Genomic DNA, 72,089 nt, shown 5'->3' on the forward strand with positions numbered 1-72,089 from the left:
TATCTCTCTGTATAGCTATCATTTATTTGCTTATTATCAAGGTGTTGTGATATGTTCCCACACATAGACTACATTCACATACATCAAAATACCCACATGAAGAAAGGAATACTGATCTACAGGAAAATTCTGAAGCAAGAAGGGTTATAAATAGATTTAAATTATTTCTCTAAGAAAATTTTGATAAAGTATTCATTTTTGCTATGTTCCTAGGAGTTATTGGTTGTTTTTACAAACAAATTTTAAGATAACTTAGTTGCCTTGAAAATGATTTGTACTCATTGTTCTATTATCTCAGTTTCTAACTATTTTTGTAGCTTTATTTGTTTTGAGTTTTAGTTCCATTAAACAGGTAAAGAATTAATTAGAGTAAAGAAAAATATTTTTATAAATTATGGAGAAAATTTTCATTAAGAATTGCATTAATTCCTAAAGCTTCTAAAATTCTTATTTAAGTTTTGGTTTTACTTTGTGTCTTTCAAAAATGAAAAAAAGTATCTTATGTTAGAACTAAGGTACATTGTTTCTCACACAAGAATCCCCTTAAAATAGCTTTTAAATATAAACCCTATGCAAATACTGAAATCTATGCCTACTAAATAGTAGGCAATAAAAATATTTGATTCGTATATGGGTGACCCAAAAAATAGACTCCAGGAGTTTTCAGATCAATTAAGAATTAATCATTACATACCTGTCAGGGATTTAATGTGAGTAAGCAAGTTGCTAATTTTTTTTTTTCTGGTCATCTTGCAAGGATTTTTACATTTTTCTCTTATATAAAACTTATACTTTCAAGGAAAACTCATTTAATCAATTTCAGTCTATTCAGTTTTCTTGTGTGACAAGATAATTCAAGACCCTTCCTAGTGTGGCCCAAACTACTTTTGTAAATTTCTCCCACTGTTGCTAGCATTAAAAAATATGGACAGGTTAGTTTTTAAGTGAATAATCTAGCTCTCCCTCAAACATATCTAATTTGCTCTAAGCCTTGCATATTTATTGATATTGAAACCATTATGCTCTGTCTCTTATACAAATCATGCTCACTGTAAGTCTCATATCAAACTTTGAACCTCTAGGAATCTTTCCTGACTACTGTGTTTTCTCATGTTGCTCAGATTAGGCACTCTGAAACGATTCTACCATTCCTTCTTTTGCAGTTGTGGTGAATGTAGAGAAAAAACCCTACATTTTTGTATAGCCCCTAATGTGGTATATGTACAAACATGTACAATATGTTGTAATGAGCAAAACAATATCAGCTTTGCGGGGTAATTAGTTCACCACCATTACTTCTCTATTCCCTGGAACAGTGAGTGGCTGGCTAGTGTGCAGCACTTGCAGAAACACAATGAAGATTTTGTCCTGACAAAATCTAAAGCTGAGTAATATTTCCCATTGTATGAAATCTTTCTAGTCTCATTTCTCTGATAGTAAAGATTCTTTTGCTGTCTTTTGGGGTCTTCAAAATTTCAGATAGCTGAAACCTACCATGTCACAATTAATCTAATATGTGTAAATGTACTACATTACATTCATATCAAACTGTATCCTGCTACAATAGAAGATTTAATGCTTGTATACATGCACACACACACACACACATACCTGGACACATTTCTTTTTGCTGAAATATGAACTGCAATCTCCTTTTTCCTTTTCAGTTTTTATTTTTGTTTTTGAAAAGAAAATATCAATAATAAAACAAATGTTTTTCCAATCTTTGTTTTGGTACAAAAAAATAAAGATTGCTTTATAACAATCTTAGGGTTTATCTTATTTTGAAAACTGGCAATCTTAATTTTTTACAAGGATTTCAAGAAATCAATCATCTATTTTTATATTCTGGAGTTCAACTGTACACAGAGGACCTCATTGCTTGAACTTTCCTTCTCTTTATACATAGACATTTTTATAAAATATTCATAAGAAATTGTTGACTGTAGAACTATGGCAATTCTCTTGAGTGATCCTGGGAGTTTTTCAGTCAATGAGCTCCATGCGGCTCTGGCAGCATGAGCTACGCTCCATAAATCAGACTAAAACCATTTTATGCTGCTTTTAAAATTACTGCTATCAACAAAACCCATGAGCCTGAATTACTTAATCTATGCAGATGTTGTTAACTGCATTAATTATTTAATTCTGACAATAAAACAGCAGTTGCATTTGCCTTAATACAGCCAACCATTCACGCTAATTTTCAAAAGGGTATTGTTTAATGATATGACCACTAGATGGGAGTAGACAACTTTTTAAGATATGCATGGCATGAACATGGTAGCTGCTAAACTTAGATGTAAGGTAATTCTAGGTTACTGTATTACATTTCTAACCAAAGCTCATGAAATATCTTTTGTTAACGAGTGCAGGTTACATTAAGATTGAATTGCTTTCCTCAAGAACTGAATTGATTTGAAGAAGCTTTCTTCATTGTCAGTATAGTCATCTCTATGATTTTGTGATGAGCAAACTGAATATGAACTTTTTCTACCCCTTTGTAAAATGAAAACCAACTTTAGGAAGTAGTAAATAACTACTACTTCAATGAACGAAGTGGTTCTTTTTGAATATGATTGTGTATTTAAAATAATCACTTTCACTAGAAATTAACAAAAGGCTTTGCACAGGTTATTATCATCTTTAGATTGCTAGCTAAGGGATTACTTCATGCACATGTGTAGAATATTAAGCTTCTCCAATCAGACATATGCATAAAGCAAGATGATTTTTTTTTACCAGGTGAGCTGTGGCAGTGAGGCTTGACAGGTCAATGAAATTATAATTGGTTCTAATTAGTGCTCTTCAAGCTGTTAATTTTTTTTTAACTTGCATCTAAATCACACATGAAGAAAGGTAAAAAAATATCTCAGGAAATGACAGAAATGAACAAAATGTATGATTTTCATCTTAGTGAATGTCTCTAAATCTCAATTTCTTTTGGTGGGGAGAATGATGGTTGCTGAAATAAAAGTTCACTTTAAATTGCAATATTCTTTCCAGGAAGAAGCTTGTCATTGTGATAGCATGTTCTTTTTGTTATCGTTATCTCATTTATAGCTACACAGGGAGTGAGGTCATTAACTTGAGGCAAATGTCACATTTTCTGCAAAAGCTTTGAGCTTTCTTACCTTGCTTTGTTTCAAGAGTGACTGGACATGTCTCTGATTCTAACTGCCGTTATCCTCAGTGGGGCCTGCCATACCTGTGAGCTGAGAATGAAACTAATTTTCTTTGTGCAATGTAAATTGAAATTAAAAAATTAGATATCCATTTCTCCTACATAAATCAAATATTTAATAGTTCTTTCAAATGCATAGCCACACTGTCTAATATATGAAATTTCCATTATTATTTTTCTGCACACTGTTTCACTTCTATTTTTTAAAAAGTGAATTTTTCAATGACAAAAATTTGTGAAATGCCTAAATAAATAAAACAATTGGAGCTGTTCTTATAGGTATGTTTTCTCTATAATGCCAATAGCTATCATTAGCAATCACATTTAAGTCATGGTTTATTTTTATAATAGCATGTTCTATTTTATTTCCAACAGTCTCATACAGATTTCATCACAACTATATTTTCTAATAATGTCTTCTTGGTTGGAGACATTTTTCATAAATTTAACCTTTTACTCTGTTTCTTCTATTTGATCCTTTAACCACAATTTCTCCCTTTCAGTCTTAAATTATTTTTCATTTTGATTAGTGAACAGTAAATCTGCAAAACAACTATATTGCACAAATATTAAATTTTACTCCAATTTTAATATTTTTTCTCAAATTAAATATTATCATTTTAGTCTGAGGAGAAATGCCAAAGAAAAATGTAAAATCTTGTTTTATGACAATTGTGGGAATTTAAAAAATACTTACAGTAACTATTAAATATGTCTCTTATCCTATTAACTTGTAATAATATGCCTGCCAAATGATGAGCAAGACAAAGTTGCCTTTGTAATTTTAGATAAGAAATGCAATTTCAAAAGAATTCTAACTGGATTTAAATGTCTCCAGGATTCCACGTAAGAAAGTTGAATTAAATAGCAACATTTTACAGTGAAATTAACCCTACAATTCTTCAATATATTTTTAAAGGAAACATTTTGATAAAGAATATAAATTGCATATTAAATCAACGTAGACTAGGAAATACAGTTCATTCATAGAACCTCATTTTATATGGCTTAGGAGCTTTAAAAGATTGGTAAACATTTCAGAAAAACAAATGTAATAGTGAGACAAGCTAAAACGAAAATTAATTGAAAATCAGATTTGATTTAATTTTTGTTTAAGTAAACCTAAGGACACATTTGCTATGGAGAATACCTATTACTTATCTATACCTGTAAAAAAAAAGCAGAAAGTGAAAGAGTGCTATTAAGTGGTGATTGCTGCTTCTTAGTCATTATTTTAGCTAAAATGCAAATTATGTTTGCTGATGTATTTACATGTATGTAAATTTTCAAATTTTACCATTTTAAATAATTTAAAATGCTAAATTTTTTAATAGTACCAATTATTGAATTCTTTTATATTTTGCTAATTGAATATTTAATTTGAAAGCCACCAAAGATCTGTATAATTGGACATCATTAATTGTATTTCAGAATACTGTCTCTTTTATTATAATACACTAATGTATAGGATCTGAAAGTGTTAAAATCTTCATCTGTTAATAGGAGCATTTTTTACATATATTCGGTGTCCTTTATTTTCTAATTAACTGGTTTTGTTATTATTTCTTTGTTGCGAATACCAGTGGGGCAAATTATATATATATATATATATATATATGTAATATTTTATATTGTATAAATATAATGTATATTTTAATTGCTGTAATGTCTTCCACCCTTTTGTATTTACACAAAATTGAGACATCTTAATTCAAACAGTCTACCCACTTCTGTTTTAATTTGATGCCTTATAGCCAATAGCAAAACCCATAGAAAATACCCAATTGACTCTGCTGGGGATAATTGAGTCAGAACACACATGATTTTCTCCACTTTTTGTTGTTTTCAAAGTGTCCAGTTTGAAAAAGTAATGTGCTAAACCTGGAGAGAGCAAATCATCTGCAGTTTAAATAAGAAAAATGCAAATGAAACCAAGCAGAATGTATATGTTCAAAACTAAGTGTAATGGAAATTAGGTATGAGAGCTTGCTAATTTTTGCTTTAATTTTACTTACATTCTGTTTTCTCAACTTTAACTTGTTAATGCTTGGGAGCAGAGCAAACACTTAAGCAACAGGAAAGTGATTTGGTCCCACCCTATTCTTGCTGTGACATCATCAGCAAACCTTTTAATCTTTTGAGTACCTCAGTTTCTCTCTCAAAGGTGGAGATCATCATCTGCCATTTCTCTGCTACTTTTTTTTTCTTTTTAAATCACAGAAATTTTACCAATTAATTAAATCAGTTTTAAAAGCATATTCAGTACTGGGGGAGAAAATGCTCTCAGGAAATATAACATGGAACCAAAGAAAATGTCTTTCTAACAAAGATACTATAAGAATGGTGTGATGTTAACATAACATCCAGTGTGCATGCAAAGAGAGAAGTATTTTAGGTATCTGACTTTTCTGTATCCAAACCCAAAGCCCTGGGGGAATCCCCATGTGATTGTCCATTAATTCTGCCTGAGGGCTACACAACTTCTATAACTAAAATAGCTTTATTTGCCACACACACACACAACTATATATATATATATATATATATATATATTTGCCATATATATAGCAATTAATAGATATATATAAAAAGAGAATTTACATATATATGACTTTGTCTTCTGCTATCAGTAGTGGTCGAAGATGTTCTATTTTATCTTTTCTGCTTAATTGTTCAATAGAAAGTATGTGTGTATATATATTTAAGAATTTGCATATTTGCATATTTCTAAACTGACGTACTTGCTTTCCTATCTATACATTTTCAACCTTAGGAAATTTATATAAGATTTAATTTTCAGGGTGGAGAAAATGAAATGAAATATTGGGCAGTTGTAATATTGAAATCAACAAACTAAAAAATGTACAAACAAATATAGATATCTATGAAAAAGTATTTCATAACAAAAAATGTGTCATTAGTCACTTCAGTTTACCCAGTCAAGATTTCGTCTGAAGTCATAGTCTACTAAACAAATATTAAGTACTGAGATGATCCCTTGCTTTCAAAATGGAATATACAGCTCATTTTTTGAAGCTCTACAATTTAAATATCTAAACACATATTGTGTACTGCATTGTATTTTTTTAGTCACATTTAGCATATGTCGCAGAAATATCTTACTCAGATTACACAGAGTTCCTGTGAATTAAGACATGGAGTACTTTTCAAAAGTCAAAGAGACCAAGATAGAATAAAACTGGGCCTTCAGCATTTCCAGAGAGAAGATAAGCCTTTCTAAACAAACTTATTTGATTTGGGAATTTTCCAAACTTGCTTAACATAAACTATATTTTAATTCCAGAATAGTCAGCCAGAAGGAATGGTTTTATAATCAACATATAAGGTTTGAAATACTTGGACTTTCTGCAAATACAGGTTCAAATCCCAGTAGTACTACATTCTTTGGTGGTGGTTGAGTTAAGTACCACACACGTGTATATACATGTCGAGGGGAATTTTTACAGCTGAAGCGTACAAATGAGAGCATTGGTTGCACTGTGTGAAGACCCCAATGCAATTTTCCTAAGAACAGAGTGTGCGGCTCGTGAATGACTGCAGATTCTGGGAACCTTGCCAAAAACCTAGGGCAACTGAGAGTATGGCTTTGCTCTAAAGGAGATTAAACTCCCTATTTAAAAGCTCCCTATACTTCACCATTGTGAGGGTTACACTCATTGCTTTTTCCATGTTAGATGGTGAGTTAATATACATGCCTAAATGCAATATCTTAATTTTCTTCTCCTTCTCTGTCTGAGTTGGTAGACTGGCCATTACATGCAGGATTCAAGGTTATTGATTTAATACATGACACACACAATGCCATTTTAAGGGAAATATTGTGTGCAGTGTGTGGACAATCACATAAAAAGCACAGATGCTATCTCATTAAGAAAAATAGAATAAATATTTCTAAAAATCTGATGTAATAAGATTAATTTTCCCATGAATCATTTAGTTACATTTTTTTTGATATGGCCTGAGATCTATTATTATCACTATTTGCATCAAGGATAAGTAAGAGAATATGAAGAAATTATAGTTGATACCTTTTGTGTGCTTATATCCTATTACTTCTATTGTGTACTAATCATTATATATGTGTTTATATATGAGTAATAAGTCCATATACCTCATATATATGTGTTTTTATGTGAGGAATACATCCATATGTGTTTATGCATGAATAATAAATCCAAAGAATATCGACTAGATTAACCAAAATACTTCTAACTTATCTCCAATTAACAATCAATCAGTTGGCAATTATATATATTTAGGAGACAAATTATTTTGCTTAACAAATGGACAATTAAATTGAATAAATCCAAAATATTTGATAATATTTGTCATTTGGTATTTCTGAAATTTAATGAAGAATGTGAAATGGAGCAAAATGAGAAACAATGTTTCTGCTACTGTTTCTGTTTTCCTAGTAGCATCTTTATTTCTTTAAAAAGTCACTGTTATAATTTAATCACTGTGATATTAATATGTTTACCATGGAATAAATACGACATTCATTGTTCCTATTTTTAATGCAACTCAAATTATTCTAAGAAATAATGCAATGACACCCAAATTCACAAAATCTTTACAGTGGTCAATGGATATAATACACATTAATGTCCTCTGAAAAACAGAAAACATCACATAAAATACTGTTTCACTAATTATGGAATTTGTTTTAAAATTAGTCATTTTTGAAGAAGCCAAGAGAAAAAATAAAATTTTCTTTCTACAATTATTCCAAATGAATAATTATATTGCAAAATAAGTCACAGTAAATAATTTTAGATTACAAATGGCAACAGAGTTATAGCTAAAACTTAGTGTTGTGATTTCTGTCTGTAGAATGCTCATTTTGTGGTTATTAAAAATTCATCTTGGACATAGAATATTAGAAGATAGATATTGTTTGCTCTCACTTTAAAGAGAATATTAGTTTGATAAATGATCAAAGTACTCTGAATCAGACAGGGTTTCAGTTTTTGTATTGCTGTTTCATTTCTATGCAAAAAATTTACAGGTATAATTATTCACAGATGGCATAATTATCTAATTAGAGAAAATAAAAATAAACTGATTTCTAATAACAAATATTAATGACTTGCTGGTATCAACATTTAAGTTTAAAACTCAGTCATATTTTCATACACTAGTAATAATAGTTAAGAAAACACATCAGACAATGTAATTTTGAAGGATGTTATTTATAGTTAGCAAACAAAAAGGTATCTACATAACAAATAGCATGCTATTACTGAAGAAAATGAAAATTTTTTCTCAGAAAAAACTTAAGAAGACCAAAATAAATGAAGACATGTACTAGGTTCATAGATGGGAAGATTATATTTCTTGTAAATGTCAATGTTTCCCAAACTGATTTACAGATTTGATACATGAAAATCCCTGAAGTATATTTCTTGAATCTTGTCAAAATGATTTGAAAGTTTCTATCAAAAACACCAGAAATTTCAAAGATAATCTTGCAAGTAATAAGAAAAGCTTATTGGCTTATCAGATATCAAAAATTTTTTTAAACTTACAGTAAATAAGTCAATTATATTAATATATAAACTAAAAAAAAGTAGAATTTCTAATCCAGAAAATTCTACACATACATGGATCTTTGATTTAGTATAAAGCTGGGTTTATGGTTCTGTTTGAACTTATAAACTGTTATATAAATGATGCTGATAGATTAGTTACCTATGTAGATATAAGTGAAATCAGACACTTAACTTTAGTATACAAAAAAATCATTCCAGGTAGATTAAAAACTTTACTATGAAAAAAAATGTTAAACTTTTAGGAGTCCATAGATTTGATTATCTTTGTGATTGAAATAGAAAATAATTTCTTATGAACCAAATAGCAAAAGAAAATAGGAATCAATTTGACAACGTTGACATTTAAAACTTGAGTTTAAAACTCATGTAAAAATAAAAAAAGAATTTAGAAACAAGTGCATGAGATAAATAACTGACAAAGTAAAACAAATATAAATAAACAAAAAATGGTGGTGAAGAGGGCTGGTAGCGATGAATCAATGCAGGTTGTAATACACTTGTGCATGGAAGCAATGCTAGGAATCTCTTTGTATAGCTATCCTTACCTCAAACAAGAAAAATGCTTCGTCTTTCTTATTATTGCTTATGTCTACTCTTCAATAAAATTGGAGAAGAGGGCAGAACAGGTTCTGCCTGGAAGCAAGGCCGGTGGGGGTAGAGGAAGGAGGCGGGGGGGGGGGCAAGGGAGAGAAATGACACAATCAATGTTTCCACATTTGAATAAATGAATATAACGAAACAAAACAAACAAAAAAATCCCACCAGTACTGACCCACTAATAAATAAAAATTAAAAATATAGCTTCATCATAGAACACTTAAAAGTACAAAAAAATGGTGGCGAATGAAAGGAAAAATGACTAATCAAAAGGAATAGTGAAAAGCCCTCAATAAGCACATGAAAAGTGAACTCTCAACTTTCAGATATTCTAAAACTACAAACAATGAGGGAAATAAAGTTAAGAATCATGTGTAAATGGTTTCCATTAAGAAGTAAAGATGGAGCTATGGAGAAACTGTAATATTGTTATATTACTGTCTTAACACTGGTAAAACAACTGTAGAAAAATATTATGCCATTATCTGGCAAACATGAAGAGAGGCACATTGAAATTGTGGACAGTATTTTCTTGACATTAACCCTAGAAAAAATTTGTACTTAGAGATATGGATCAGAATGACCCTGGCAGCACTGTATGTTTTAGCCAAAAACAGGAAATAAAATCAATTTTATATCTGCAGTAGGATGTAAAAATAAATTATGATATAAAACAAATTATGTATGTCAGTATAAATGAAAAACAAAGGAAAAAACAATATCATAACTAAATGTCACTGATACCACTGATAAAACAAGTTGTAGAGAAGTGTATGTAGTTGATTCAACATGGAGTAATAGCAATGTTTTATTAAGGGTAAAAATAATTTTAGTGCAATTGTAAATATAAGTAAGAAAAGAGTAAACGTGAAATTTAGAGAAGAAATTACATCACAATAAAAAACAGAATGGTACTGGGGATGTAGCCCAGTTTACCTAGCATCTGTGAGGTCCCTGGATTCAAACATCCCAGTATGACAAAAATTAATAAATAAATAAAAAGAAAGAAAAGAAAGTGTGTAGGGAGAAGTCATTTCAAAGTAATGGGATATTTTATTTAACTAGGAGTTTTGGTAAAGGGTCATTGTTAATCCTACTAGGCTTACTTGTTTACATATAATATAGACATTATTTTTTATCTTTTAATATTTTACAAACATTTCTTACGGCACAGGGAAAAGCCTTATGAAAAAGCCACACATTAGTTTTCACTGAAAACATTTTGAACAGACTTTCATAAATCTAGAGACAAGATCATTCATACTTTTACAATAACTTAGGCATCTTCTAGGCTTATTTTTCTGACATGTGAACTGAAACTATGACAGTGACATTTATGAACACAGAGTATGCTGTCCTAAAATACTCACGGTATTCATATTGGGATGTTCTTGAAGCCAGCTTGGTCTATAAAATGTCCTCATCAGAGCCAAGAAAATTTTCCTTAGCACTTAGTTTAAAAAGAGGGGAAATTCAAACAAACTCCTGAATAACAGTCTCCATGAATTTATGGTATGGACCTGGGGATCTCTTCTGATAATAGTTTGACTTAGCTTTTCAATCTTTTCCTTTATTCCAGCTTTACATCCTTACAGAGGCTATGACATGATTCATCTTTAGCCATTGAAAAATAAGTTATAGAAAGAATTTTACACTTTTACCCTTGATTTAACTTTGTTTTTTTGCATTTATTTTATTTCCAAAACTTCATACATTTTATTTGTGTTCCATACTGAAAATGAACTCTATAATCTGTTGACAATCACATTGTAAAAAACTGTTTCTAGTTTAGAATAGAATGGTGGTTACCCAGGCCATGGAAAAAGGGGGTGGAGATATGGAAATGTTAATTAATGAGAACTAAGTTAGTTACATACATTGCGAAGTTCTGGTATGCTACTTCACAGTTTAGTGACCATGGATAACAAATTTTTATTTGCATATATTAATTGTAAAAAGAAGTAGATTTAATTCTGACATTTTCATACGTTCTTATAACATACTTTGATCATATTCACCCCCTCTATGACCCTCTCTTGCCACCTCACTTACCTTTTTCCATATTCCTAATAGCCTTCCTTTCACTTTCATGTCTTTTCTCTTTCATATAAATTCCACATATGAGAAAAAAACATGCAACACTTGTTTTTCTAAGTCTGGCTTATTTCACCTAACATGACAATCTCCAGTTCCATACATTTGTCTGCAAATCTTTTCTTCCTTCTCCTCCTGCTTCTCCTCCTCCTTCCTCTCTCTTCCCCTGCCCTTCCCTTTTCTCTTTTTCCTCCTCCTGCTCCTCCTTTCTTCTTGTTCATAGCTCAAGTGCCAGTACCACTAAAAAATAAATAAATAAATAAAGGACACTCAAGGGAAAATTGTTCCCTAAATTTGTTAAACACTATTTTAGTACCACCAAAAACAAAAATAAAAATATGTATTTCATGTAGGTTAAAGCATCAAATATAAATGTTTAGAAGATTTGAGCCATACCTCTAGCCCTTTTTGCTTTAACTTGTTTTTTAGGTAAGGTCTCATGCTTTTGCTCTGGCAGTCTCAGACCACAACCGTCCTACACAGCCTTCCAAGTAGCTGGGTTTACAGGCATGCACCACCATACCTAGCCCTCTGAAGTACATTTTTTGTATTTGATATATAGAAAAAACCCCAATAATTGTATTCAGAAAAATAAGCAATTTGGTCACTACCACTAACTATGAGATAAACATCCTTTCCCCATAAGTTAAAATATTACTCCTATGATATCCTGATATGTCATATAAATTTGTAAATGGTACAAATATCATTTGTATGTACAAGCACAAATACTTCTAGAGACCCTTTATTTTGTTTATTTGATTTCTCTATGCCAATGTCAGTAGGACCCAAAATAAATTATAATAATTTTTAATATTTGGACAGGCATTTGTTTTGTTTACTGTTATTGCTAAACTATTCTAAGGCATTTTTCCCTATCAGGAACCTTTTTTTTTTTTTTACTTTGTTTTTTATTTTTTTTTTTTCATTTTTCTTTTATTATTCATATGTGCATACAATGCTTGGTTCATTTCTCCCCCCTGCCCCCACCCCCTCCCTTACCACCCACTCCGCCCCCTCCCGCTCCCCCCCTCAATACCCAGCAGAAACTATTTTGCCCTTATTTCTAATTTTGTTGTAGAGAGAGTATAAGCAATAATAGGGAGGAACAAGAGTTTTTGCTGGTTGAGATAAGGATAGCTATACAGGGCATTTACTCACATTGATTTCCTGTGCGTGGGTGTTACCTTCTAGGTTAATTCTTTTTGATCTAACCTTTTCTCTAGTACCTGTTCCCCTTTTCCTATTAGCCTCAGTTGCTTTAAGGTATCTGTTTTAGTTTCTCTGCATTAAGGGCAACAAATGCTAGCTAGTTTTTTAGGTGTCTTACCTATCCTCACCCCTTCCTTGTGTGCTCTCGCTTTTATCATGTGCTCAAAGTCCAATCCCCTTGTTGTGTTTGCCCTTGATCTAATGTCCACATATGAGGGAGAACATGCAATTTTTGGTCTTTTGGGCCAGGCTAACCTCACTCAGAATGATGTTCTCCAATTCCATCCATTTACCAGCGAATGATAACATTTCGTTCTTCTTCATGGCTGCATAAAATTCCATTGTGTATAGATACCACATTTTCTTAATCCATTCGTCAGTGCTGGGGCATCTTGGCTGTTTCCATAATTTGGCTATTGTGAATAGTGCCGCAATAAACATGGATGTGCAGGTGCCTCTGGAGTAACAGTCTTTTGGGTATATCCCCAAGAGTGGTATTGCTGGATCAAATGGTAGATCGATGTCCAACTTTTTAAGTAGCCTCCAAATTTTTTAAAAGAATATTTCCCAGTAGCTGTATAAAACAAAAACTAAAATCTAATTGTAAACAATTCAAGTTAATATAGAAACTTGGGAAGGATGTTTTAGTATAATACTGAAATCTCACTAAGAAATACAATGCTTACATATATTCAATACTAATTTTTAATAAAAAGTTACCATTTTCTGCATAGGTACTTTAAGTTCCATATGTTTTTCATAAATATTTTCCAAATTAACCCTAAATAGGAATTTTTACCCATATCTATGCAATTTGGATTTTATTAGTATAGCAAAAACTGATCATTTTGATAAATGAGAATGTTGTATTCACCCACCAAATTTGGCTATACCCAGCCAAACAAATTTATTAATTCTACTAACCTCTGTGCTTTACCATATATATAAGCACATCATATACAAATATGATTTCTTTCTTATTTTCTAAACTGTGGCAATATTTATTATTCATACATTTAACTTGAAATTCCAATATAATTTTTAACATTTTGGTGTTTTTATTACATGTATGCTTCAAATTTTAATGTGATTGTGTTCAGCAAATAGCCCAGTCCTGCTGTATAATTATTTTTATTAGAAATGGCTGATAATTTTATTAAGTTACTTTTTTAGGCACTTGTTAATATGATTCCAACTTTTCCTCTAATGTGTTGGAAATAATTAACTAATAATAAATAATTATCTTGGAAATTGTCAACAAAACCCAGTATTTTAAATACTGGGAGTGAATTTTTTTACTAAAAAATTGAAATTTGGAGTTTTTCAGAATGTTCCCTTCCACAGATTACATAAATTTTAATATTGAACTTTCAGGTTATGAGAAAATTTATAAGTTGTTTATACAAATCAAGTGTTATAAAGTACTCTCTAAAATACATTATATATATGTATATGTATATACATATATTTGCTTTGTTCAGTTTTTCAATTTGCTTTAACAGTTCTTAAGGAGACATATAATAAGAAGATATATTTGAAATAAAATGAATTTTAACATAAAACAGTCATGATCAGTATGGGAAATCACAGAGAATGAAATTAAAATACTTAGAGCGATTCAGATAAATTTTTTTTAAAAAAATCTGTATTTCTTCATAGCTAAGGGAAAAAAACAGAATTGGGAGATAACTCTTGAACTGGTTCAAAATTTAGACTGGAGAATCAAATTACATTTTTGAAAGTAAAAAAATTTCTCACATACACTTTGAAAATAACTCCGTGTCTCAGTCTTAAGCAATACACATGCATCACCAAGTTTCTGCAGGGAGGCATAGTCAATTTTGTGGTGTTTGGCATCATGAAGAAAGTAACAAAAATGTGGGTGACATATAGTTGACCAAAACCAAAGAAAATTGATATTATATGAAAGAAAAATGATTATTCCAAAAAGAAATATTCAAAAACCTTTAATAAACATGAAAAGTGACCCATCAATATGTAGATATTCTAAAACTATGATAATAATCAGTGAAATAAAATTTAAGCCAAATGAGGTACAATTTCTCACTCAGTAGTTTTACAAATTGAAATAATATCTTGCCTCAACAGGTGCTTTTGCTTTTCTTTAGCTCTGATCATGTGAGTATAACCAAATTTCTGGCTGACTTCTGAAATGATCTATCCAAAAAAAAGGACCTCAACACCCATTATTTTGTTAAAGGAAATCCACTCTCAATTCTACACACACGTGCATAACATAACAGACCATCTCCATTCCACTATTAATAAGGCAGAACAAAGGCACACCTCCTTTCTGAATTGAATTGATATGGTAGTTTCCTGTGAGTTTCATAATGCACCGGAGAAACAACTTTGTTGTAGTGTTTGTACTTACATGTCTATCTCCCCTTATCAGTCCCCTTTTTGCATTTATTTAAATTTTTTCTTACCTTTCTTCAATTAACTCTAACGTCTTTTCTACAATTGGTGCACAGCCTTATAATTTACTGTATTCATAATCATCATTTACTATCTTATAATAAAAACTGTTTTTAGTAATAAATGTATCCTAATGAGTGTGACAACTAATGATGGGTATGGTCTAGCTATCTTTTTCAGGTTTGGAGATTTTCAATTCCAGTCACATCGTTTTAATCTTTGCCCATGTACTTAATATCATGTTCCAGATAATTTATAAAATATGTTCATTTTAATTAAGACATTTGGATATATTTCATTAGATTCAATACTGAATCAATACACAATCAGATGGCCCTAACTTTCAGAAATATGAATGGTGCTTTATGGCTGGGGGTGTGGTTCAGGTAGTAGAGTGCCTGCCTCTCAAACTTCAGTTAGAGTTTAAACCCCATACCACCAAAAAAATCATAACTTTGACATACTTCTAAATTTCATGAATGTATGCATGAGATAAGATCTGAACCTATTTAATATACATTTTGATGGAGAGAAAATTATGTTCCATGTGCCAGCCCCTAAGTATTTTACAAGCCATAACTTTTAATTCTCAAATCAAACCTGGATATCATTTATTATTATTTCTCATTTATTTATCTAATAACTTTTGCTTACCATTTATAGAATTCACAAAGTTAATTGTCCTTATTTTTCTTATAGTCAGTAATATATTAAATAAAAATTATGCAAATAAATGTAGAATGTTTGTAGTATTTCACTTAAGCAGGAAGATTTTCCTGAAGAAGTTATACTGGAGATGAAAGCTGAATGAATTGTAAGAGTTAAGCAGACAAAAAAGGTTGAATACTCCAGGAGGAGGAAATTAGTATATGTGAAGGTTGTATTCCTCAAATATTCATTCATGTTTCTTTGGCACAGGGCTTTGAATTTATGCCTTTGTGCTTGCTCAGCAGGTGCTCTAGTGTTTGAACCACACCTCTATCCCTCTAGTCCTCAAAAATTGACTCCAAAGTAATGAATATGATTTCATGCTCAGCAAGTATTTCTTTTTGTTTTCAAAGCAAGCAGAATAAAAGTGTGGGGTATTATCATGTCTCATTTAATATGAAGTCTTATTTCATTAACTAAAAGATTCAGAGCACAGAGAACTTGGAAGCATATTCACTGTTACAAGAAAATATTTGGTTTGGGCACATGTGAAAAACCTAAGCATTTGTTTCAGCTAAAAACATTTGTTTCAGCAGAAAATTTGGCTTTCATATTTATATGTGAGTTTCCAAATTGGTTTCCAATTGTAGCAAAGTAAGCATTTGGTTGGTGGCAGTTAGGATAGCCAAATGCAAGTGCTTACAAAGTCCTGAGGACTCTCCTGAGGTCCAGGAAGTCTTGCTACGTTATTACTGGTTGGTTAACAACACATCACGTAGCTGTGAGTTAGAATCACCCATACTTTCATCTAAATGAAAATAAAAGTTTATAGAAATTCATCAAAAGCCAAAAAGGTCTTCCTAGATTTAATAACAGACACTTATGGTTTCAAAGATTGTTAAGCTTTTAAGAAAGAATTCATAGGGCAGATAATAGCTATGTTAAGTCCTTAAAATAAAATAAGTAATATAATAAACCTTGTTTTTAACTAAAATGAAGGTAACATTGTCAAAGAAAATCATACCTACCATGAGATACCATCAGTTTTTCCCACAATATTAAAGTAAAATAAGATACTTAAAATTAATCAAGGAAATGCATGAAAAACAAGATTAGTAAAAAGTTCAAAGTTTTGTTTCTTGAGTTTCTAGAACCTGGATTTCTCAAGGATAAGTTAATTCCCACAAGTAAAAATACACAGCAAATTGCAATATTTTATGTAAGAAATCTCACAAATTGTAGAAGATGCCAAGTAAGGTCAATTACAAATAACCACTCACTGTAAACTGAAAGCTAAGTGTCTGATAAAGTACATTTTAAAATAGTTCCCTATCACATACTGTATCAGAATTCAGTTCCTATAAATTTCTATTTTTTTATTCATACATGCAAAAAAGTTACTGTTAACCTTATAAATGAATATGGAAATAACAAAGACTAGACCACACAATATCTACATTAATAGTTATACCTATAAATGAGCAAAAAAAGACACTAGAAATTACTATCTTACTTTATTTGTTTTAAAAATTTTTTATTATGGTACTGGTATTTGAACTCAGGACCTCATGCTTGCTAGGCAGGCACTCAACCACTTGAGCCACTCCACCAGCCTACTGTCTTACTTTAAAAGTAAATGTTTATTTAGAGCAGTAATTATCATAACAAAGATAATACCAGTCTACTTGCTTTTATCCTTATTAGTTAATTTTATGTTACCATACTGTACTTTTATAATAATATCGATAATACAATAATATTATACTTTTTAATATTATTTTTGGTAATTTATTTGATCCTAATAATACAAATTGTCCCTTGGTCATATTTGTTAAGCAAAAGAACAAGCATTCAACAATATTTTCCAAATATCAAAAACAAACTTATGAATTCTGTTGCTAGGAGAAATGGCTTAGATTCACTTTCCCTATTTTCCTACTCTAGATATGAATGAATACCATAAAAGAACCATAAAAGAGATCTAAAAGAATCATAAAAAGGGATCTAAAAGAGGAAAGAAGCAAATAGAATAGTTATGGACCTGAGGACTTGAGGAATAATACTTAGGGAATTATTTGACTTTTCTTTGTAATCTCCCATATATCATGGATAAGCACCAGAGAGAACTCCTATTAAAAATATCCATAGTTATAGAAAACAAAACAACAACAGGTAATAAAACAAAGCGCACACACACACACACACATGAAAGCCCCAATATCAAAACACAAGAAAAACCTGGTCTTTCTGGCCAAGAAATTTTAAAAAGGGAAGACTAGCAGAGACCTAATTGAAAGATGAATACCAAGCAGCTGTAGTAGCCAGCTGCCCACTGTCCCTGGTCTCATACTTTCAGCAGTGGAGCTCATCACAACAGAGGAAGCAGTAAAAGCATCAATGATGGTAGCTGCAGCATCTGGGAAGGACTTCCCCATCCTTCCTTATGAGCTCTAACACCAGTAGTCCAATGAGACTATCAAGTCCACCTAACCCAAGGCCTTCATCTAATTCTTTATTAGCATATCCCTCTCCTCTCCCTATACCTCAACTGGCAGTGCCAACACACCTTGTATATTTTCTTAAGCTGTCCAACAATGGTGTACCATGCTCATGGTCCTCTACCCCATTGTCAGTAATAGACTAGGACAGTTACCTCTTTTCCATTTATCCAGTGGAAAATGTTGAACCAGTCAGCACTTTCTCCCCTTACAATACTACCAGAGATGTAAGAAGGGGTTCAATGACACTGGGTTAAGTATGCATCCTGTGGGTTTGGTACCCAAATCCACAAGATTTGGGAGCTTAAGGAAGCAACTTCTTCCTCTGGGATCTGCACTTTCAGGTAACCAACCATAGATCAACAAAACCAGAAGAAAGAAATCCAGAAAAGCATTGTGAGGACTCAGAAATCTAAATTATCATTAGTCTACAAATGTAGACTAGTGCCTGAATAATAAAACTAAGTAGGTTAGTTTCCTGCCAAAACAGAGGATTTAAGTAAGATCAAGAGGGCAAACACAACAAGGAGATTGAACTTTGATCACATGATAAAGTGAGAACACATAAGGAAGGTATGAGGATAGGTAAAATACCAAAAAAACTAGATAGCATTTGTTGCCCTCAATGCAGAGAAACTAAAGCAGATATGTTAAAGCAACTGAGGTCAATAGGAGACGGGGACCAGAAACTAGAGAAAAGGTTAGATCAAGAAGAATTAACCTAGAACGTAACACACACGCACAGGAAATCAATGCGAGTCAACTGCCTGTATAGCTATCCTTATCTCAACTAGCAAAAGCCCGTGGTCCTTCCTATTATTGCTTATACTCTCTCTTCAACAAAACTAGAGATAAGGGCAAAATAGTTTCTGCCTGATAGTGAGGGGTTGGGGGGGTAAGTGAGAGAGTTGGGGGGGAAGAGAGAGGGCAGGGGGGAAGGGGGGAGAAATGACCCAAACATTGTATGCACATATGAATATAATAAGAAAAAGAAAAAAAAAGAGTTTCCTACGATGAGACTCAAAATGCTCAGTAGGTAATCAACAAACACTCATATTAAGAGCCAGGGAAACCAAAACTTAAATGAAAAGAAGGCAATCACTGTTTTGAACATGAACATACATAAGATATTAGAAATCTTCTATCATAGATTTCAAAACTGTCATCAGAAAAATGTTTAAGCAATTAATTGCACAGTATCTAGAACTGAATGAATAGAGATGTTATCAAAGAACAAAGTTTATCAAATAGAACCAAATGAGAATTATAGAAATGAAAAACATAAGTATCAAAATAATATCTTGCTAGAGGTGTTGAAAAGCACAATGGAGGTGACAGAGGACAGGATCTGTAAACTTAGGAAAACCAATAGACTTAAATATTTACAACCAAATCTAGACTGGTAACAAATACTGAGAATAGTACTGGGAATGTGTGGGATAAGACAAAATATTAAACATTTGCATGACTAGATACCCAGATAAAAAGGAGAATGTGTGTTGAAAAATACTCACATAAATAACCTCTCAAAATTTCCAAATTTGATAGAAGACATAAATTTGAAGGTTCTAGAAACAGAGTGAACTCCATATAGGATCAGTTCGAAGAAATCCAAAAATAACACATACTAAACAAACTTCATAAAATGAAAACAGGAAAAATATCTTAAGGGTAGCCACCATCCATCAGTTACAAATTCTGTATGCTATAGACACAGCCCCAAGAAATGAAGGGGAAGTGAAGACATCCTCAGAAAATTTAACAGTAAGAGAATTTGTTACTAAAATCTTATCCTTAAAAGTGTTTAATGAAGTTATCAAATTAGTAATGAATTGCTAATAAAATTTGGAATCTTGTAAATGAAAAGGAGAATAATTAAAAATAGAAATATAATAGTTTTTCTTCATGAGTTTTAATAATTAGATAATAAAATAAAAAATTATGTAATGCTCAATGTAGTCACAGAAAATATTTGAAACAAATTGTGAAAATGTGGAAGAGATAAATCCTAAATAGATCTAATGTTGGTGGGTGGTAAGGGAGGGGGTGGGGGCAGGGGGGAGAAATGAACCAAGCCTTGTATGCACATATAAATAATAAAAGAAAAATGAAAAAAAAAAAAGTTCACAAAACGAAAAAAAAAAAAAGATCTAATGTTGCCACGCTTCACTTTAAATGTTAAAATGTAAATAACTATTGATTGTGATCTTATGTATTTATATTATCCTATACAGAATAATCCCCAAAATGAATATACAGAATAATATATTATAAATCACATAAATCAAAAATGGTGGAATTCTGTCAAATGAACATATGATCCAAAGGAAGAGAAGAAAAAGTGAGAAATGATAAAGAAAACAGACAGAAATGAAGAAAGATCACAGAATGAACACTATCATGTCAATAAATACATATAAGTGATAAAAAATGCAGTTTAGAATATGTGGATTGCTAGAACAGATTTGTTTTAAATTCATGATATAACTATATGAACTCATCTAGAAATCATGGAACCTATAAAAAGCAGTATTTTTTTATAAATTATTTTTCTAGTGATATAAAGCTAATACAGAAAACCAATATACTTTATTCTTTAAAACAAAGGAGATTACTAGAGATGAAAATATTAAATAATGATAAAAGATTGAATCAACTAAGAAGTTGTTATGGACTGAAATATGTCCCCCCAGATTTAGGTCTTCAAGTCCATAAAGATCAATATGACTATATTTGAAGAGTATAACAGTAATTCAGGTTAAATGAGATCACAAGAGTGAGGCCATAACCCAACATTATTGATGTCCTTAAAAGGAAAAGAAGAGATATCAAGGAGGTACTTGTACACAGGAAAAGTAACAGGAGAGCACAGCAACTTGGTTGGAAGCTACATGACAAGACAAGCCTTAAAAGCAGCTGAAGTTGCCAATATGTTGGACTTCCATCCTGCAGAATTATGGGAAAATAAAATTTTATTGCTTAATCAACCTGGCCTAAAGTATGTTGGCATGACAATGCTAGAAAACTAATGTAGAAATCACAGTGACCACTAACGTGCATAAATCACACAACAGAACTTAAAAACACGTAAAGCAAAAATAGGTAGTATTTAAAGAAGTAGTCAAACCTAAAATAATAGTTGAGAACTTCATCACCCAACTCTTGTAATTGGTAGAATTAAAAGAGAAAATTAGGAAAGACTAAACACTCTTAATCAACTGTATCTGTCATATATAATTCACTTTAATCAATAAAAGAAGAATATGACTTTATTTCAAATTGCCATAGAATGCTCACAAATATAAATCATATTTTGGGTAATAATAAATAAATTGAAATAATGAAGAATACATATTTAAGCCAAAATGGAATCAAACTAGAAACTGGAGACAAAAAAATAAGAACATCTTAAAATATTTAGAAATTAGTCAAGAAATTTTTAACCATTTTGGGTAACAGATAAGGACTATGGGAGGCAAGAAATACATGGGTTTAAATTAAATGATCCTTAAAAAGTTTCAGAGCCTTGGAAAAAAAAATAAATTAAATGATCTTCCAAAACCATCAAAATACATGATACACTTAAATCTGTGCCAAGAGAAAAATACATTAGATAAAGAAAAATCTCAAGCTATATGTTAAAATTCAAACAAGAAGACTAAAATGAAGATAAAGTAAACTGAAGGAAGATAATGAAGAAACTAAAAGTAGTACCAATGAAGTTAAATGTAGGGACAAAATAGGGAAAGATCAGTGATACACCATGCCAATTATTCAAAAGCTTTAATAAAATTGATAAATCACATGTTTCTAGAGGTAAGTCAAAGGTAGAGCATCTGCCTATCATGCAAAAAACCATGGGCTCTGATCCCCAGCATCACATAAAAAGGAAGAAAAGAAATTGAAAAACCTCTTACAAGACTGGCAAATACAAGAAGAAATGACTCAATTATGAATACCAGAAATAAAACTGGAGGCACCATTCTAGAACTTTTAGTTATTGAAAAAAGAGGGAATCCTACAAATAGTACTGAAATCAAATTTGACAAATGAGAAGAAATGAACTTGTTCTTTAAAAACTGGAAAAAACAAAATTCCATCAAAATAAATTAATAATCTTACAATAATTTCAAACATTTGAATTTCAATTAAAATACAAACCACAAATGATTCTCCAATTTCAGATTCCCTTAGTATTGAATATTACTAAATAATTAAAGAAATGACAACTTTACATATTCTTATCCAGAAAGCAAGGACAGAAATGTGGCTGAAGCAAGTAGATTTCCTGCTTATGCTAAGCAAGAAATCCTGGGTTCAAACCCAAGTATCACCCGCCAAAAAACCTTTATCCAGAAAGATGAGAGGGATCACATTCCAAATTAGTTCATAAGGTAAATATGGTACTATTAATAGGAGAAGAAATCAGTATGAAGAAAAAGCAGAAAAGAGTGTCACACACTGACATTCTTAATAAATATTAGCAAGTCAAATCTAACAAAATTAGAAAAATAAATTTACATTATGACCAAAAATTCTAAACTATTCTACTGTGGGATTTTTTCACATATGAATAGTTGTCTTGAATTAAAAAAATCAATCGGTATAATCTATCATATAGATAAGCTAAAAAGCTAAAAGAGAAAAAAGATGATATATCAATTAAAAAGTAAAAGGATTTCATGAGATTTAACATACATTAATGATTAAAAAAATTCATAAAAGATCTTTAAAAGCTATTGCATTTAGCCAAACACCATTGGCTCACTCCTTTAATCCCAGCTACTTTGGAGGCTGAAATGAGGAAGATCACAGTTCAGGGCCAAATTGTTCAGGGAAAAATTGTTTGCAAGACCCCCATCTCCAAAATAACCAGAGCAAAATGGAGGTGTGCCTTAAAAGTAGAACTCCTGCTTTGCAAGCTTGAGTCCTGAGTTCAAACACCAGTCCCACTAAAAACAAAACAGAACAAACAAAAAAAACCCCTCATTCTACATATTCTACATTTTAAATGTGTGAGTCTATTGATAATGTAAATTATATCTCAATGAACTTTTTTAACAGTAAAGTAACTATCAATTTGATAAAGAGTATTGAGGTTTTTTTCCATTTTTGTTTCTGATTTTATTAGTGTAAATTGTTGTATGAAAGGGTTTCATTGTGATACTTCCATACATGTATATAATGTATTTTAGTTGCATTCACCCCATTACTCTCTTATTCTCCCTATCCCCCACTTAAAAACAATTTTAATGGTCTTTATTATTCTTTTTTTTAATCCATGCATTAATGTACTTCAGTCATATTCATGTATCTTATCACCCTCTCCTTTTGCCTCCTACTCCCATTAGTTTCCTCTACTCCCATTAGTTTCCTCAAAGTAGACCCTTAAATACTCATATGTTCTTTTTTTTAGGTCATATTCTGAATATGAGAAAGAACATGTGACATTTGTATTCCAGATTCGGGCTTATCTTACTTATCAATATGATCTATAGCTCTCTCCATTTTCCTGCAGATGACACAAGTTCATCCTTTGTACAGCTAAATAATACTCCACTGGGTATATGTAACACATTTTCTTTATATACTCATCAGTTGATCCCCACCTTGGCTGGTTACATAATTTGGCCATTGTGAATAGTACTGCTATAAATATTAGAGGGCAGCTATCTTTATTATATGGTGACTTACATTCTTTTGGCTATATGCCCAAGAGTAGTATAGCAGAATCATATGGTAATTCTACTTTTTTTTTTTTTGAGAAACCATCATACTTATTTCCATAGTTGTTATGCCAATTTACATTTCCAGCAAAAGTGTATAAGGGCTCCACTCTCCCTGCATCTTGGCCAGCATTTGTTTTCCTTTGATTTCCTGAGGGCTGCCATTCTGTTCAGGGTGAGATGAAATCTCAATGCAGTTATGGTTTGAATTTCCTTTATGACAAAAGATGATAAACATTTCTTCATGTGTTTATTGGCCATTTGTACTTCCTTTAGTGCTTAATTTTTGAGCTCTTTGTGTATTTTGGTTATTAATCCTTTATTTGATGAATAGGGTGCAAAGATTTTACCCCATTCTGTAAATTGTGTCTGGGTTCTGATAATTGCTTTTTTGTACTTTACAATGTATTTTTAATTTGACAAAACCTCATTTGACAATTTGTGCTTCCATTTCCTAAGCAATTGGAGCTCTATTCAAGAAGTTGTTACCCATGTCTTTATTTTTAAATGCTTTTCCCTAGTAGTTTCCAATTTCAGGTCGTACATTAATATCTTTTTTCTATTTTGAATTGATTTTTTAATGTGATTTTACAGTGTGAGAGACAGGCATCTAGTTTCAATCTTCTATATGTGGATACCAAGTTTTTCTAACACCATTTGTTGAATGGTGTTAGAAACACCATTCTTTTCTGCAATGTACATTTTTGGCATCTTTATTGAAAAACAGATGACTATAGCTATGTGGATTTATTTGAGGATCTTTCATTCTAATCCACTGGTCTATAAGTCAGTTTGTGTTCCAGTACCTTGCTGGTTTATTTTATTTTTTTTTACTATGGTTCTGTAGTATAAATTGAAATCAGGTATTGTGATAACTCTAGCATTACTCTTTTTGCTAAGGATTGCTTTGACTATTTGGATCTTTCATGCTTCCATATGGGTTTTAGGATACATTTTTGGTTTCTGTAAAAAGTGACATAGAAATTTTATTGTGGGTTTCATTGAATCTGTACATTCTTCTTGGTAGTACAGTCATTTTCATAATACTAATTCTGCCAATTCATGAACATGGGTAGCCTTTCCATCGTCTAGTGTCTTCAATTTCTTTCCTCAAAATTTTATATATCTTTGTAGATATCATTCACCATCTTAGATTTATTCCTAGGTTTTTAAATTTTTTAAGTTATTAAGAATGAGATTGTTCTCCTCATTTCTTTTTCTATCTCTTCATTATTGGTACATATAAAAGCTACTCATTTCTTTTTGGTGGTACTGGGGTCCTCATGCTTGATAAGCAGATGCTCTACCACTTGAGCCACATCACCAATTCAATATAAGCTACTCATATTGTATGTTGATTTTGTATCATGCTTTTTTGTAGAAAGTTTTTATCAGATCTAAGAGTTTTTAGTGGAGTCTTGTGTTTTTTAAGCATAGGATCATGTCATCTGTTAATAGGGATAAATTGACATCTTCTCTTTCTATTTGTATTCTATTATTTTCTTTGTCTTGCCTTATTTATCTGGCCTAGAATTCAAGTACAATAGTTGAATAAGAATGGGGAGAGTGGACACCCTTGTTCCATTCCTGGCTTTAGAGGAAATGGTTTCAGTTTTTCACCAATTACTAAAAAGTTGGCTAAAAGCTTATTATATATAACCTTCATTATGTTGAGGTACATTCATGTTATATCTGCTTCATTACATTCCTTTTTTTGTTTCTTTCTTCCTTCCTTCCTTTCTTTTTCTTTTTCCTTCCATCCTTTCTTTTTCTTTTTCCTTTCATCCTTTCTTTTTCTTTCTTTCTTTGTTTTTTTTAAGCAGTACTTGTGTTTGTTCTCAAAGACTTCATACATGCTAGGCAGGCATTCTACCACTTTAGGCATGTCCCCAGCCCTGATTCCTAGTTTCTTCAGGGCTTTTATCATGAAGAGATATTAAATTTGTCAAATCTATTTTCTTCATCTATTGAGTTGACTATGTGACTTTTTTGTCTTTTATTCAGTTGATGTGCTATATTACACATATTGATTTATGTATGTTGAACTATCCTTGCATATCTACAATGAAATCAATTGGACTATGATATATGATCATTTTATTGTGTTGTTGAATTTGATTTGCAATTATTTTCTTAATATTTTTTGCATCTATGTTCATCAAGGAACATAGTCCTTAATTTTCATCTTTTGCTATGCTCTTACCTGATTTTGGTATCAGGTAATATTGGCTTCACAGTGTGAGTTTGGTAGCAATACTTTCCTTTCTCTTTTATGGAAGGGTTGGAGGAGCACTGCTGTTATTTCTTCATTGATGTGCTATTAGAATTCAGCTATTATTTCTTCTGATCTTAGTGTTTCCCTTGTTGAGAGATTCTTTATCACCTCTTCAAACTGACAGTTTTTAGATTTGTTGATTTGTCTTGGATCAATTTTGCTAGATGATATGTATCTAGAGATTTTAGGTTTTCTAATTATTGGAAGATAGATTTTCAGAATATTCCCTCATGATCCTTTGAACCTCACCACTTTGTGTGTGTATGTGTGTGTGTGTGTGGTATTGCCTTTTTCATCTCTAATTTGTTAATTTGGTTCTTTTCCCTCTTTTTTTTGATTAGCTTATCTAAGTGTTTGCCAGTCATGTTTGTGTTTTCAAAGAAACACCCCTTTGTTTCATTGATTTTTTTTCTGTTTTGTTCTTTTGGGCTACTCTTAATTAAATTCTAACCTGACCTTTATTATTTCTGTCTACTGCTTTTGGGTTTGAGTAGTTCTTGTTTTTCTAAGAGTGTGAGGGGAGGTACACCATCAGGTTATTTGAGCTTTCTGGTAATCTAGCTATAAACTTTCCTCTTATTCTTGCATTTGCTGTGTCCCAAAGATTCTGGGATTTTCATTTTCATTCTCTTCTAGGAATTTTATGATTCTACTCTTATTTCATTGATGACCCACTGATCATTCAAATGAAGACTTTTCAGTTTTCATGTGTTTGAATATTTTCTGTAGTTTCTCTTGCTGCTGGTTTCCAGTTTTATTTTGTTGTAGTCTAATAAAACATAGGAAGTTATTCTAATTTTCTGGAATTTATAAGCTTTATTTTAAATTCTAAAATATGGCCTATTTGGGAGATTTATTTGTACTTTTATGTGCAATAGTGTTTGTTCTATGAAATTAGGTGCACTTATGTTTAGTGTATATATGTACACTTTATCAATTTGAAATGACCTTCTTTGTCACTTTTGACTAATTTTAGTTTTAAGTATGCTTTGTCAGATATGAGTATGGCTACTCTTGCTTGCTCTCCCAGGCTCCATTGTATTGTAAAATATTTTCCATCCTTTTACTTTAAGCTTATGTTTGCCTGACAGTGAAATGTGTTTTTTCTAGGGAGCAAGTGGTTGGGTATTGTTTTGTAATCCAAAAGTCTAACCCTTTTGTTAGGAGAACTGAGACCATTAACATTAGAGCTACTATTGAAACATATGTAGTAACTCTTTCCATCTTGTTGTTTTCTTTTGTAATGCTTGATTCTTCCCTACTCCTCAATTGCTTATGTATTCATCTAGTGAATTTTACTCTTTTCATATTTTCATGGTTTCATTTATCTTCTTCTGCATGTAAGGATTATTCTCATTATCTTCTGTAGCCCTGGTTTAGTGGTCATGAAGTCTTTAGTTTTGTTTATTATGAAAGAGTTGTATTTCTAATTTGACTATGAATGGTGCCTTTGCTGGATGTAGTAATCTACCTGGGCAGATTATATTTCAGTGTTTGAAATATATCATTTCATGTTTTTCTGTCTTTTAAAGTTTCTGTTGATAAATTTTCTATTATTTTGATTGCTTTGCCTTTATATGTAACTTGGTGCTTCTCTCTTGAATCTTTCAATGTTCTTTACTTGTTTTGTAATCCAAATATTTTAAATGTAATATGCCATGGAGTAGTTCTTTTCAGGTCTTGTTTGTTTGAAATATTAAAAGCTTCCTGCATCATGATGATCACTTCTTTCTCAATATTTGGGAAATTTTCTATTATTTTTGTAAATATATTTTCTATACCTTTAGCTTACACTTTTTCTCCTTCTTCCACATCCATGATTCATAGGTTTGGTCTTTTAATGATGTCCCAGAGATCTTGCATATTCTATTTTGATTTCACTTTTTCCCTTATTTTTGTCTTAATGTTCTAATACATCTTTCTTGATATCTTGTCATTCCATCTACAATGTGATCCTGTGTTTTTATTTGACTTATTGAACTTTCTTTTTCTAGAATTTCAAGTTGTATTTTTTTTTTTTAGGATTTGTTTATATTATTGAATTAGTCTTTCATGTCTTCCTTACTTCATTCCTTTGTTTGTATTGATTCAAGTGTTTATTCATGCCCTCTTTAATTTTGTTGATCTTACTTGTAATTACTCTTTTAAGATTTTTGGAGACTTCATCCATGTCACTATCATTACTGCCTGTTGGTGTGGATTTATTGATTTTTGGAAGAGTCCTATTGTCCTCATTTTTTATATTTCTTGTGTTTCTGCATTAGGATTTGTGCACTTGAGGCCAATTTCTTTGTTTAAAGTTTTAATAACCTGTATGTACTCTCTCTGTTGATGCATTCTCAATGATCAGGAAAGACTATGCTGTGGCAGGATTGAGGTACTATTTCTCAGTACTGGACACAAAGGATGCCTCAGTAACCATTCATTTGCCTGTGTGGTTGGGAGCCTCGTCCTGATCTGTAGCTCTGTTCAGATTGAAGAGAAATAGCTGGAGTCATTTGTAGAAGGGTCAGTTGTCTGCCTTCTGGGCTGCTTTCCCTGTAAAAAATTCATTTTTTTTTGTCTTGGGAACTATTGTAGGCCAGAGAGAACTTTATAAACAATGGGCCATCTGATTCCTCCAGCTTTTGTCCACAGGGGCAGCAAATATCTAAAACTTAGGTTTGTCCTCCACATGCATCAGGTCAGTGGGTCAAGCAGAATAGCACAGGTTTCTGCACTGGTAAGTGGAGAACTGAGGGACTCTGGGATTCTACTTCCTAGTCTCTGTGCTTTGAGACCACACACACAGCAATTCACTTCCCTGTGGCAAGAAGAAAGTTGTGGAAAATGTGGTACAGAGGACTTATGCTGGGGAATCTAAGTCACAACTGGCAAAAAACATTCACCACAATGCCATTTCTGGATGCAGGTCTCAGCATTTTAGTCACCACCTAGCAGTTCACTTTTCAATGGAGATAGAAATCTATAGAAAGTATGTGAGTTGGAGACCATGACTTGGGGCTGGCAGCAAACACATGTAGCCAGAGGCAGGTCCTGGCATCTGTGTACTATGCCAGTCATGAGCTTGGTGCTATTTCCATCATGCCTTGAGGCAATGGGAATTGCTCATTGCTGGGGAAGGCAAGACCTCCAGCCAATTTTCTCTTAACTGCCCAAACTCTCTCTGCTTAAACTTTTTAACAGGGCCATATCAAACCCTGCCCCTCTCCTCAAGCTACTCTTGTGGCCATTTCCACCCAAACAAGGTAGCAAGGTGTCCAAAATTTCCACCAAGATGGCACATTGATATATATCTCCAAGATAAGAGATTTATGAAAATGTCTTTATCAAAGTTAGTCTACTATACTGAAACAGTAAATATCCTGCTAAATCCCACACTGGACTTTAAGGTTTGTGGGAGATATGGGATTATCCTGCAGCTAGAACTGCCAGTCTGCCACCATGGCCTTCTGGCTTACTTTCTGAGTGTATTTTTGTCTACTCCTCCCATCTGGGGTACCAGAAATTGAGCTTAGAATTGTTTTCTCTTTTTCTCTGTTGTCTTTCTTTTTTCTATGATTTTCTGCTTTACCTCTGCCTCTTCCATGATTCCCAATGCTCTTCCTCTTTTTTTCTCTCTAGCATAGAGTATCTCCTGTATAGTCTCTCCTTTGTCACCTAATGCTTCTCATTCACAGAGTCCAAACAGAAGATGATTTTAATCCATTATATTGACTTATAATCTCCAATAAAGGACATTCTTAATGATACTTCTATATCCAACACTGTACCTATCAGTGGAAGTCTGAATGTTTTCCATTTAATATTAGGAACAAGGCAAGAATGTCAACTTTCATCATTATCATTTCACATAAAATTGAAAGATTTGGAATATAAATCAAGTCAAAGAAAAAAAAAGATACCAATAGAAATGAAATAAAATTGTCCCTGTTTGCCGATAACATGATTATCTGCATAGAAAATTACAAGTAACTTATGTACAAAGAGTCTTTCATAAATAATGATTGAGTTAAGTAAAGTTTTAACTTCTAAGATCAACCACTAGGCAAAATAAATATATTTCTGTACATAAAAATGACTTTGTTGAAATGAATGAAAAATAAAAATGTTCCAAATAAATTAAAATACTGTAATGATTTTAAAACCTAAAACATATAAAATGTGAACTTTGAAAAAACACAAAAAATATCTGATAAAAAACAAAGATGATCTAAGTTATTAGTGAGATATTCTTTATTAACATATTGGAATACTTAACACAGTAAAGATGTAAGTTCTTCCAAAATTAATCTGTAGATTTAATGCAATTATTATTAAATTTCTATGATATTTTTCTAGATATAAACTTTGTCTAATATTCACATTGAGACACAAAAGTCATAGAACAACTATAAAAAAATCAACAAAAAGTAAGGTGGCAGAACTCATTCTACTCACTAGGAAGTCTATTAAACACACTGAATATATTATTGGCAGAGAAATGGATACATTGATTGGTGATGGGACAAAACACAGAAATCAGAAATACATCCACACAAATATAGTCAACTGATGTTTGACAGAGTCAAAAGAGAATCAATGGGGGAAAAGCCTTTTGAAACTATTTCACTGTATTAATTAGAAATTAATAGGAAAAATGTTACTCTAATTTATGTATGAAAATATGTTCATAGAAATGAATATAAAATGTAAAATTATAAAACATCTAAAAACACAAACAACAAAATTTTGGAATATAGTACTAAGTTATATTTATTGAGTTAAATTGATAACATCATTATGTCAAATAGTATGAAGTTTCCTCTAAAATGTATAAATAAAAATGTCATTCAGTAATCCCACTAGTAGGAAAGGTAAAAAACAAAACAGTATGTGAAACTTGTAAACAACAGACCCTAACATTGAGCACTAGGCAAAATAGTAAGGAAGTGGGAGAATCTTCTTCAGAGGGACTTTAAGCAAAAGAGAAAATGAAAACCTCAGGGAATTCCACAGGCATTCAATCAGGCACTCTGCAAAATAAGAGATCCTGCTGGAAGGGGGAGGTTGTGGTAAAAGTGGGAGGTGGGAGGTGGCAGGAAATGGGTGTAGGAGGGTGAATATGATGCAAATGCTGTGTATACATGTATGCAAATGCAAAAATGATAGCTGTTAAAACTATTCCAGGAACAGGGTGAGAGGGAGGATGAAAGAGAGCAGTGAGGGGTGGGAGTAAATTCAAGTATGATATATTTGATAGATTGTAAAAACTTCTGTAAATGCCACAAAGTACCCCCACCCAGCACAACAATAAAAAAAAATATTATTTTACAGCAGGAGATCTGCAATCCACACAGAAAAAAAATGAAGAAGCCAGCCTTCTCCCTTCTTAGCTTGTTCACTGGTGTCATGGGAAAACCATCTTATAAAGTTCTTTCAGTCAAAAGGCTTTCAGACAAACCTTGTAGCTGGGGTAGCAGAGTCCCTTGCATTATGATGTCTTCAAGCCCTAAAGGTCTCCATTGACTAAACTAGTGACCACCCTAAGAATCATGAAGACCCAGGGAACTGGTTGTGATTGCATCTAGACTCAGGGATAGGAGTGTATGTTGTGGGCAGTGCAGATCATGCTAAAGAGGGAAGCAGAGGACACTTACAATTGGGAATTGTAGCCCAACCTCTGGAAAAAAGAGAGAGACCAGCTGTGTATGAATACAAACAGGAGGCTGAGGCATAATTTGGAGTCATCTGGGCCCACAGGATCAATCAGCACCTTTGACCCACATCCCAGACATTGTTGGTTTGATTGTTTTCTATGGCATCAGAACCCCAGAGGTACGTGATGGAAAAGTAACTGCTGCTCAGGCATTTCCCATGCTTACTGCCACACAGTTAGGTACATTAGGTGTGAGAGGGTATCTATCCAGTTGGTACCAGGCTTAGGTAACAAGAACAGCTGGAGGATCGTTCCACAATAACAACATTACTGGAACTGCACATAGAGAATACTGGCAGTAATTCAATCCAGCAGTGGCCAGGAACATACCTGCAGGAAAGTCAGGGTAGAGGTCAGCCTGCAAACATACTGTTCTGTTTTCCTCTGTATTTTATGCTGTTCTGTTTTTCTCTGTATTTATATGTTACATTGTTTTCTCTCACTATTATTTGCCATAACTTCATTCTATATACTTTTTCTTTCTTTCCTGTCTTTCTACTCTATTTATTTTTCTCTATTCCCTTTATTTTTGTTATTTAATTACTAATATCTTAACCTTTAATAAATGTTAAATTCCTTGTTTATCCTCTAAATAACCTAGATTCTTTTCTATCTTTACTGAGGTTATAGTTCTTATTTTCAATTGTTTAGGGTTTTTTTCTTTCCTTTATATAACTGGTTCTTGAATTGCTATTGCTACTGAAATCTGCCTTTGTCTTTTCTGAATGGTAGTGGGATAACAAATGAAGGATGTTCACTAAGGAGATCCCTATCTAAAATCAGAAGAGGTAGCTATCATAACATGTATGAAAATCAAATAATAGAAACTCAAGGCACATGAAAAAGCAAGGCAACAGGAATTGTCCAAAAGTTCATGATTCCTCAATAGCTAAAACCAAAGCTATTGAAATGCCAAATAATTCAAAATCTAGTTTTAAGTATGATTGATGACCCAAAAGAAGATTCAAATAATAAACAGAAGAATTAAGTAAAGATGTTGTATTGGTTATACTTTGTCTTGCTGTAACCAAATCATGACAGAAGCAACTTAAGGAGAAGAAATATTTATTTTCATTCATAATTTCAGAGGTGTAAGTCCATCATGACAGGGATGTTTATATCATGCCATCCAGAAAGCAGTGAAAAGGAAATTATTGTGCTGGGATGACTTTCTTTTTAACAGTTTTATTCTATCCAGGCCCTCAGACTGGCATGGTAACAGGCACATTCAGGCTGGGCTTTCCCACTTAGTTAATCCTCTCTGGAAATGCCCTTATAGACACACCCAGAGGAATGCTTTAGTAATATCTTAGGTGCAGATAAACACAATCAAGTTGAAATAAAAATTCACCACCACAATCCACACCTTGTCAACTTGACAACCAAACATATATCCTTAAACTATAACTTTCTGCTTCTGATCCAAATGGCTCATGCTTTTATCATAGTGAAAAATCCATTCAGTCCATCTCTAAGCATCACCAGAGTCTTAACAGTTCCAACTGTTCCTTGTTCAAAAGCTCAAGTTCAAAGTCTCCTCTAAAACTCAAGCAACACTTAATAACAATCAAAAAACAAGTTATATACAGAGTAAACAGTCCCATTCCAAATGGGAAGGAATAGGAGGGTAATAAGTAAAATCAGACTAAAGCAGGGCTGAAACACAGCAAGGAAGAGAATAAACACGGCAACTCCATATCTGTTGTTATTACACATAGTATCCTGATGTAAGCTCAAATGGAGTTGAGCATCCCTGACCCTATATCCTTGCTGTTTATAGTCTACATCAGTCTGTTCTGAGTAGTTTTCACTTATTACCCATGGATTTCCTTGGCAGATGGTCCAAGTTTATGACATCTCGAACACCCTGGAGTCTCAAGTGCATTTGAAACTTCACCTACACAACTTCACTCATTTTCCTCTCAGGATCTACCTTCAGGGATTCTGACCCTACCACACGTTGCCTTGTACTCAGTATTTTCTTTGAAGTTTTGGTGGAAACCTCCAAGAGCCCATAACTCTTGAAGGCATTAGGTATGCCTGCAAAACCAACAACATACGGATGATACCAAGGTCTGTCACCAGCTCAAGCACTATCTAGGCTTCCTTGAACCATGGCTATAGCATCCTGTGAGCATCTGGCTGGCTGAACCAGGAAAAACATTTACTCAACATATGCCCTTGTTAGTCAGAGAAACCACTTCACTTTTCTGCTATCTATTGCCTCTACTAACTACTTTTCATTGTTGTGACCAAAATACCTCACGGAAATAACTTAAGGGAGAAAAGATATATTTTAACTCATGTTTTCAGATATCTCAGCCGATTACGGCACAAACAGCATGGCAGAACAGAGACATTCACATAGTAGTGGCCAGGAAGCAGAGAAAAGAGGGGATGCCTGAGCTGGACAGGCTTTCTATTTTTTTTCCCCTTTTATTTTATTTAGGCCTTCCAGTCTATGAGAAGATGATGCTCACATTCAAGGTAGGTACACCTTCTTTAATTAATTCTCTCTGGAAAAGCCTCATAGAAGTGGGTTTTGCTAATTTCTCATGTGCTTCTAGATTCATTCAAATTGACAATTAAAATTACTCTCCACAGAAATCAATTAAAGACTTAGACAAAAAGTTCAGAATCTTGTATGGGAAAGTCAGCAAATGAGAATCTGAAAATAGTAGAAATTTCAAATTGGAAAGCTGAATAAACAAACATTTTAAAACATTAGTGGAAAGCATCACCAATAGACTAAAGAAGAAAGAATAACAATTCTTGAAAACAAGTTTGAGATTATTACACTCAGCAATAAGAAAAATCAAGCAACAATGATCACAACTTTCAAAACACTGATACAACAAGGAGACCAAACCTAAAAGTACTTGGTATAGAAGGAGTTGAGATCAGACATGGTAACACATTACATACTGGTAATCCCAGCTACACAGGAGACATAGACAGATGTATCATGGTTGGAGACTAGCTTGGGGGAAAGTTAGCAGGAACCTATCTCAAAACAAAACAAAACAAAAAAACCCAGGAACGAGGGCATATGTCCATGGTCCCAGTTGTGGGAGGTAGATGTAGGAGGATCACAGCCTTCCCTGTACAAAAAGTTGGAAACCCTACCTGAAAAACAACTAATGCAAAAAAAAAAAGCAGGAAGTATGGCTCAAGTGATAGAAAACTTTCCTACCAAGCACAAGGCCTTCAGTTCAAAACTCAGCACTACAAAACAAACACTCAAACAAACAAAACAAGAAAAATAGAGATTTATATTTACAAATTAAAGTCACAGAAAAATTCATTCAATGTAATTATGGCAGAAAATTTCCCAAATCTAGGAAAACTATGGATATCTAAGCTTAGAGAACATTTAGAATCCCAAATAGGTAAGACCTGAAAATTACTTGTATATGTCATATTAGATTTAAAATGCCAAGAACACAGAGCAAAGGAAGAAATCTTGAAATCTGCAAGACAGAATTGCAAGATGCTTACAAAGGTAAACTCACCATAATTACCTTAGACTTCTTAGCAGAAACCCTAAAATCCAGGAAAGCATGAATTGATATATTCCAAGCTCTAAAAGTAAATAACTGCCAATCAAGATGAGTAGAAGCAGGAAAACAATCTTTTAAAGTTAATGGAAGTAAAGAAAGAAATACAGATCTTCAGAGAAAAGCACAAACTAAAATAATTCATGATCACTGTGAAGACTACTCTTAATTGTCAACTTGATTGAAGTGAGAATTGTTCAGGACACTGGTAAAGTATACCTCTTGTTGAATCTGTAAGGGCATTTCCAGAAAGAACTAGATTATGAGGACTGTGACTTAATGAATGGATGGATTTCTTGATGGATTCATAACATGATCACATTCTTTAAAGATGGTAAAAAGAATGAGATGGTGGCTCATTGAAGAAAGTAAGGCACTGGAAGTTATACTTGGGACCTGTATCTTGCTTAGGCCCTTCCTGTATTCCCCTTGTCTGCCTTCTGTCCACCATGACATGAGGCTTCTCTGCTCCACCACACCTTCCCTGTAATGAAAGATTGACAATCCTAAAGCTGTGACCCCGAACAAGTATGTCATTTACTCTTATGCCAGGTATATTATGGCAGCTACACAAAAGTAAGTAATATAACCACTAACCTACCATTATAGAAGATACTAAAAGGAATGCTACACAGATATGTAAAGGAAAGGCAGTCACAATCATGAATTGTTGGGAAAGAATAATCTCATGGGAAGAACTGATGAACCAATGGGAATTATGAAACATGTTGAAATAAACCCCAGCAAACCTCTGTAATAAATAAGGCAGGGCTGGGGAAGAAAGGAACACAGATTATGTGAATAGCAAGGAAATATTAATGAGGAAAACAACAGCAACATCAACAATGCAAAATAACAGGAGTCATCAAATACCTCTTAATAAGAACCCTAAAGGTAAATATTCTTAACACTTCAATTGAAGGGCACAAACTGGCTGATTAGATTAAAAAAACAAGACTCAGTTGTTTTGTGTTTGCAAAAAACTCACCTAACTGACAAACTAACAAAGACACAATAGACTAAAGATGGAAAAACTATAAAATTATATTCCAAGCGAATGGAACCTGAAAGCAAGCTGGGGTACCTACAATCAAATCTAATAAGGTATATTTCAAGCCAAAATAAGTCTTGCACTATAAAGAAGGTTATTCTATGAGTAAAGGGAATAATTTATCAAGTATATATAACAACTTAAAACACATATGCATGAAATGTCAGTGTACTCAATTTCATAAAGCAAACACTATAGAATATAAAGAGATAGGTAAATCCAAAAATAATTTTTGGGAATTCCAAGTTGTTCCACTATCAATTCATAGATTACCCAGCCAAAAATAATTAGCAAAGAAACTTAAAGAGATAAATAGCACTATTGGTCAAAAGGACTTATCAGACATCTGAATAATCCCATCAACAGCTGCAGGATACACACTATTCTCCAAAGTCCATGGAACATTCACCAAAACACATCATGTTTTAGTCCATAGAAACAAATATTAACCAATACAAAAATATACAATTTCTTGCATGTTACCAGGTAATATGTGAAAGATTAAGCATGAAACAAACCATAAGAGAAATACTAGAAGACAAAAGGAGATAAATTGAGAAATTAACAGCAAGAGAAACCATAGGAAATATACAAATATAAGATAATGAAGAATAGTCATTTGATTGATCAGTGGGTCATTAGAGAAATTAGAGGTAGAAGTTAAAAACTTCCTAGAACCAAATGAAAGTAGAAACATCACTTACCAAAACTTGTGGGATAGAGAACATGGAGTTTTATGAGGAACAATTAGAACTGAGTGGCTATATTAAATATGTGGAAATATTTTAAATCAGTAACCAAATAATGTACCTCAAATACTTAAAGAAGCAAGAATAAGCCAAATCCCCAAAAGTAGAAGCAAATGAATAATAAAAATCCAATCTGAAATTAGTGAAATGAAAACCAAAAGAAAAATACATAGGATCAATAAAACAAAAGACTTGATTCTATGGAAAGATAAACAAGGTAAAATAAGACCTCAGCCAAACTAACCCAAGGACAGAGAGAGGACCCAAATCAGTAAAATTAAAAGCAAAGCAGAGCTATTACAACACACACCATGATCATTATAGAATATTTAAATAAATTAGATGAGATAAAGAAGGTCACAGTCCATCAAGAAGACATAATCCCTTCAAAGCTTCAGAATTCAAAGGCTTATGAAATGTTCTTTAAAATACACCAATTTTTGGCTATAAAACAGACAACAAATACAATAAAGTACAAAATCTGGAAGAAATGGATGAATATTTAGACACATTAGGACTACCAAAATTGGGAAAAGAGGATATAAATAGCCTAAAAAGAACTGTAATTAGCAATGTGGTTTAAAGTGGAATAAAGAGTCTTATAACAAAGAAAGGCACAGGATAAGAAGGAATCACTACTGAATTCTAATAAAACTTTAAAGAACTAATACCAATGCACCAAGAACTATTCCATAAAACAAGAAGGAATGCTTCCAAACTCAGTGTATGAAACCATTAATTCCTTAATACCAAAACCAGATACTGAGAGATCAAAAAGAAACAAAACCATAAACCAAGGTACTTGATGGGCACAGATGTAAAATTGTTCAATAAAATCCTTGCAAACTCAATTCCACAACACATTATAGATATTATAAAGTATGATCAAGTTGGTTGCATCATAAACTGTGAGAATAGTTTAACATATGAAAATCAAATATAATAGAATCGAGCACAAAGTTATATGATCATTTCAATAGATGCAGAAAAAAACTTGTGACAACCCATGGCATTCTTTCATGACAAGAAAACTGAAGAAACTAGGAGTAGAATAATCATATCTCATCATAAAAACAGATATATATGCAAACTGATAAGCAGCATTATAGCGAGTTAGGAAAAACTAAAACTATTTCTGCTAAAATTAGAAATGAGACAAAAAAATGTTTACTAGTACTCTCTACTCTTCTATCTAGTCCTTGAAATCATAGCCTGAAGAATAAAACAAGAGAAAGAAAGAAATGGATACCAATAGAAAAGTAATAGTTACTTGAACATGATATGATCATATGCTTAAAAGACATTAAAAACTCTTGCATATGATAAACAGTTTCAGTAAAGTAGCAAGATACAAAATTAATGTATATAATTCAGTAGGTTTTTGATACATCAAGAATGAATTTGCTGAAAAAGATGTAAAAAAAAAAACCTCAGTCACAGTAGCCTCATAATATACCAAGGCATAAGCTTAACCAAAGATGCGAAATATCTATACAATGAAAACTACAAATATCTGTATGATGAAAACCGAAGAATTTGAAACAGACACAAGAAGATGGAAAGTCCTCCAATGCTAATGAATGAGCAAAATCAATAGTGTTACAGTGATGATATTGTTGTAAATAATCTACAGAGTCAATATAATCCACATCAATATTATAATAATATTCTTTACAGAACTATAAAAAAATTAAATTCATAAGGAAGCACAAAATGCCCAGAATAGCCAAAGAAACTCAAAGCAAAAAGAACAATTATGAAGGTATCGTAATACCTGACTTCAAATTATATTGCAAAACCATTTTAACAAAAACATGAAACTAGCATAAAAACAGACACACAGATCAATGTAATAAAGCCCCAGAAAGTTCACATACCTAAAACAATCTGATTCTTGACAAAGGTTCCAAAAAATATACATGAGAAAAAGGAGTCCTCCTTTACAAGTGGTGTATGAAAGCTGGAATATTCCCTATAGAGTACTGAAACTAGATCTTCTCCCTCAACCTGTTCAAAAATCAACTCAACATGAATCAAATACACTAATATGTGACCTGAAACTTTAAAACCACTGGGGAAAACACAAGAGAAATTCTTCTAGATCAAGTTATAGTTATGATTTTCTGAACAAGATTCCAATAGCTCAGAAAATTGTTCATCACGCTCAATACACCTGATGTCATCTGATCTCTGAAGCTAAGCATGGGTTGGGTCTTGTTATTTCTTGGAAAGGAGAAAATAATAGCACAGCTTGGCAAATGGGATTGTATTTAATCCAAAACTTCTGCATAGCGAAGAAAACAATCAACACAGTGAAGAGAGAGAAAATATTTGCTGTCTACTCATCTGAAAGGGAAAATTTAAACACCAAAAAATACAATAAAAATGGACAAATGTACTGAATAGGCATTTTAAGATTATTTTATTTAGTTTTGCACAGAGTATTCATTGTGACACTTACATATGTGCTTACAATATATATCAGATTCATGCTTGAATCATTTGCCCTAAACCCTCCTCTCCCTCCTTCTTAGAATAATTTCAACAGCTTTAATTGTTCAAGTTTCATACATGTATAAAGCACATCTACCTATTCACCCTCTTTCATCCCTTCCATTCCTCCTCCCCCTTCCCACTAGTATCCTCCCCAAGGCAGGACCTGTATTACCTTTCTGTCCATTTTTTAAGTGTTTATTGATTGTTTAAGGAGATTTTGCCTTGGTATTTCACACATATGTATATTGTACTAGAATCAGATGAACCCCCTATATCACACTTTCTCTACCACCTTGCTCCCCTATTATTCAACAACTTTCAGTGCATCTCATTATACTGTATTCACAGATGTAATGTGTTTCATTATAATTCACTTTCTATCATTCCCTTTTCTGCTCCTACCTCTTTGTGGTCCCCCTAGACAGAACCACTATTAAAATAATAAAACCATGATCTCTCTGTCTTGTGTGTGTATGTATATAAGATTGTACATGTATATATTTATCTTTCATGGCCTTTGTCCTTCAGAGTCTGGCTTACTTTGCTTAGCATGATGACATGATGATCTCCAGTTCCATCCATTAATCTTCAAACAACAAAATTACATTCTTCTTTATGGCTGAATAATACTCCATTGATAATATATATAATGTATATCACATTTTCTAATCCATTCATCAGTTGTAGGGCTAGGGCATATGATCTGTTTCCAAAATTCGGCTATTGTGAATAGTGCTGCAATAAAAGTGGGTGTGCAAATGACTCCATTGTGTCCTGGAATTTTTAAAGGAAGAAATAGAAACAGTAACAATAAAAGTTCTTTATGATCTAGCTATACCACTTCTAGGTATATATTCAAAAAAATAAAAGCCAGACTACTATAGACATATTTGTATAACCATATTTATTGCTGTACTATTCACAATAGTCAATTTATAGAATTAAGCAGGTGTCCATCAATGGATGAATGAATAAATAAAACGTAGTGTCTGTTTATAAAATGAGTTTTCTTCAGGTATAAATAAGAATAAAATAATGACTTTTATAGGTAAATGGATGGACTGTAGATCATAGTGTTAAGTGAAATTAGTCAGTCTCAGAAAAACAAATACCACTTATTTTCTCTTACATGTGAAATTTAGGGGGAGGCAGGCATGAAAGTTAAACAGTGGGCTCAGCTATGTGAAAGGGGAGAAGGTGTATGGCAGGAGATATAAGGAAGGAAAACAGAGGGGGTGAGTATGATCAAAGTACATTGTATGTATATATGGAAATGTCATAATGAAACCCATTGCTTTTCACAATTAATCTAATATAAAAAATGCCTAATTTGCACATAAACAAACAATGAAAATACAACAAAACCAGTCCAAATTAAAAATGGAAAAAGGACATAGACGTTTCTTCAGAGGTCATAGATATGACAAATAAGTACATGAAATAGTTATTAAAAGCATGCAAATGACCAACAGCTTTAGCCATAAGAAAGTCCCACAATGAGTATTATGCATCAGAAAGGCTAAAATAAAAATTAAAAATAGTGTGACACATTGAACATTGATGATGATTTAAAGACATTGGATTCTGATGCATCATCCTATTCACAATAGCCAAGTTATGGAAACAGCCAGATACCCCACTACTGATTAATGGATTAAGAAAATGTGGTATCTATACACAATGGAATTTTATGCAGCCATGAAGAAGAATGAAATCTTATCATTTGCAAGTAAATGGATGGAACTGGAGAACATCTTGAGCGAGGTTAACCAGGCTCAGAAGACCAAAAACCATATGTTCTCACTCATATGAGGACATTAAATCAAGGGCAAAAGCAGCAATGTTGTTGGACTTGGGTCACACACTAAGGGGAGAGCACATACTGGAGGAATGGAGCTAGGTAGGAAACTCAAAACTTGAAAGTGTTTGATGTCCCCACTGCAGAGGAGCTAATACAGTAATCTTAAACTGACAGAGGTCACTATGGGAAGGTGAGCGGGAAGTAGTGAAGAGGTCAGGTAGAGATGAATCAACTTGGGTTGTAATACATTTGTGCATGGAAGCAATGCTAGGTATCTCTCTGTATAGCTATCCTTATCTCAACTAGCAAAACACTTTGTCTTTCTTATTATTGCTTATGTCTTCTCTTCAACAAAATTGGAGAAAAGGTCAGAACAGGTTCTGCTTGGAAGCAAGGGGGGTGGGGGGAAAGGAAAGAGGTGGGGAGCGGGGGGAGAAATGACCCAAGTAATGTATGCACATATGAATAAACTAATAAAGAAAAAAAAAGATTCAGCAACACAGGAAAACATTCTGATGTTTTAAATAAGTTACATTATAAACTACTTTTTCTTAATCTTCCTAGAAATTGCATTTTAAGTTTATATTTCAGAGAAACTAAATCACTTATCTGCAAAAATTTTATAGTTATAAAATTTTTATAGTTATAGGCCAGACATGGTGGCTCATGCCTGCAATTCCAGCTACTTGGGAGATGAGTATCAAGAAGTTTACAATTAGAATCCAGCCCAAGCAAAAAGTTATCAAGTTCCTATCTCTTCAATAAACCAGACATGGTTTGCACATGTGACCCAAGTGATGAAGGAGATACAGGTAGGAAAATCATGGTTGAAGTCCTGCCCTGTGCAAAAATGTGAGATCCTATCAGAAAAATAACTAAAATAAAAAGGGCTGTGGACATGGATCAGGAGGGCTGAACAGGTCCTGCCTGGGGGGATTGGTATGGGTGGGAAGAGGAAGGAGGTGGGGAAATGGTGAAGGAGGGTAAATATGGTACAAATACTGTGTACACCTGTATGTAAATGGAAAAAAGATATCTGTTGAAACTATTCCAGTAGTGGGGAAGTAAAGGGGGAATGAAAAAGAATGCTGGAGGGGGTGAATTCAAACACAATATATTTTACATATTATAAATCCTTCGTAAATGCCACAATGGACCCCCACCCACCACAATAATAAAAAAAAAAGTGGTAGAGCACCTTCCTAGCAAGAATGAGTCCCTTAATTCAAATCCCAGTATGACCAATAAAATAATTTATACATGCATATTAATAACAGCTTTATTCAAAGTAGCTGGACAATGGGAACAACTCAGATACTCATCCAACAAAGCCAAACTCTGGCCTTGCCATAGCTTACATGTGATATGAAAGAATGGAATATTAATACACAGAATAGTTTGGAAGAATTGCCAGGGAATTGTAGTGAATATAAAAAGTCAATCCAAAAAGTAACATAATGTGTTTTGTATTGTAAAATTATCAAGCAAAGTAAAAAATTTTGGAAATGGAGAACAGATTCATAGTTGTCAGGGATCAGGAATGGGAATGAGGAAGGATGAACATGTGACTACGAAGGTGCACTTGGAATTATCCTTCTGATGTGGAAATTTGCTCTGTTTGGAATTTATCAATGAAATGATAATGTGCTAATGTGGATAGATAATGTGCTAAATTTATGTTGTACTGCAGGATGTTACCAGTAGAGGAAGCTGGGTGAGGTATACAAGACAAATCTCTTTCTAACAACTACTTATAAGTGCATATTAATTTACAATAATCTCTTAAAACAGTTTAATTAGAAATATGAGTCATAGGTCAAATAATATTTTCCTATTATATCCCTGTGGAAAAAAATGTAAAAAGTTATATTATATTTTTGAGATCATACAGGTAATTCATTTCAGAACTGGGGCTAATACATATGCTTTCTTAGATCAAGGACAGCAATTTTTTTTGCCGAACCAGTTCCATGCTGACATATTTCTGATGGTACAAAGCTTAAAATTAAGACTCAATATTATATGCTGCCTAGACAAATAGGGGAAGCCAGGAGGGCCTCAAGTTTTCCTCCCCATTTTGCTACCATGTTTAAGTTCACATAGCCAACAACCCTCCTTTTCAAGTTGGCTATGTAAAGTACCTAATTATCTCTGATTGGCAGATTTTGCTTCATCGCAAGCCTGTGGAACTATTCAAACGAAGCCAGTAACAACTGCAGTGGAAATCTGGAGCACTGTATTCTCCTGATGCTAATAAGTTAGCATGGATTCTGGTTGTTCATTCTGTTATGGAGTATAATTCCAGCATGGCCTTGTGTAACCCTGTATGGAACTAAATAAGTTGATATGCACCTTATCTCTTCAGTAGCAGGTTTCATGTATTTGGCCATGTCCATAGCCTTAGGGAGGAGTCTGTCCTACACCAATAGAATGACTATAAGGTGAAATGTTTTGCTCTAGGAAGCAAAAGCAAACCTCTCCTACCCCTACCCCTTAGTAATTATAAAGTAATTACAAAAAATTACTATGGTGAGATCTAATCGTGTTATGGATTTCCTAAACAGTGTTGTTGTAATGGAACTAAATATATATTATATATCAGCTGAGGGCCTTGTGCTTGCAAGGCAGGTATTCTAGTAGTTGAGCCCATCTGCCAGTCATTTTGTGTTGATAATTTTTGAGATAGAGTCTTGTTTATGCCCAAGCTGGCCTGGATCAAAATCCTATTTGTGCTTTTTAAATAGCTCTGATGACATGTACACATCACCACACCCAGCTGAAAAAGGTCTTAGTGCAAGTTTATTATCTTCTTCATAATTTTAAGTCCTCCAGAAGACATATAATATTGCTATTCAAATAGAAATATTATCATTTCATGAAATGCAAAAGGAGAACTCTGGATAATTCCTTATGGAGTGTGGACAGAATTATTTAGAGAAAAATCAAAAATAAAATAAGGCATAAAATTTTGATAATTTTTTTTTGGCAGTATTGGAGTTTGAATTCAGGGTCTCATGCTTGCTAGGCAGGCACTCTACCATTTGAGCCACTCTACCAGCCCATAAAATTTTGAAGTTGTAACCAGGACCCTAAGTAATTTTACAAAGTGTTAATACTAATATCAATAACATTATAAGAATAACTAGTTTAGTAACAGTGCTTGCCTTATAGTTTACATTCTTCCTCCAATAAATATAATTTTATAATATATAGTTTGCCCCATCTCATTTGATGTATATGTTACAATATGATCAAATATCAATACTTAAGGGATACATTAGTGCATTTTCATTTAAATCTAAATGATTGCAGACAAATATATAAATGCTCTAAACTAACAATGAGAGCTGTGATAAAATCAAATGATGTCTTGTATTCCATGCAATATTGAATTTAATTCAATGAATTGAAAGGAATTCTGCAGTAATTTCACCATTTTTTTCAAATTCAGTATTAATTAAATGATATGAAGAACAATTTTGACATTGATATTGATAGGAAATACATAGCGATTAGAAAAAAAATAAAGCACATATAATCTGAAAATGACTAAGTTAAATATTCATTAAGTTCTATGTGTTTTGAAGACCTAAAAGTACCCAAAAGTGTTTTTTTTAATGAAATTAGCATCTAATTCTGTGGACATTTTTTCTGTGAAATGTTTAGTGGAAGTTACACTGAAAATTTATTCTAGAAAATAATTCTAATTTTGTGTTTATGACATTCTGAAATCTGGAGGCAATAGATAGAACTTTTCCTGCCTATCTTCAGGTAGTAACTTGTGTTATTAACCATATTCTCCTTTACTTCTTTTTCTCTTTAAAATCTGAGTAGTATAGAGATGCAAAAAGGTATTTACAGATATTTATAGGCCTTTTAATGTATTGATCCCTATTTCACTACCCAAAATAAATGAATTTGGACAGATAATTATCCACTTTGTTAATTCATTTATGTTGTATTATAAAAATAATTACTGTCTTTAACTCATTTATCTCACATTTCTGTGCATGATTTCAACACTGAAGATCTCTCCACAGTTGACTATTAAAGGCTAGTTTCTCTCAACATAAAGTAGCAAACAATAGAAACAAACAAATATTGTAGTATCTTAAATGACTCTTATTTTAGAAAAGTGTGGAGGAAATTAAAAGTAACCATAAAACATGGGAGTGGTGACTGATTAAATTACATAAAATCTTCAAATTGCTCTGGAATTGAAACATTTCAGCTTAATATGTTCATGCTTTTATCTTAAACCATAAAAAAAACTTTTTCTCATTTTTAAAGCTAATTCTGATCTATTCTTTACTTAGTTCACGAATTCATCTAAATGAGTTAGAAAATTCAGGTTTAAATGAGTTAGAAAGTAAATTCTTTGGCATTCTTAGGTCTTTACCAGAAGAACCAAGGGCATTTTCTAGTTATATTTCTGGGCCAGGAAGTGAGTTTTATTGTTCAGTGGCTACTTATTCATTTGTAGAAGCAGGCTGTAATTACTATCTAGAAAATCATATCTTTAATTACTATCTAGAGAATCATAAAATACATACATATTCTGATGTATTTTAATGGGAAGAAGTAAAAAAATTAAAATAAAATCAGAAAATAAATCCATTTGTCCAGGACATTAGGACTTAACATTGCCTGACAAATGAACTGACATATTTAATTATATTAGACTGAAAAATAAAATAACATATGATTCTAAATCATAATGTAACCCCCAAACCCTTACAATAACTTTCTTTCTTGATAATGAGTATGCTTTAAAGCATCAATTCTCATTACATATTTCATACTTGCCTTGTTCAATAGTATTTTATACTTAAATGTATAAAATATTGGTGGCCAAGTTCAATAGTATTTTATACTTAAATGTACATGGGCCTTTATCTTACTTCTCCATATGGATTTAAAACAAAACTGTTGATGAAATAACATGTTTGTTTACATGATCTTAACAACAGTGGTTTGATAATATCTTATTACTTTTCCTAAATATGATTGCCCAGGAGTAGAGACTATAGATTATAGGCCTCAATATTTGCTTGCCTCTTCTTCATGGCAATAGGATTCTTGCTTAATAATGTTCCATAATAAATACCACATTCCCCATCATTTCTTAAAATTAGCAATTACCATTAGACTGTAGAAACTTCCAGGAATACTCTGTATGCATAATGGAATATTATCTGGTCATAAAGAAGAATGAAATCCTGTCATTTGCAAGAAAAAGTCCAGAAATACAGGACATTAGATTAAGGGACATAAGCCAGCTATAGGAAGACAAGTATCATTATCACATGTTTTCTCCTGTATATGTAAAAAACAAGATGATCTAAGGTTATGAGAGCATTAGGGACTGGATCAGAGGAAGGGAAGGAGAAGAGGAATTGAGAAGAAGGTAGAAGAAGGCAGGATGGACATCATCAACACATGATGTATGTGTTTATGGAAATATCAAAGTGACTCATTAATTTGTACAATTCATACTGTGTTAATAATTACAATAAAAGCTAATCTCCATTAAGAAATTTTCAAAGAACCTGTGAGACACCTTTGCCTTTTCTTTATCCTGTACTCCATCTAGGTGCTTGGACAGTAGATGTGATTACTGAAACTTAACTTGAACCCTGGAGACAGCAAATAAATAAGAAGAATCCTTTAGCACAGGATGAATGTACCAGGATCCCACAATGAATCTTAACAATCTAAGATTCTCTAGATCATCTTACATATGAGAGACAAATGGATTTCTATTTTGTTTAAACTTGTACTTTTGAGGATTCTTTGTTTCACAGTTAACTCTAGTCCTAACTAGCTCAGTGTTTAATACTCTAGAAAATTCCATTGTCAAGAGGCAGCAGACTGAGGACAGGAGTAACTTTAAAATCTGGATAACACAGATTTAACCCTGATGGGAAGCTATAGTCTTCATAATTTATCAACTTAGAGTGCTTTTAAATGTCTTTATTTATACTACCTATTTATTGGTGATAATTAGTATTTATGTTTACCTATTTTAACATAAAATAACAGCAGTAAAAATTGCAAATGTGCTCTTCAAAAAATGTTTTCCTTCAAGGAATTGCCATATTAAAGGCCAATCTATTATGGATAAAATTATAATTACTCCTTAGTTATAAGTAGAAATATGATATATAGCTAACTATAGGCTTAATTTTTTTAATTGCTGTCAATGTAATAAGGATTTTATAACCTGTACATTTGAAAAAGAAAATATATTTTATCAATTTATTTAATAAATTTTATTTCCTGTTTGACTGTTTGGTATAATATTATTTAAACTGTATATATGCTATTTTACTTTATTCCTACTTAACTGGGTCATTGGTGACATTATTTGCTTAAAAAAATTAACATTATATTGAAAGAATATAAATTCCAAATATATCATTCTATCTTTCTAAACTGTATTGTTTATAATTACATATGCTAGTTACTAAAAAAAGATGATTGGTTCTGAGCTGATCAATATGCTAGAACTGGTTATATATTTTTCTTATAGCTTTTTCTCAAATTATAGTTATTTTATTAAAATAATATATTCAGGTTCCTTACAGCAAATTTTGTGAAAATGTAATGTTATTAGTCTAGTATTAGAATCAAATTATATTTGTTACTAAATCACATGTAAGATATCCACTAGGTATTAGCCTATAGTTAATTCCTAAATTTCTTATGAAATTATGTTGTTTTTAAAGAATATTTACATTACAAGTCATTGCTTAAATTGCCAAAAAGATTAATATGATATGCTTTATTGTGCAACATCAACAGTGCCTTCTAAATATAATCAATAGTTTTTCACAAGTTTCAGTTTAAAAATAACAACAGAAGGGCAGCTCAATTACGTAATTTTTGCATGCACACACAGCATATATAAAAAATAACCTACTTGGTTTGGTAATTTAAATTTTTGTTATGTTTCAGAATGCATTGATTCTTAGAGAGTTAAGTATGAGAACATTTCAGTATGGTTTTTAATTGTTTTTCATTCTAAGCAAATTTATATGTGCATTCAATGTTAAACAGAATTAAAGACTTCTGTAAAGAAATGATTCAATTCCTCCACCTATTGCTGATACACAAAAATAACATTTTCGCTGGTTTCATTGTCTTGTATTTTCCTTCATTTCTCTAAATAACAGGAACATGTTTCTTTGTGCTGATTGTTCAGTAGGCAACATTATCTATTCACTTTTTATGGGGAAGAGTTCAACCACCACCCAAAGTACCTGCATTCACACAATACTATACATTTATGTCACAATTTGTTTTTTCAGATCAGTATGTGCAGTTTGTCCAAAAAACTAGAAAGTTTGCCACTATTTTTGCTGAGTTTCACAATATGGTCTTTTTCAGAATTATTTTGTATTTTTTTTACTTAGTTTCCTATGTATTTGTCATTTATTTGATACCAAACTCTTGGATGAATTTCTAAATATTCCCTAAATATATTCACAAATGTCAAGCATTCTATCAATTTTATGTCCTTGATAAAATTTCTCCTAGACCTGTACCAATCTATTCCTTTCTTTCCTGGTACACAATTGTCATTCTGGTTCAATATAGAATTTAGTTTGTCTGCTTTCAACCATGTCAGATGTTCTCAATACTAGATTTATAATTTCCTCCCCAAGTGTCTACAACAGGATGAAATGAGTTGGGATGATGTTTCTCTGAGTAGGAGGAAAAAAAAAAGGACTTTCTTATTAAGCAGATATTTATCTAATTCTGTTTTAGATTTACCTAAAATCCTATTGTCAGAGGTACCACGCATCAGTCACTCTGTATTCATATCATGGGTGCTGTGTTCCAAATGCTTATGTTTCCCACTGAAATTTATATGTTGAAATATAGTCACTAATGTAGTGGTTTGGCTTTTGGGAGTAGGTTAAGTCTTATGCAAAGAGCTCTCAAGAATAGGATTTGTGATGTTTAATCTTTATTGTCACTTGATTAGATGAGAAAAGCCTAGATTAACAATATACATGTCTATGAGGGCATTTTCAGAGAAGATTGGCATGTTAGCCAGTAACTAAAGGGAGAAGACCCATCCTGAAGAAGGTAGTGCTATCTAATAGGCTGGAGGTCTGGACAGAACAAAAGTTGGAAGAAGGAAACCAGACAATGCATGCATGATCCATCTTTCCTGAGTAGGTGCATCTATTTCTGCCATTGCCCATGGACATTAGGTTCCAGATTTTTCAGGTTTCAGTGCCACCTCATACCAGTGACTCCCCAGGGAGCTCCAAGGTCTTCTTCCTTAGACTGGAGCTGCATTATTATCCCTCTTCCTTAGTGCTGAGGCTCCTAGCTTCTTGGACAGAGCAACTAACTACCAGGTCACCTGGCTGTCTAGTATGCAGATGGTTATTGTTAGACTACTAGCCCTTAATAATCCCTCTATAATTATATATACATATTTATAGAAAACTCTGACTAATGTGAGATCAATGTACTTACAAGAAAAGAGAGCTAGCTAGCCCCTTTCATCCTCTGAGGACACAGTAAGAAAGTGCTACCTCTGCACCTCAGTTCTCACCAGACACTAAATGTGTTGGGCTTTCATTTTGGAATTTCTGCCTCTAGAACTCTTAGAAATAAATTTCTGTTCCTGGTAAACCATCCAGCTTGTAGTATTTTGTTGTAGCAGTTACAATGAACTAGGGCAAGGGTTTTGCCATATTGGCTTCTATGAGTCTTGTATTTTCTTTTCTGTTGTGGTATTTTGCTGCCTCAGTTTTGATAAGCAAGTTACCATTTACTATTTGAACATCTACATTCAGCTTCTGAAATTTAGATGTTGTTATCTCCCATCAACTTCTTGTTGACCTTGTTGGTTTCTGCCCCATTAAAAACAGAAAACAAAACAAAAAAAAAACAAAAATAAAGTATCTTTATCATTATTGGTGCTTCATATATAGAAAAAGTAAGAGAATAAACTAATCACCCATTCATTTCCCAGAATGAGAACACCTACTTTACAAAACCACTAATCAAAATAGAAGTAGTTCATGTTTAGCACTAATAAATAAGTAATTAAAAAGAAAGAAACTTCAAAAGTCACTCATTATTTGGACACAATGCTGGCAGAATGACTTTCCTTCATGGAAATGTGCAAGAAGCATTTATCTTGTTAAAATCTTTCAGGAATTTTCTACTATTCTTAGAAGTCTATAATGCATAATGTGGTTTATACAACATTTCACAATTTATGCCCTTAGAAGCAAAATGATATACAAGCTATTAGTGCAATGTCTCAGATCAGAATGTGTGGGTGTGGTAACAGCCACTTTCAAGCCAGATAACTACTCCTACAAGTAATAATGTTACCTTACATCATTTTCTCTTTGCTCAAGCCATATTGAATTTCTGTCATTTCCTTTAACAACATCTTAAAGCTATTCCCTGCCTTTTAGCTTTCACACATGTAATTATCTTAGTGTGACTCTCTCCCTCCACACGTCATGCTTAAAAACAAATACATAGAACTTTTAGGCTTAAATGCTACATTCTTAGAAAAAATCTTTCCTGACTCTCCAGACTCTTCACTTCCTCCTAATGTCATTTATTGTCCAATAGCTTCATGACTCTACATGGAAGCAGTTGGCAAACTTGTCATTCTGCAGTTAAAAATCTATGATTGTTTCTTATCATTGTTCTTTCCATAGACCATATCTCTATAACAAACAAGAATCCTTTTTTAAAATAAACACGATGTCTCTAAATCCCAGGTCTGTACCATCAATGGTTAGTTTAAATGTGAATTGTCTGAATTAAGGGCTATGCAAGTAACTGAAAAGCACTATTTCTGGGCATATCTGTGAGAGTTGTTATTTGAATCAGCTGAGTAAGTGAGATCATGCCCTCCCAATGTATATGGCACCATCCAATCAGCTATCAGCCCTAATAGAAGAACTAGGAAAGGAATGTAAATTTCTTGTCTTCTGGATCTGGTATACATGTCTTCACCTTTTGGATCAGAATTCTGAGATTTTGAGTTTTAATATGTAGGCCAAAGGTGATATTAGCTTTGTCAGTGTTTATTGGTAGAACTGACAAGTTGTTTTTAAGTTTTACAAACAATTTGAAGAGTAGGGCAAAATAATTATTTTGAATAAGATATGAGTGCAGAAGAAGAAATTATTATAAAAGCAACAATGCAATCTCTTTCTATCAAAACACGTAAACTGTGGGCAACAAAAAAGTTCTTCCTTTCCAAAACCTACTATATTCCTATCACCTCTAGCTAATAATTTTTGAATCAATTTGTAAATAAATGGATGATTTGATTAGTCTAAGTAAGGTTACGAAGCAGATATGAAGCTCTATCAAATGAAAGTAAAACTATATATCCTATAATGACTATTAAAATGCTATACTTTCAGAGATTATTTCTGTAGTTCATAGTGTCTATATTAGGAAAAAAAGATTGGATAAATTATGGTGTCTTGTGGCAAGACTCTTAGAATAATATAATGCCATAAAGCTTTCTGAAACAATTCCTTTGATGGGATGGTGTTAATTACAGAAGAAGTAATAGAAATAAATGTATAGAATGTACATGGATGCTGAAGAAAACAGTAATGAAAATTCAACTTCTTGAGATAAAAAATTATTTTGAATCACCATGACTCTACAATCCATACTTAAATAATTAGAAGTCATATATTGTGTTTCTGATTAAGGTCATAGAGAGAATCTAATATTTTTGTTAATTTGGAAGTTTGCAAATCTATGAAAACAATAATATATGGAAAGTTCTTTATGTTCCACATGATAAACTAGAACAGTAAGTTGTACCTTTTTTGAAGCAAATAGCAGCTTCTCATTTTAGGTGGGGCAATGGTTAATTTCATATGTCCACACAGATAGAATATAGTACCCAGTTATTTAAACCAGACATTGACCAGGGGTTAATGAATAGGTATTTTGGAGACATGGTTAACATTAATAATAAGTTGAGTTTAACTAAAGAAAATCACTTTCACTAAAGTGAGAATATCTTATTTAATTAGTTGAAGTCCTTAAAAGCAAAATATGAGATTTCCTAGTGTAGAAGAAATCCTACCTGAGACTTCTACATTAACAAAGTATAGAATTTCTAGCATGTCAGACTTTTCTAACGATTTCAGACTTACCAGTCCACAGTCATACGAGACCATTACTTAAAAATTTCTGTCTATGTAGATATAGATATACCTACATATAGATTTCTATTGATCTATTTGTTCTGTTTCTCTAGAGAAACTTAATTGGTACAAGTAGCCCTAAAGAATCTTTTTAAAACATTTTTTTATCAGTAGTCATTTTGAATTGAAAAATTCTAGGGATGCTTGCCAGCAGTACACAATAAGATAGTAATCGCAAAGTACTTAAATTCAAACTTTTAACAAAAGTGAGAATGCCAGAGAAAATCATTAGCAAATTCTTGGTGAGATGGTGCCAAGCTCAAGGTCTAGAATCAGACAGTCTGTGTCCAAATTCTGGTTTTGCCAATTACAGGGACTCCTGGGCAAGCTACTCCTGAGAATCCAGTTTCCCATCTGCATAATGACATTATTAATGATTCTTACCGCATGGAGTGTTGAAAAGATTTAATGAGGTCCTGGATGGAAAATCTTAGCACAATGTCTTGAATATAAAGAACACTCAGTAAATTTAGTGGTAATTATTATTCCTCAGTTTTAGAAGGGGAATGTGCCAACCGTAGTCACAAACAGAAATAAAAAAAGAAAAATTTTACTACAAATATCATACTGATACCTGAAGGAGGACAACATATGCGAGGCACTTCAATAAAAAATACTGTTTCTAGTTGATAAAGTAGACACTTGCCTACAAGAAAGTAAGCAAAGATTTTCGAAATTAAACAACTATCTTTTCTAAATTAACTTTTCAAATAAAGAAAGCATCAGAATTTTAAATAAGTCAGGTGCATATTAAAAATTGAAAAACAGCAAAAGTGAGTTGAGGACATATTCTAGAAAGAATTCTGAAAACAATAGTAGGAGATAAAAGGCAAGCTGCTCAAGATCAGAGGGCCGTTTTGCTTTCAGATCACCTTGAATTACAAGTGTGTGTTTTTCACTAAACATTGATCTACCATTTGATCCAGCAATACCACTCTTGGGGATATACCCAAAAGACTGTGACACAGGTTACTCCAGAGGCACCTGCACACGCATGTTTATTGCGGCACTATTCACAATAGCCAAGTTATGGAAACAGCCAAGATGCCCCAGCACTGACGAATGGATTAAGAAAATGTGGTACCTATACACAATGGAATTTTATGTAGCCATGAAGAAGAATGAAATGTTATCATTCGCTGGTAAATGGATGGAATTGGAGAACATCATTCTGAGTGAGGTTAGCCTGGCCCAAAAGACCAAAAATCGTATGTTCTCCCTCATATGTGGACATTAGATCAAGGGCAAACACAACAAGGGGATCGGACTTTGAGCACATGATAAAAGCGAGAGCACACAAGGGAGGGGTGAGGATAGGTAAGACACCTAAAAAATTAGCTAGCATTTGTTGCCCTTAACGCAGAGAAACTAAAGCAGATACCTTAAAAGCAACTGAGGCCAATAGGAAAAGGGGACCAGGAACTACAGAAAAAGTTAGATCAAAAAGAATTAACCTAGAAGGCAACACACACGTACAGGAAATTAATGTGAGTCAACTCCCTGTATAGCTATCTTTATCTCAACCAGGAACACTTGTTTCTTCCTATTATTGCCTATACCCTCTCTTCAACAAAATTAGAGATAAGGGCAAAATAGTTTATGCTGGGTATTGAGGGGTTGGGGGGGAGAAGAAGGGGGTGGAGTGGGTGGTAAGGGGGGGGCAGGGGGGAGAAATGAACCAAGCCTTGTATGCACATATGAATAATAAAACAATAAAAAAAAACCCCAACACACACACACACACACAAAACAAATGCGTGTTTTTGAGAGGAGCAACAATCTTTCCAATAAAACAAACCAAATCTACGGTTTTCCCTCTACTGGGGCTGCACACTCTCAACACAGTTTGCCTTCTTTCTTTGGCAGCCAGCAGGAATAAGGGTGGGGTCAGGTAAATATTAGTAGTCAAGTGCGTCAGGGTATGTGCCCAACTGTCTGGTGTTGTATATGGCATGGGAATAAAAACGTATTTGCTTGAAATACGGAAAGAAGGAGCTGTGGATGAGTAAATTCCCCCTGACTCATACAACTCCTTGATGATGAAATTCTGGAAAAGAAGGAAAAACTTCACTTCTGACCTTACTACTCCTTCTCAATAACCATAGAAGGTTATCGGTACAAGAATCTTTAGAGTTGAGATATAATGGTGTAGTATCTAGAGTTGAGTGTGGTAGTGACATTCCAAGATCACTGTTACCTTCAAAAAATTATTGGTTTCAGTATCTGAAACTAGAAGTTAAGTTTTCCGAATAATTTTTGATATTGTGATTTACATGTAAAATAAAGACTTCTTTTGATCTACCTTTATAATCTTTTCAAATTTTCTCCTTTTCCCATAAACTCCATAAACATGCCATCACATGTGTTCTCATTTTAATAACTAAATATTTTATTAACATGGAGAATTTTTCTATGATAATTTTGGCAATAAAACAGGAATAAAATGATTAGCTAGATGAATCAGTATTATCTCATACCCTAGGTGGATATTTCTCTTCTGGAAAAAGCAAAGAAAGATTACTGTTGCCACCCACCCAAAGCACTTCAACTCTTAATAGATTTTGTTGAAGAAAAACTGTGGGAACAACTAGTTTTGACATACAAAAAAAGTCATATTCTGGTGTAATTTCATGAATCCAATAGAAAAACAAAACACATTTCGCCTGCTTATTTATAAAGTGTTCAAAAGATTGGTTCAGATGCAGAAATAACCTTAAACAGTTGACTTAAGCTCCTGGAGATAATTTTATCCTGCATAGGCTCCAGTACTTCTTCAAGTTGCTGCCACTTCTCACCTACATTGGCTCTACTCACTCCCAAACCCTATGGCAGAATGATGCCACAGCTTTCTTTTGCAGATACCTATCTTGTTCTGAATCTAACAGCTTTGGTGTCCATTATTCAGAAAAAAACACATTGGTAAGATGTGGTCTGTTTAGGGATGACCCTAGTATAACATGGTGGCCATCACTTCAAGTTCACTTAAATAAAAATGCTACATTTCTAGTTGATAAAGTAGAGAAATGAACACAAGAAAGTAAAAACAACTATCTTTTTAAATTGAATAAATCTTCAAACAAAGAAAGCATAGAAATCTTAGCTGGCAAGTAAGGTGCCAATTAAAAATTAAAGAAATAAAAATGAATTTAGTATACATTCTATAAAGAACTCTAAAAGCAATGCTATGAGATAAAAAGGAAATGGTAAGTATTGATAGACAGAGGCTTTACAGAAAAATAATAAAACAAAAACATTCTAGAAGTGCTATTTCACTAAACTTATCCTGAACACAAAAGGCTCTGCTTGAAACCTCTTCAACAAATTGTAATATAAACAGCAGAGAATTGCTTTTTCTTTTTGGTGGGATTGGGGTTTTGCAGGGCTTCATGTTTGCAAAAGCACACACTGTGTTACTTGAGCCACACCGCCAATCCATTTTGCTCTGGTTATTTTAGAGATGGGGGAGGAATCTCATAAACTATTTGGCCTCAAACTCCCAATGTCAGCCTCCTCCCAACTTCATCCTCCCAATTTCAGCCTCCCAAGTAGTTAGGGTTACAGATGTGAGCCACTGATGCTTAGTGAGAATTTATCATATCAAACACATTTTGTCCAAGGAGAGAAACATTCCAATTTTGTGCATTTTTCTTTTCCTTTCTATTCCTTTCCTTTCCTCCTCTCCTCTTTTATCTTCTCCTTTCAAGTGATAAAGAAGATGTTAGAAATTAATGGTCTTGGGTATTAATCCATGAATTTTGCACTTTGTAAAATGATGTAAAGTTCTGTCACATCATCTTGTAGTCAGTCTATACTCATCATAATTTCCTTAATTTTTTTCCTAATTGGTTTTTTTTGTTCAACTATTGGTGTGAGTATTCTGTAAAATGAACAAATCCATAATTGCAAAGGCTTATAAAATGTAGTACTATTTTTTTTTTTGCACAGAGGTCTTCAAGTTAGTGTGGAATGTGGACAGCTAAGCATAAGACAGTGTGTATGTGTATGTTTCAGAACAGCTCTATTTGTTTCTCATCATGGGAGAACTAGCTACAGGGAGGAGGATTTTCTCATAGTGAATCTTAGGAACACATGTAAAAAGGGAAATACTGCCAGTCCACTATGACCTATTTTAACATTCCATTTTCCAGTGAGATAGGAATATATATTTTATCTAAAGCATTCCTGGTAGTAATAGAAAATGAAGAAAGAATTATGGGGAAAAAGCACAGGATTTCAAAGTTTGCCTCCAAATAGCACCCAATGGTTATAAAGTTGAAAAGATGTTAAATTACTCAACAAAGAAATTATTTTGATATGTTTTACACACAACGTAATTTCTGAGTAGAAAATATTTTCTATCCTAGATGAAATAGCTTAATTAAACTTTTGTATGACAAGTGTGTTTTTTTTTAGTATAAGCAGTGATACACTTTAATGAAGAATTTTAATTTATATATCTAAAGATGTGATTTTTTTTCTTTGAGCTCTCTGCCAATAATGCCTGGTATTGCATTTTAAACCATGTTTGTAGAAATATATTCAACAACATTAAAAAATGAGGAAATGAAAACTTTCTAAGTTTCAACAATCTCATTGATATGTTGCTGAAGATCAAAATTCTTTATATTGTGAGATGTGGGGACAGCAATATATTGTCTTGTGAAAATATCATAAATACTCATTACTTTGATAAAAGTGACTCCCAGTTGTGAAATTTCAGGTGAGCCAGCAATCTATTGTAAGATATGAAAATATTCTTCTAGAATAAATTTAGTGATAGATTCATTGCAAAGTAATTTTTTTCTTATATGTGGCAGATGACTTCAAAGTGGAAAAAATTCCTAATCTTTAACATTTGTGGAATGCACAGTAGCTAAAAACAATCAGTTTGAGGCATCATTGAGTTGCATGAGACTAAACTTAAAATCACTGGTTAATGGATACTCAAAACTAAATATCTAGGGGACATACTATTTGATAATTATTATCATTATTATTACTATTGAAATCGTGGTCATCTAGACCTCACGTTCTCTAATGACCTTGTATCTATATATGCTTCCATTTTTATTTATTTATTAATTTTATTATTGTGCTAGGGGTAGATTGTGGCATTTACAAAATTTCTTACAATATGTTATAGTTGAATCACCCTCTTCATCATCTCCTTTTTCCTTCCTCCTCCATTCCTGAAACAGTTTCAACAGGTCTCATTTTTCCATTTACATACATGTTTATACAATATTGGCACCATATTCATCCTTCTATACCCTCTCCACATCTGCTCCCCCCTGCCATTGGTGCCAATCACCCAAACCGGTCCTGTTCTGTTTTCCTGTTTGCTGTTTTTGTAAAATAATAATAATAATATTTTGTTTATTTTTATTTTTATTTTTATTTTTTTTGGTCTTTGTTTCCTGCCTAATAATTTCTTGTTTTTTTTTTTCATTTTTCTTTTATTATTCATATGTGCATACAAGGCTTGGTTTATTTCTCCCCCCTGCCCCCACCCCCTCCCTTACTGCCCACTCCACCCCCTCCCGCTCCCCCCCTCAATACTCAGCAGAAACTATTTTGCCCTTATCTCTAATTTTGTTGTAGAGAGAGTATAAGCAATAATAGGAAGGAACAAGGGGTTTTGCTGGTTGAGGTAAGGATAGCTATACAGGGCATTGACTCACATTGATTTCCTGTGCGTGGGTGTTACCTTCTAGGTTAATTCTTTTTAATCTAACCTTTTCTCTAGTTCCTGGTCCCCTTTTCCTATTGGCCTCAGTTGCTTTAAGGTATCTGCTTTAGTTTCTCTGCATTAAGGGCAACAAATGCTAGCTAGTTTTTTAGGTGTCTTACCTATCCTCACCCCTCCCTTGTGTGCTCTAGCTTTTATCATGTGCTCATTGTCCAATCCCCTTGTTGGGTTTGCCCTTGATCTAATGTCCACATATGAGGGAGAACATATGATTTTTGGTCTTTTGAGCCAGGCTAACCTCACTCAGAATGATGTTCTCCAATTCCATCCATTTACCAGCGAATGATAACATTTCGTTCTTCTTCATGGCTGCATAAAATTCCATTGTGTATAGATACCACATTTTCTTAATCCATTCATCTGTGCTGGGGCATCTTGGCTGTTTCCATAACTTGGCTATTGTGAATAGTGCCGCAATAAACATGGATGTGCAGGTGCCTCTGGAGTAACAGTCTTTTGGGTATATCCCCAACAGTGGTATTGCTGGATCAAATGGTAGATCGATGTCCAGCTTTTTAAGTAGCCTCCAAATTTTTTTCCAGAGTGGTTGTACTAGTCTACATTCCCACCAACAGTGTAAGAGGGTTCCTTTTTCCCCCGCATCCTCGCCAACACCTGTTGTTGGTGGTGTTGCTGATGATGGCTATTCTAACAGGGGTGAGGTGGAATCTTAGTGTGGTTTTAATTTGCATTTCCTTTATTGCTAGAGATGGTGAGCATTTTTTCATGTGTTTTCTGGCCATTTGAATTTCTTCTTTTGAGAAAGTTCTGTTTAGTTCACATGCCCATTTCTTTATTGGTTCATTAGTTTTGGGAGAATTTAGTTTTTTAAGTTCCCTGTATATTCTGGTTATCAGTCCTTTGTCTGATGTATAATTGGCAAATATTTTCTCCCACTCTGTGGGTGTTCTCTTCAGTTTAGAGACCATTTCTTTTGATGAACAGAAGCTTTTTAGTTTTATGAGGTCCCATTTATCTATGCTATCTCTTAGTTGCTGTGCTGCTGGGGTTTCATTGAGAAAGTTCTTACCTATACCTACTAACTCCAGAGTATTTCCTACTCTTTCTTGTATCAACTTAAGAGTTTGGGGTCTGATATTAAGATCCTTGATCCATTTTGAGTTAATCTTGGTATAGGGTGATATACATGGATCTAGTTTCAGTTTTTTGCAGACTGCTAACCAGTTTTCCCAGCAGTTTTTATTGAAGAGGCTGCTATTTCTCCATCGTATATTTTTAGCTCCTTTGTCAAAGATAAGTTGCTCATAGTTGTGTGGCTTCATATCTGGATCCTCTATTCTGTTCCACTGGTCTTCATGTCTGTTTTTGTGCCAGTACCATGCTGTTTTTATTGTTATTGCTTTGTAATATAGTTTGAAGTCAGGTATTGTGATACCTCCTGCATTGTTCTTTTGACTGAGTATTGCCTTGGCTATTCATGGCCTCTTGTGTTTCCATATAAATTTAACAGTAGATTTTTCAATCTCTTTGATGAATGTCATTGGAATTTTGATGGGAATTGCATTAAACATGTAGATTACTTTTGGGAGTATAGACATTTTTACTATGTTGATTCTACCAATCCATGAGCATGGGAGATCTCTCCACTTTCTATAGTCTTCCTCAATCTCTTTCTTCAGAAGTTTATAGTTTTCCTTGTAGAGGTCTTTCACGTCTTTTGTTAGGTTTACACCTAGGTATTTGATTTTTTTTGAGGCTATTGTAAATGGAATTGTTTTCATACATTCTTTTTCCATTTGCTCATTGTTAGTGTATAGAAATGCTAATGATTTTTCTATGTTGATTTTATATCCTGCTACCTTGCTATAGCTATTGATGATGTCTAGAAGCTTCTGAGTAGAGTGTTTTGGGTCTTTAAGGTATAGGATCATGTCGTCTGCAAATAGGGATATTTTGACAGTTTCTTTACCTATTTGTATTCCTTTTATTCCTTCTTCTTGCCTAATTGCTCTGGCTAGGAATTCCAGTACTATGTTGAATAGGAGTGGAGATAGTGGGCATCCTTGTCTGGTTCCTGATTTTAGAGGGAATGGTTTTAATTTTTCTCCGTTAAGTATAATGCTGGCTGTAGGTTTGTCATATATAGCTTTTATAATGTTGAGGAACTTTCCTTCTATTCCTAGTTTTCTTAGAGCTTTTATCATGAAATGATGTTGGATCTTATCAAAGGCTTTTTCTGCATCTATTGAGATGATCAAGTGGTTTTTGTCTTTGCTTCTGTTAATGTGGTTTATTACGTTTATTGATTTTCGTATGTTGAACCACCCCTGCATCCCTGGGATGAAGCCTACCTGGTCGTGGTGAATAATCTTTTTGATGTGTTGCTGAATTCGATTTGCCATTATTTTGTTGAGGATTTTTGCATCAATGTTCATTAAGGAGATTGGCCTATAGTTCTCCTTTTTGGAGGTGTCTTTGCCTGGTTTTGGGATAAGTGTAATACTGGCTTCATAAAATGTGTTTAGCAGTTTTCCTTCCCTTTCTATTTCATGGAACAGTTTAAGGAGGGTTGGTATCAGTTCTTCTTTAAAGGTCTGATAGAATTCAGCAGAGAATCCATCAGGTCCTGGACTTTTCTTTTTGGGGAGACTCTTGATTGCTGCTTCAATTTCATTTTGTGTTATAGGTCTATTCAGGTGATTAATTTCCTCTTGGTTCAGTTTTGGATGATCATATGTATCTAGAAATCTGTCCATTTCTTTTAGATTTTCAAATTTATTTGAATATAGGTTCTCAAAGTAGTCTCTGATGATTTCCTGGACTTCCATGGTGTTTGTTGTTATCTCCCCTTTTGCATTCCTGATTCTACTAATTTGGGTTTTTTCTCTCCTCATTTTAGTCAGGTTTGCCAGGGGTCTATTGATCTTGTCTATTTTTTCAAAGAACCAGCTTTTTGTTTCATTAATTCTTTGTATGGTTTTTTTGGTTTCTATTTCGTTGATTTCAGCTCTTATTTTTATTATTTCTCTCCTTCTATTTGTTTTGGGATTTGCTTGTTCTTGTTTTTCTAGGAGTTTGAGATGTATCATTAGGTCATTGATTTGGGATCTTTCAATCTTTTTAATATATGCTCTCATGGCTATAAACTTTCCTCTCAAGACTGCCTTAGCTGTGTCCCATAGGTTCCGGTAGGTTGTGTTTTCATTTTCATTGACTTCTAGGAACTTTTTAATTTCCTCTTTTATTGCATCGATGATCCATTCTTCATTAAGTAATGAGTTATTTAGTTTCCAGCTGTTTGCATGTTTTTTGTCTTTACTTTTGTTGTTGAGTTCTACTTTTACTGCATTGTGGTCAGATAGTATGCATGGTATTATTTCTATTTTCTTATATTTGCTGAGGCTTGCTTTGTGCCCTGGGATATGATCTATTTTGGAGAAGGTTCCATGGGCTGCTGAGAAGAATGTATATTGTGTAGAGGTTGGATGAAATGTTCTGTAGACATCTACTAGGTCCACTTGGTCTATTGCATATTTTAGATCTTGGATTTCTTTATTGAGTTTTTGTTTGGATGACCTATCTATTGATGATAATGGAGTGTTAAAGTCTCCCACAACCACTGTGTTGGCGTTTATATATGCTTTTAGGTCTTTCAGGGTATGTTTGATGAAATTGGGTGCGTTGACATTGGGTGCGTACAGATTGATGATTATTATTTCCTTTTGGTCTATTTCCCCTTTTATTAGTATGGAATGTCCTTCTTTATCTCGTTTGATCAATGTAGGTTTGAAGTCTACTTTGTCAGAGATAAGTATTGCTACTCCTGCTTGTTTTCGGGGGCCATTGGCTTGGTAAATCTTCTTCCAGCCTTTCATCCTAAGCATATGCTTATTTCTGTCGGTGAGATGAGTCTCCTGTAAGCAACAAATTGTTGGATCTTCTTTTTTAATCCATTTTGTCAAACAATGTCTTTTGATGGGTGAATTAAGTCCATTAACATTAAGTGTTAGTACTGATAGGTATGTGGTGATTCCTGCCATTTAGTTATCTTAGTTGTTTGAAGGTTTGATTGTGTGTACCTAACTTGATGTTACTCTCTACTGTCTTGCTTTTTCTTATCCTGTGGTTTGGTGCTGCCTGCCTTTTCATGGTTAAGTTGGGTGTCACTTTCTGTGTGCAGGATCCCTTGCAGAATCTTTTGTAATGGTGGCTTTGTGGTCACATATTGTTTTAGTTTCTGCTTATCATGGAAGACTTTTATTGCTCCATCTATTTTGAATGATAGCTTTGCTGGGTAGAGTATCCTGGGGTTGAAGTTATTTTCATTCAGTGCCCGGAAGATCTCACCCCACGCTCTTCTTGCTTTTAATGTTTCTGTTGAGAAGTCTGCTGTGATTTTGATGGGTTTACCTTTGTATGTTACTTGTTTTTTCTCTCTTGCAGCCTTCAATATTCTTTCCTTAGTTTCTGAACTTGTTGTTTTAATGATGATATGTCGTGGAGTAGTTCTATTTTGATCTGGTCTGTTTGGTGTCCTGGAGGCCTCTTGCATTTGTATGGGAATATCTTTCTCTAGATTTGGGAAATTTTCTGTTATTATTTTGTTGAATATATTACGCATTCCCTTCACTTGCACCTCTTCTCCTTCTTCGATGCCCATGATTCTCAAGTTTGGTCTTTTGATGGAGTCGGTGAGTTCTTGCATTTTCTTTTCACAGGTCTTGAGTTGTTTAATTAATAGTTCTTCAGTTTTTCCTTTAATTACCATTTCATCTTCAAGTTCTGAGATTCTGTCTTCTGTTTGTTCTATTCTGCTGGATTGGCCTTCCGTTTTGTTTTGCAGTTCTGTTTCGTTCTTTTTTCTGAGGTTTTCCATATCCTGGCTGTTTTCTTCTTTATTGTTGTCTATTTTTGTCCTGAGTTCATTTATCCATTTATTCATTGTGTTCTCTCTTTCACTTTGGTGTTTATACAGTGCTTCTATGGTTTCCTTTATTTCTTCTTTTGCTTTTTCAAATTCTCTATTTTTATTGTCTTGGAATTTCTTGAGTGTCTCCTGTACATTTTGGTTGACCCTATCCAGTATCATCTCTATAAAATTCTCATTGAGTACTTGTAGTATGTCTTCTTTTAAATTATTCTTGTAGGCTTCATTGGGTCCTTTGGCATAGTTTATCTTCATTTTGTTGGAGTCTGGCTCTGAGTTTCTGTTCTCTTCATTCCCCTCTGGTTCCTGTACTAATTTTTTGCTGTGGGGAAACTGGTTTCCTTGTTTTTTCTGTCTTCCTGTCATTGTCCTTGGTGTTGTTACTGTCCCTGTACTGTGTGTAATTAAGTATTTTCTAGTTTGTAATAATAACAATGGTAATATTGAGAATGGAAGAGTGAGCTGAGATGGAAAGCAAGAAGTTAAAGAGAAGGGGAAAACAAATATACAGACAAGAGGGAGAAAGCAGAACAAGGTATCAGACAAGAGAGTTTCAAAGGTATAAACAGGGAGTGTTAGTGTACTAATCGACAGTAAGCTGAACAGACAATAGAGTGACAGAGAGAGGATTGAAAATCAAAGATAAAAAATAAAAAATAAGTATATGAAAGTAATATCTATTTATAAAAATGAATTAAAATAAAATGGAAAATAGAAAATTAAAAAAAAAAACAAAAACAAAAAACAAAAAACCAAAAAACTTCCAAGTTTATATGCAATGCAATTTCAGTCTTAATAATTTGGATGTCCGTCTCAATCTCCAGTCCTGGAGTTGGTGCCTCAGATGTTGTTCTGTAGTTGTCTCATCAAAGGGGATGCATAAAGTAGAACAAAACTACACTCACACACACACAGAAGATAAAAAAAAAAAAAAAGTCCCACCAAGTGTCCCCAGTTCAAATGCAATACAGTTTCAGTAAGTTTTTCGGCTTGCAGGTGTAATTCGGTTGTTCTCTCATCAAAGGTAGGGAGAAAAAGAAAAAAAAAGCGTCTGGAGGCAGTTCTGAGAGTGGTATCTGCAACTGTGGCTTGCCTGCCTGCTGCTCTCAGCCTGTAGCTGGCGGCGTTATTTATGCAGATCTCTGGGGTGAGCTAGCACTCACCTGGTCCCACAGGCTTTGTTTGCTCAGAGTTCTCCTGTGCGGCGGCCTCTGCCACAGGCTTTCCCCTTTGCAAGCACTGGGAAAGATGCCACTGCCCCGCGTTGTCAGGCCTGGATGTTTATTTACAGTTCACGTGGGAAGTGGGTCTTCCCTCCTCTCACAAGTGTCCCCACTCCTGGTTGCTGGGCGCGCCCCACTCCCGCCAGAGCCTCTCCAGCCCACCCGGCTCGTTTATTTACAGTCCCGGGAAGGATTCCCTTCCCCCAATCTTCAGCGCTTAGGGCGCCCCACCCTCTTTCCAGCGTGTCTTAACTGTTCTTATTGCTTAGTACTCAGTTTCTCTTTTTTTCCCGGGTGGAGGTCAGTCTGTCCAGGGGGCTATGCTGCTCTGGCCCAGGCTTGTCTGTGGGGCTACCGCGGTACTGCGAAGCTCACCTGGTCCGCGTCTTCCCACGCTGTATGGGCGCCGGGCACTGGCGGCCCCGGGGGGCCCTCCTCGGTTCTCCGTTTAACGTGAAGTGGAGATTCTCTGCGCCGGCTGGAGGTGTGGAGGAGTCAAAGTTATGCCTTTTCTCGGTGATTATGCCTGCAAAGTGTGTCTCCAGCGTCTCTCCAAGATTTCACCATAGGAGGGTCGCTTTCTGCTTCCTACCTCTAGCCGCCATCTTGGAATTCCTCTGTTTATTTTTAAAGCATTCATTTATTCATATGTGCATACAATATTTTGTTTAAAATAGCTATAAAGGGAGTTATATGCTTCCATTTTAACTACAGCTTCTAACATTAATTAAGGAAATAAATGTTTATCTCAGAAAATTAACACTAACTTTCTGGAAATCCAGGGTGCTTTAAAATAGCAGAAACAATTCAAATAAAGAATGTCATTTGAAAATGAACTTATTGTTACAAAAGGCTCCAACAAGAAAGAAAATGTCACTGCTATTTCAAGTAAAAGAGAGAAGACCTAGGTGGAGGGGCAGCATAAAGATAACAAAAGCATAAGGTGAAGTGACTAAAAGATGGTAAGAGCAGCAAGGCTTTGAGACTTTTGGGATTGGAGGAGCAAAGGGAGAAAGTGCTTGTGGAGCCCATGAGCATAGAGCAGATAAGATATGGTCCTGTTGTATTACAGTTCTATAAGAGGCACTCTACTAAAGATACAGAAGTTGAGAAAAAATTCCTGTTTTATGTACTAAATCTGAATCCTCTCTTTCCTTTGGGAAAACTTAACTGGAAGCTATTAGGAAGACAGTCCTGAGGGGTCAGACTACCATGACACAAACCAGGGCAGACAAAGATGGAAATAGCTTTGAATGGGGGGGGGGGGATGCTGAAAAAACGTTTCTCTGACACAGTGGTTCTTCCAGAGATGATACTGACTGTGAACACAAGGGCAAATATGCTGACGTATTTTGATCACATTCATTCCCTTCTGATGCTCCTTTCTTGTTCTCCCTCTAAATCCACTTGACTGCCTTTCTCATTGTCTCTTCCTTGACAGTCCCACTTCTACTTTCATGTGTTTTTTCCCCTAGAGTCTACTTGTGAAAGAAAACATATGATACTTGGTTTTTTTGAGTCTGGTTTATATTACTTAACAGGATAAATCCAGTTTCATTCATTTTCCTGCAAACTACACCATTTATTCTTTATGACTGAATAATTCTGCACTGTGTCTATGTACCTCATTTCTTTATCCTTCTGTTAATGAGCACTGAGGTGGTTCCATAGCTAGTATTATATTTTTTATCAAAGAAAATACATGTGCCAACCTGGAATACCACCAGAGGAGGAAATGAAAGTGAACTGTGGTAATTCAATGTGGGAGAACTAAAACACAAAACATAAAACTACTCTTGAAGGGATAAACCCAAATAAATATAACAAAATTATCATAAAAGTTATAAATTTTTACCTAAATTTATATGAAATGCTCTGGTCATATCTAATAAGTTGATTAAAATTCTCATGTTTGTTATGAAATAAATACTCTTACTAAACTAATCATTCAATCTTATTAACAACTCTCCAATTACTTTAGTTTGAGTACTTTTATATTGAGATGTTTCTAAGTATGATATATTTGATACATTGAAGAACTTTTGTAAATGACATAATATATCCCACCCAGCAAAACAATAAGAAAAAGAATAGCAAGTATATTTTATAAGTGAATTACCAAGTGCATTTTATTCACTCTGTTTTATACAAAGAACATCATGGAATTTTATATAATAAATTACTTTTCATACTTTAGGTTTTATTTTCATATTTATCTGAATCATTTTTCATCTTATTTAGGAATTTGATTTTGAATCTTCCCTTTTCAAGTTTGAGAATGTTGAAATATAAAGGAAAAATTATATATATGAACTTAAAATATTCTGAATTACTACTTACCCTGGAGTTTTTGTCAATACATATCTCTTCAGATATGAAAATATTTTTGCTAAATTGATGAAAATACAAGCTATAGTGCCACTTTCATCTTCTTTTGCAGAATTTGCAACATCATTCTAAGTTGTGAAGAGGCAACAGAAATAACTTTTTCACAAGTTCAATTAATGGTAAAGTAGCTTAAAAATCTGTTATATTATCTATCAGGGGCCATTCAAGTATGACTTACAATTCATACCCCATAAGGCATAAAATATTTAGGAGCTGGCACAGAAATATTTGTTTTGCTCCTGATATGAAATCATGTTCTTCATTAATGTTAAGATAGTAACATATGTTGGTCTCATATATTTCAGTTAGTCTCATCTAATATTAATTATATGTTGCTCTAAGTATCTACTGGGTAACAAATATTTTTAGTAAACTAAACTCTTTTAGAAAAATTAAGTGACACTTATGAAATGACATTAAAGCAACAGATAGTAGGTACTTCAACATTTGTTGAACTGAAGGTCATCAACTACACAATGAGGAGTGGCTTAACAAATATATTTTAATACAAATTATAAATTAACCAATGTGACTGAAATATGTCTCTAATAAAGCTCTGTATATTTGGTGCATATATTGGGAAAGTAATATACATTTCACATTATAGCTAATAAAGAAAGTTCTGTAATTTCATGATTCAATATCAATATATTAAAATATTCACATAAATCTTTATGATAAAGACCATTTTCCAAGTGAGACTATTTCAGGTGAATACTGAGAACTAAGCAGTGTTGTAGCTGTCTTTTCCTAGAAAAAATATTGGAAGCAATTAAAATGGCTAAATCAAACGATGAAATCTGCAAAAATAATTTCAAAAATAAAAATGAGGCAACTATTAGAAAGTATGAAGAACCTTTGAAAGCTGACAAGCAGACAGGATAGGATTGATACACAAAAACACAGGACATAATTGTGTGTAGAAAAGTCTACCTGAAAGGAAGTGCTGTCCATCCATGAGTATGGTGTTCATTAGGTAGAACTGACTAAGGGATCACTTTAAGGCATTTTGGGTGGGGAAATGAGCTGGAGCCTTCATCTGTCAACTTGCTCTACCCAGTTGAACCAGGTATCTGGTTCCAGCACTATGTTGAATAAGAGTGAGGATAGTGGCATCCTTGTCTTGTTCCTGATTTTAGAGGAAATTGTTACAGTTTTTCAACATTAAGTATATTGTTGGCTGTAAGTTTATCATATATACCCTTTACAGGTTTATCATATATAGCCTTTCCTTCTATTCCTAGTTTTCTTAGAGCTTTAATCATGAAGTGGTTTTGGATCTTATTGAAGGCTTTTTCTGCACTTATTGAGATAATCAGGTGGTTTTTGTCTTTGCTTCTATTAATGTGCCATGTTACATTTATTGATTTGCATATGTTGAACCATCCCTGCATCCTTGGGATGAAGCCAACTTGGTTGTGGAGAGTGATCTTTCCTGATATGTTGTTGAATTCAGTTTGCCATTATTTTATTGAAGATTTTTGCATCAATGTTCATTAAGGAGATTGTCCTATAGTTCTCCTTTTTGGAGGTGTCTTTGTCTGGTTTTGGGATGAGTGCAATTCTGGTTTCATAAAATGAGTTAGTCAGTGTTCCTTCCCTTTCTACTTCATGGAACAGTTTAAGGAGAGTTGGTATTAGTTCTTCTTTAAAGGTCTGATAGAATTCAGCAGAGAATCCTTCAGGTCCTGGACTTTTCTTTTTTGGGAGACTCTTTACTGCTGCTTTAATTTCATTTTGTGTTATAGATCTATTCAGGTGATTAATATATTCTTGGTTCAATTTTGGATGGTCATAAGTATCTAGAATTCTGTCCATTTCTTTGAGATTTTCAAATTTATTAGATTATAGGGTCTCAAAATAGTCTCTGATGATTTCCTGGATTTCTGTGGTATTTGTTGTTATCTTCCTTTGTGTGTTTCGGATTTTGTTTTTAGTGGCCACCCTGTCCCTGCTTATCCTACTGTTTTATTCTGAAAATTTGACTTCAAAAAATTTGCATATAAGTAAGCTTTTAGACTTCTTTTTTTTTATTATTGTGATAGATGTGGGTACATTGTAGCATTTACAAAGCTTCTTACAATGTATCAAATATATCATACTTGAAATCCCCTCCTCCACTTCTCTCCCCCATTCCTCCTCTCCTGATTTCCAGAACAACACCAGGAAACTCCCTGTGTAGCTATCTTTATCTCAAGCTAGAAAAACATCATGTTTTTTATTTTATCTTTTATATTTTTTTTTCTACAAAATTGAAGGACATGAGGGCAAAACAGGTTCTGTGTGTGTGGGGGGAGTGGAGCCAGAGGGAGGGGGGAGGTGGCTGGGAAAGTGGTAGGAGGATGAATATGGTGCAAACAATGTATATAAATGAAAAATGATACCAGCTTTTAGACTTCTTTAAGGTGGACTAGTACACAATAATATATATGTATATATCCACCACAGCTTATTTTCTCATTCATCTTTTCAGTCACTTAGGTTGTTCCAATGTCTTGATTATTATGAATAGTATTATGGATGTGAAAGCGAGACATCTTTGCAAGATTACTTCACTTCATTTGAGTATATATCTAGAAGAGAGATTGCTTGTTCATATGATAGTTCTATTTTTAATTTCTTTAAGAATATCCATTTGGTTTTCCATAATGATTAAACCAATCTACTAAAACCAGGAAAAAGCAGTACAATGAAAACAATGTACAGAATTAACATCCTTCATGAACACAGAATTAACAAAGTATTAGCAAATTAAACACAGAATGCCACAAATGAATAATGCATCTTAAGCAAATAGAGTTGATCCCACTAATTCCTGGTTATTTTACAATTTAAAAAATAAATTTATAGAATCTACTATGTTAATAAAATAAAGGAGAAAACATGTAGGTTTTTTAAATCAATTTAGGCAGAAACAATATCACAAAATTATATATTCATTTATTATAAACACAAACAAAATCTAAGGCAGCTATCATCTTACAGAACGGTAGAAGATTGAATGTTTTTTGCCTCAAGCTGAGAACAAAATGATATCTATTCTGAACACGTATCTTCACTATCTTCCCATGAGTTTTATTCAGTACATCAAAGCAAGTTACTTTAAAAAAGAAGTTGTTAAAATATAGCTATTGAAAGTGAATAAATATAATTATTCCTGTTAATGTGTGGAATAACTGTCTACATAGACAATCACAAGGACTTCCCCAAACTCTTCCAGAATAAGAGTATTTGCTAATGTAGAAAGATAAAGGGTCAACATATAAGTAACAGTAATATCCATACATACTATCAATAGTACCAGAACTAAAACTTTAAAAATATGACTTATAACACTCTAAAAGATAAAATACTTAGACAAAAATCTAGCAAAACATAAGAAGACTAATCATATGGAAAATTGTAAGTAGCAAAGATCTAAAATTCAAAGAAGGCCAGTTTTGGTTGCTCACAAATCCCAGTTACTCAGGAGGCAGAAGTCTGGTTGACAGTGGTTGGAAGCCAACACAAATAAAAAGTCATTTAGACTCCATCTCTATCAGTAAGCTGTGCATGATACCCAACCTGTGATCCCAGTTACCTGTAGACCATATGTAAGAGGATTGAGGTCTAAGTATAACTTCAGCAAAAATCCAAAAACCTATCTGAAAAATAAATGGGCTTGAGGCATTGCTAAAGTGGTAGAGCTCCTGCCTAGCAAACATGAAGCTTTGAGTTCAAACCCTATGCCACCATAAATAAATAAATAAATAAAATTTAAAGAAAATGTCAAAACCTGGAGACACATAAGGTGACTATGGATTGGAAACTAAAGATAATAAAGATAGATGCTAATGTCATGTAGGTGACCTTAAGTTACATTGCAATTCCTGTTAAAACTCCAGGAGCAATTTCTGTGGATATTGACAAATGATTTTTTAAAAATATATAGAGAAAGATGAGCTAGACTACTAAAATTTTTTGAAAATGAACTTAGAGTGCTCACCTCACTTCATTTTATGCTTAGCATGAAGTTATAGATTAGTAAAGATAGTCTATGAAAAGGCTTAAAAGCATGATCAACTGTTTTGACAAAGTATTAATTATAATTCAATAGAGAGAGTATAGTCTGCTTAGTTTTGTTTGTTTATGAGGGTTTTCTTTTTTTTTTTTTGCAAGGTTGGGGATCAAACCAAGAGACTTACTCATGTCATGCAGCCAATCTGTTCTGTGCTATATCCCCAGCCTGAGTTTAACCTCTGTAATGAATGACAAACATTGAATATCCATATTCATAATGCACAGACATTCATGTATGCCATACACTGCATCAGAGTAATGTTACTGTGTGTAAATTATACCTTTAATACATCTTAGTAAGACTATGAGAATAGTATGATGCCCTTTAGTTTTTATAATATACACAAATGTCCATAAACACATGAGTAGTTACAATTGAATTCAATAAATACATAATTCTGAGAATATTATGATTGAAGGTATTGACCAATGAGGATTTTAAAAATTAATTTAGTGGCTGATACTTGCAAACTTTGTTCTATGCCTTTATAAACATATAAACTTGTTTTATATTGAAAGAAATGATAAAATATACATACTACAAATATCTCTATATTTAAGAAGATATTAAAGAACAGAAATGTAAAGTAACTTTGATAATGCTACATTTACTGGATGTGGAAGATACATAATTTAAACCTGAGCTGTGTCACATTCTCCTAACCGAGAAGCCAAGTTGTATCTCTGCTATGTCAAATCTTGTTCTTATTTCCTGAGTTATTGGAGTTCTAGTCAGAAAATCATTGCCTATGCCTCTGTCTTGAAGTGTTTCTCTTATTTTTATGTAGTAATTTCAATGTTTTAGGTTTTATGTTAAGAACTTTGTTCCATTTTGAATTGATTTTTGTACAGGGTGCAAGATAGGGAACTGGTTTCAGTCTTCTGTGAACCTTCTGTGAAGGTTCAATCTTCCCAACACCATTTGTTGAAGAGCTGTCTTTTCTTTAAAGTATATTTTGGCA

The sequence above is a fragment of the Castor canadensis genome, chromosome 1 (genome assembly GCF_047511655.1).
Source record: "Castor canadensis chromosome 1, mCasCan1.hap1v2, whole genome shotgun sequence".
NCBI classification, from domain to species: Eukaryota; Metazoa; Chordata; class Mammalia; order Rodentia; family Castoridae; genus Castor; species Castor canadensis.